General features: G+C 33.2%; 1 protein-coding gene, 1 long non-coding RNA gene and 1 pseudogene across 2 annotated transcripts; 2 read left to right on the forward strand and 1 right to left on the reverse strand.

The window, feature by feature from the left end:
- The first annotated feature begins 3,122 nt into the window (after positions 1-3,122).
- Positions 3,123-13,205, forward strand: LOC132803782 (uncharacterized). The gene is made up of 4 exons (XM_060817305.1): positions 3,123-3,235; positions 4,619-5,161; positions 12,764-12,850; positions 13,063-13,205. The coding sequence occupies exons 1-4, from the start codon at positions 3,220-3,222 to the stop codon at positions 13,203-13,205; spliced, it is 789 nt and encodes a 262-aa protein (XP_060673288.1). The 5' UTR covers positions 3,123-3,219.
- Positions 13,206-20,687: 7,482 nt separating this feature from the next.
- LOC107421477 (12-oxophytodienoate reductase 1-like) lies at positions 20,688-22,269 on the forward strand (annotated as a pseudogene).
- Positions 22,270-44,455: 22,186 nt separating this feature from the next.
- On the reverse strand, positions 44,456-46,161 carry LOC132803840 (uncharacterized). The gene is made up of 2 exons (XR_009639075.1): positions 45,735-46,161; positions 44,456-45,042 (listed from the first exon to the last, which is right to left on the reverse strand). It is a non-coding gene; the product is annotated as an uncharacterized LOC132803840 (long non-coding RNA).
- Between the last annotated feature and the right edge of the window lie 25,928 nt (positions 46,162-72,089).

The raw sequence follows: 72,089 nt of genomic DNA on the forward strand, positions 1-72,089 counted from the left end.
GCGGAAATATTCATCTCATTGGTCTTAAGTGATTCAACTAACTCATCAATCTTCAAAGTCTTAATGTTCTTACTTTTCTCAATGGCGATTATTTTGGCTTGAAAGCTTTTAGAGAATGATCTTAAAATTTTGCTAACAAGCTTGTGCTCTAGAATCTTTTTCCTAAGATTGTGACAGAGTTAACAATCTTATTAAACCTTGCATAGAAATCAAAGACAATCTTATTCTCTTCCATCCTGATATTCTCAAATTAAGTTGTCAACATCTAATGTTTTGGTATTTTTACAGTAGCACTTCTCTCATGAACTAGCTCCAAAATGTCCCATGATTCCTTGGCTACTTCATACGTCTAAACTCTAGTAATGGCATTTGATCTCGAGAGTTCAAATCGCTTGCAGTAATTTTTTTATTAGTCCACTACTCCATAATTTTAGGTATCTATATACCACCAGAATATGCAATGGAAGGTGTCCATCCATTTACCACTTAGTACCTCATTCTCTCATCCAAAGATTTTAAGAATGCTTTCATTCCTGTTTTCCAAAAACTATTGTTTAACCCAATCAAAAATGGGATACACACAATTGAACCACCTTCTTTTAATATATCCATTTCTTAAATTTTAGAAGATCGTACCAAGGCTATGAAACTCAATAGTGGTGAACCCATTTTGATAATAATTGAAAATGTAGAATGGATCTAGAAGAGGGAGTTGAATAGGTCCTTATCTATTTAAAAGTTCTTGCCCTAGATATAGATTGTCAATAGGAACCTACAAGAGCCTTAGTCTATTTTATATCATCTCCATGCTCCCAAAATACAACTTTTGCATCACACACAAGAATATAATATTAAGCACACACCGAGTCTCAATTCTCCCACAACAAAAGCAATAAATGTAGAAAAATCAAAATCAAAATCAATACAAGAATTTTTGCTTGGAAACACTAGATGAGAAAAACCACAGCCAATCACCACCTCTAATCTAAATCCACTAAATAAGAAAATTAAGACCATGATTAATCGTACTCAAGGTGTAAGAGATATACTAACATCTCTAGCCACTTATGTAGTGGATGACCTAACTTTCTAGCCTTAGGCTTCTTTGATTTTAGATAGCTACACCGGTTCAATGGTCTTCCTCATAAAGAAATTTCATCACCATTGTCACAATGATCCTCCTCACAAGGGAACGCCTCCACTACCATTGCAGTGGTCTTCCTTGTAAGGGAATGACTGTACTAAGAACTGGTTTCAACATATCTTATAGGTAAAGTGATGGGATTTAAGTTTTGAAACTTGTTTTTGATGGTTTCAAGATGAAAGCATGTTAAGAACCTTTTAGATCTAAATGGATGAGAGTGGTTTTTAAGAGAATCTAGAGGAAACTAGAAAGAAATGGAACAGTCATATGTTTGATGATAAAATTTAAATGAAACCATGATTTCCTTAAAAAACCTCTTTTAGATTTGATAAGAATGTCTTTAGGGTGAAATCTAGAGAGAAAGGGTAGCTATGGAGGTTTTGGGCATCACATGAAACGTTAAAATCGGTGAAGATAATAACTTGTTTTTGTGACCAATTGATTGATAAAGTGTTATAGATTGACCAATCGATAGCTAAGCACATATTGAATGATCATTACGCATATACCGATTGATGGGTATATCGATCCATTGCTAATAACTTATTAATCGATTGATAAATTGATCTATCAATATAAATATGGATCAATCAGTCTCCCATTTTTTCAAAGAAAAAGGGTCCAAAATTTCATACATTAAAAAGCATAAGCACTATGAAAATAAGCATCAAAAACTTCCTTAATATAATTTGAAAAATTATTAAAAAGAGATGTCAGTGCCTAACCACCTAAAATAAGTGAAGTCTCTAAGTCACTTACCATTTTTAACGAGATTTGTTTTTAATGCTCCAGCACATTCTGAGACTAACTCATTTATGACTCAGTATTTTAAATCTTGAAAATTTACCAGTACACAAAAATTAACTAAATAGTTATAACAGTTATTAAATAAATCGGTCTTTTGATCTTTCCAGCTAGGACCTGACTTACCTCGAGACATGCCTTATCTTGTGATAACTAAGGTTAAAGTCCTCCTAAGGCTTTGTCTCATCCTTTATAACACTTCCTAACTTTCAAATTCGGTATCTGGTCCCCTAGCTGCTGTTTCAATGAGATTCGATGGATATGACTTCCTTTTGATAGGTGTCAAACAGATGCATAAATGGTGCGTTGGGAGAGATGAATAGAAATTGATAGTCGTATGGCTAGGGTCTACAAGAGATTGATTGGTTCCTCAGAGCTGGGAGAACTGAGAGCCTTTCCCCAAGCAAAGAGTGTGAAATCGAATTAAAAATAAATAAAAAATAGAACATTCTATAGTTTTTAGTTTGGGAATCTTATTCAAAAAACATCAAATAACGAAAATCTAATTGGAGACTGGAATGTCGTAACTCTAACTTCTCTACACAAAAGACGGTAGCATAGGCTTCAGTGGATTTATCACTCGGGAATCATCGGTATAATTTCAAGTTGAAAATTAGGCCTTTCAGGCTTCCTTGATCAAAGAGTTATGGAGAAGATTATGGTAAACGCCTTAGATAAAATGGAGTGGAAGATTTTAGTTATTAAGGAGTCATGTCACTTGACTACTTTGTCAGTATGCTAAGTTGATAAGCAAACTCCAAGCTTAGGAGCAAAAGGATGCAATGCGTAATTTTAAATGAATCGATGTAGTGTTTCTGGCTAAGTCCAAGGGTGATATGTTGAATTAAATTAATATTTGTGGACTTGGCATAATCAATTACTCACTTACAGGGCCTATTTATGCCATTAATGGGACTGGCTTATTTTATTATTTTGTAGTAGGGCCCTTGGTCACACACTCTCTATAAAACTCTAGTTGGCCCATTGGACTGGAGGACCAACTCTCTTTATAAGCCCAATGACTTATCCATATTTTTCCTAGTATAATTATATTATCAAATTATTTTTATTTTATGTGTGTCAAAATTAATGGATAAGTCTGACTTGCAGAGACTATTTAAAGGTCTAGGGCAAGCAAACAAATATATGCCATACGGTATTTTTTTGATATTAGGGTTTTCAGAGATTTGAGAGTGGTTTGAGAGTAGTGTGTCCATAGGCACTACTTTACATTGTTTTCTATTTTGCAGGATTAAAGATCTAATTTACCAATGGCTGCGTTTGGAGGTTAGTAATTTATGATTTATGGAATTTATTATGCATATTTAGATCTATAAAATTTCTAACAATTGGTATCAGAGCTCATGGTTAATATGCATAGTAAATTTCTTTGGAGTTTATTGCAGTTAGCATGTGAATATTGATCTGTGTTTTTTGCCACTATTATCAATGTTCTAGATATATATATATATATATATATACTCATGGTCGGTTTTTTGTTTGTTCTTAAAAAAAATAAATAAATAATAAATAATAAATAAAATTTTTTTTTTTTTTTGTAAATATCGGGCTTGTTCAAAAAAAAAAAAAAAAAAAACTGGGTTTTCGGCCATGAATTTCACATGCTAATTTTCTGGGTTTTGGACCAAATTGATTTGGGGAAAAGTTTCCCAAGAATAAACGAAACAAACAGCATCAATTTTGACTAAAATTTGCTCGAATTTCTTGTGTTTCCATGGGTTTTTTGTTTGTGTTTTGGCCGAAAATAAACCTAGATTGGATGTTTATTTTGAGTTGTTTTTGAATCAAATTTGTTTGTGGGAAACGTTGCCCAAGGGAAGACGAAACTAACGCCGCCGGTATCTTCGGAAAAGGTGGCCGGAACGGTGAGTTTTGGCCGGGTAAGCATAGCGGGTCGCGTGACCCGTTTGGACTGGAACCGGGTCACCCGTGACCCGGTTGGCTGAAGAAGATGAGAGAAACGACGTCAGCAGGCCAAAAAAAAAAAAACTTATTTATTTTTATTGATTTTTTTTTGTTTATTTATTAATTAATTTAGTGATTCAATTGTTCAATTTATTTATTTAATATTTGTTTATTTGTTTAATTATCACATTCCAATTTTATTAAATTAAATTAAATATTTATGATTGGAAAATTGGATTGTGTGAGCTTACCCAAAGAGGCTTTGTGCCTAGTTGGCATAGTAGTGTGGGATTTTAGGTACCCACCTGTCGTGAGACTTATTTTATCTGCATTATGTGTACCAATGTAATATATATTGGCATAGTGGATGGGATGTTTTATATTTACCTATTTCATGAAATTGCCAATATGTTATTTTTTCTCCCACTTATTAACCAGGGTCTATACGGGTAATTAAGCTACCCTGTCGGTAGTTTTAGTTGCTTTGTATGACGCCTGGAATGGCAGTGGAAGTTAATTAAATGCCATGTATTGCAGGTTCTGAGTTGCCCTGTCGGTGATTCAGTTCAATGCATTTGATTGTGGTTATTTGGTTGACTGTCCCTGGCCCGCGTAAGGGTATCTTTAGTGCTACAAAGACCCTAAGCGATATTTGTGTTTGTTTTTTTTGTGTTGAGGGGCTGAAAAATATGTATTGAATTGTCTTAAATTTTTTAAATGTCTTGTTGTTTACTATTTTTACAGCTAGTAGCACCCCAAATCTTATGCCTATGACTGCCATGATGAAATTGGATGGGACAAATTATCAGAAATGGAAGAAAACCTTAGTTATGAATTTGACCTTCATGAAATTGGATTTGGCTTTGGAGATAGATCCACCAGAGATACCGACTGATGAGAGTACTGCAGCAGCTAAGAAACTTTATGAGGATTGGAAACACTCTAATAAGTGCTGTATGATGATGATGGAGAATTACATGGATGAGGCCATATATGCTAGTATTCCTAAAGTGGATACTGCAAAGGGACTTCTTGAGGAGATAGGAAAGAAGTTTATCAAGTTTGATATGAATGAGAAGCATCATTATTTGGACCTATTGAACAATACCAAGTATGATGGTATTAAAGGAGTAAGGGACCATATTATGCTACTTTCTTCTTATTATAATAAGCTGAAGGATCTTAAGATGGACATTGGAGAGGAGTTCTTGACCTATTCTATAATGAGGAGTCTTCCATCACAGTTTGATAATATAAGGTCGAGTTTGAATGCTAAGAAAGAATGTTGTAGTTTGGAGGAATTGACTACTATCCTTGTCAAGGAAGAGGATGATATTAAATTTAGTAAGTCTAGGTCTGTTGCTATGGTTTCACATCAGGTAGATAAGTCCAAGAAGTTTTTTCCAAAAGAAGGGACAAGGATTCAAGCCAGGACAAGGTTTCAAGCCTGGGCAGGGTTTTAACCCCAATAGGAAGAAGTTTTCTGGTATGAAGCCTAAAGGACCTAGGGATGGTGGTTTTCAGATTAGAGAAAGGAAAGAGTACTTCAATGGAAGATGTGGATACTGCAATAAAGTTGGACACAAGAAGATAGACTGTTGGACCTTAAAGGGAAAGCAAGAGAAGAAAGGGGATGATAAGCCGAAGGGGCCCAACCAATCTTGAGCAGCATGTTTATATGGGAGATAGCTCAAGAGTGAAGGTGGACATTGTGGGAACAATCAAGTTGAAGCTTGCCACTGGATATGTTTTGGAGTTGCAAGAAGTTTCTTATGTACCTTCAATAAGAAGAAACTTGTTATCTATTTCTGTTTTGGATAGTCAAGGTTATAGTTTTTTGTTTGGAAATAACAAAGTTGAATTATTTAAAGATGGTAAATTTATTGGTTTTGGAACTTTATGTGGCAATTTATATAAGCTTGATTTATTTAATAATGGTCTCAATTTCTCTGTTAATTCTACTGTTGCTTCCAAACGCCCAAGAGTTAATGACAATTCCTCAATGTTATGGCATAAACGTTTGGGACATATTTCTAGGCACAGAATGGAAAGGTTAGTGAAGGATGGGATACTTCCTAATCTTGATTTCTCTGATCTGTTGACTTGTGTTGAATGTGTGAAAGGGAAGTTAACTGCCAAGGTAAGAAAGGATAAGTTAGCTAGGTGTGGAGATGTTTTGGAGTTAATCCACACTGACATATGTGGACCTTTTACACCAATTGCTTTGGGTGGTTATAGATATTTTATTACCTTCATTGACGATTACTCTCGTTATGGACATGTTGAGCTTATTCGTGAGAAGTCAGATTCTTTAGTTGCCTTTAAAGAGTTTAAGGTAAAGATGGAGCTTCAAAAGAATAAGAAAATAAAAGCTGTAAGGTCTGATAGAGGTGGTGAGTTTTATGGTAGGTATGATGAAACTGGAAGGAACCCATGGTCTTTCGCTATTTATTTGCGTGAGTGTGGCATAGATGCGCAATATACGATGCCTGGTACACCTCAGCAAAATGGCATAGCTGAGAGAAGGAATAGAACTTTGTTGGATATGGTGCGGTCTATGTTGGCCAATTCTAGGTTGCCAGATTATTTGTGGGGAGAGGCTTTAAGGACGGCAGCTTATATTTTGAATCAAGTTCCAAGTAAGTCCGTTCCTAAGACACCTTTTGAGTTGTGGTCAGGAAGAAAGCCTAATTTGCATCATTTTCGAATATGGGGTTGCAAAGCTGAAGTAAGGATTTATAATCTCCAAATTAAGAAGTTGGATCCTAAAACCATTAGTGGATATTTTGTTGGCTATTGTATAGGATCTAGGGGTTCAAGATTCTTTTGTCCTTCTCATACCACCAGGATCGTGGAATCAGACAGGGCCATTTATTTTGAAGATGATTTTGGGTTTGATGATAGTAATGGTCCAAGGGAATCTCAATTTAGAGAAGAAAGTGTTTTCATTCCCAGTATAGTTGTTCCTGATAGAGATATTGTTGATCCAGTAGTTGATGAACCAGTAGTTGGTCAGAATGAACTCATTGTTGAAGAGCATGATATTCCAGCTATTGCAGATGCTAATGTACCCTTGAGGAGGTCACAAAGGACTAGGAGATCAGCTATTCCTGATGACTATGAGGTTTACTTGCAGGAGCATGAGTTTGACATAAGTGATGATTCAGATCCAGTCACTTATAAGGAAGCCATAAGCAGTTCAAATTCAAATTTTTGGTTGGATGCAATGGAAGATGAAATGAAATCCATGGCATCAAATGGAGTATGGGATTTGGTTGAGTTACCAGAGGGTAGCAAGCCTATTGGGTGCAAATGGGTCTTTAAGACTAAAAAGGACTCCAATGGTCAAGTGGAGAGGTATAAAGCTAGACTTGTAGCTAAAGGGTTTAGCCAGAAGGAAGGAATTGATTATACAGAGACTTTCTCTCCTGTATCCACAAAGGATTCTTTTAGAATTATTATGGCGATTGTGGCGCATTATGACCTGGAGTTGCATCAGATGGATGTCAGAACTGCTTTTCTGAATGGTGATTTATATGAGGATGTATATATGGTTCAACCAGTTAGTTTCCAACAAACGGGGAATGGTAATTTGGTTTGTAAGCTTAAGAAATCTATTTATGGTCTTAAGCAAGCTTCAAGACAATGGTATCTTAAGTTTGATGAGGTTGTCATCCAAAATGGCTTTAAGGAGAATGTTGTTGATAGATGCATATATATGAAGGTCAGTGGGAGCAGTTTTATATTTCTGGTGTTGTATGTTGATGACATACTTTTGGCTACTAATGACACTGACCTATTAGCTGAGACAAAGCAGATGTTGTGCAACCATTTTGATATGAAAGATCTTGGTGAGGCTTCTTTTGTTTTGGGCATCAAGATTGTTCGAGATACGACAAATTATGTAGTGCAATTATCTCAGAGAGCTTATGTAACACCCCGTCCCGAACCATGTCGGAATTTTTGCACGTTGACCGAGGTTGACCGTTGACTGTTGACCGAAGGGGTCAAAAGTTGACTTTTTGATCCGGTTGGAATTCTAGGTTGACTGAGGTACCGTTACGAAGTACACGTTGGCACGAGTTCGTAGACTGGTAGCACGTTGAAAACGGAGCTACAGTTTGAAAGTTATGAGCAAAACAAGTTGAGGTCCAAACTGTCCAAGGGTTGCCGTAGTTGACTTTTTATTCATGCAAGTTTGAGCGTTGACTCATGCATGGTTGTGAAATGCTCGTCGATACGAGTCCGTAGACTAGCGGCACGTCCGATTTGGACATGTGGTTTGAAAGTTATGGACCTGTAAAGTTTTTCAAATACTGTATTATTTTAATATTATTTTTACATGCATAACGAGGTGCCACGTGTGACTCAATGAAGGTGGCCATGTGTCACCATGGTGAAATGCCACATGTCAACCATGTGAAAAAAATCAAATTATTTTATTATTTTTGAATAATAATATTATTATTAATATTATTTAATTATTTCTTTTTTATTTCTTTTTCTTTTCCTTTTTCTTTTTCTTTTTCTTTTTCTTTTTCTTTTCTTTCCCCACGTGGGAAAACACCAATCCTTTCTTTTTCTTTTTCTTTTTCTTTTTTTTTTCTTTTTTTTTTTCTTTTTTTTCCTTCTTCTTCCCCGAAATACACACACACACGCAGCTTTTCTTTCTTCTCTTCCGGCCGTCCCTCTCTCTCTCCCGTGTTTTTGAATTCCGGCCACCCATAGCCCTCACGCGCCAGCCACCAAGGAAGCCCGCCACCTCGCGAGCTTGGCCGCCAAGTTTCACGGCCAGCCGCCGCCGGACGCGCGCCGATCGGGCCGGAGAAGCCGCCGGCCGGCCAAGTTTCTCTCTCCTCTTTTCTTGTGTTTTCCGGCCAGCCCACTCCCAATTGAGCCTCCTATCCCCCTATTTTGGGTCCTCTGAATCCAAAAATGGCCTCCAATCCCAAAAATTCGAAGCGGTTTGCGAGATATGGAGAAGTGAACACCGGCCGAAACTTCCCGACCAAATTCCGGCCACCTCCGGCGGAATTGGGGTCGATGGAGACCGGATTGGTGATCCTCGTCCCACGAGCTTCGATTCGGAGCACCGGTGAGTCGTGAATTGATCCCGTGGTGGATCGTAGGTTAATTGCGTGCTCCAGATGAGTGACCCACCTTTAAAAATATTTTTGGGGTAATTAATTGTATTTATGTAGTATTAATTTGATATCTGTAATTTGTGCTCATGTGGTGTATTTTAAATATAATCGGGAAAAATATTATTTTATATATATATTTACCCATTGGTGTTAAATGAAATTTTGGGTCATTAGAAATTCCCGATTATTATTATATTGTGATTAAACGGTATTTATTACACATGAGCAAGTAATTTCAGTAATTGTTTGTGTCTGGATTTTATATCATTTTTGGGCAATTAATTATATTTAAATTGGTATTTAAATTATGCTCATGTGGTGTGATTTATTTATGAATTATATTGTGGTTTAATTAATTTATTATGCATGAGCAATGTGTATTTTGGTAGTATTTGTACGTGGTTTTTAAAATTGATTTTCCGGGCATAATTGGGTTAAATATTTTACGAAAATATTTGTTTAAATTTTATAAATTATGCCCGAGGTATTTTTATGGTTGTATCTCGTATTTCGAGGAAAATTGTGGTTTGTTGATTATCGTTGTTTCGTACTGGGTTATTTAAATAAAAATATGTGGGATGGTGTTTTGTGAAAATATGGTATACTTCCCACGGTGGTTTTTGGAAAAACGGTACGGTTGGTTGTTATTGTTTATTTTTAGACGCACTCATACAGTATTGGTGTTCTGGTGTATGGTGTATGGACACGTGGTTTAGCACGCGATTATTATCTGGTTTAGCGTGCGGTTTTTACTTCACCCGTGAGTTGCCATTGGACCGTGGGCAGGCAAGGTTATTGTTGTGCACAGCCGCCCCCCTCCTTGGCCGGGTGATGGTTTTTAGCAGTCGGTACTGTCGGGACGCCGAAGTGACCACTGCAGGTTTCTCTCTTTAACCTCCCGCTAGTCGGTGCTCGGGATGCTGGGTATCGGAGGGCATCACCGGTATATGGTGTGGTGCGTCAGGTGTAATTGTCGGTGTAAATTGCAATTAAAGTTTAAAACCCCAAAGGTGTTCAAAAAAATTATTTATTATAATTTATTGCAGTTTATTTATATTTGGGGTATTTATTTGTTTATTTGTTGTTTATTAATTCGTTTGGTTCCTTGGTTTTTGGGAAGTACATACAAGGGTTTTGTGAAAATGTTTTAAAAGGGGAACTTTTCCAACTGAGAGAATTGTAAGGGTTTTGAGAGAAATTATTATTTTTTCCAATTAATTATTATCTATCTACTGTATTACTGTGGTATTATATTGTATAGTAGATAGGGTCACTCACTGAGATGATTAGCATCTCACACTCTTAAATTCCGTTCCTCTAGGTACCAGGTTGTCGGTGTTCATCCGGAGCGGACTTGATCTTCATCGCTGTTTTACTTCGTGAAGTACCCTGTTCTTCTTTTATTGCAGTTGTACTATTTCTTTCACTCTTGTTGTATTTATTATGCACTGGATTACTGTATTTATTTTGAAGTGCTGAAATTTGTGGAATCAATTTGTAGTCTGTGGGAGGAATAAGGGGACAATTTTAGAAGTGTGTTTTCAGTGCAGGTAAATTTGTGGTAAGTAAATCCCTTAGGGGAGGCTCTGCCGGATTTTCCGTTGGAGAGTTCGGTAGGGTTTCCCTGGGATCAGGGCTGTCTAGGGTTCCGGGGAAGGAATTCTGGACGGGTCCTGACAGCTTATATTGATAGAATTCTTAAGAGATTTGATATGCATAATTGTTCTCCTGGAAGTGTACCGGTTACGAAAGGTGAAAAGTTTTCTAAGGATCAGTGTCCCAAGAATGATAGAGAAAGGATGGCAATGAAGAATGTTCGCTATTCTTCAGCAGTAGGTAGTTTGATGTATGCTCAAGTTTGTACACGGCCTGATATAGCCTTTGCTGTGGGTGTACTTGGTAGATTTATGAGCAATCCTGGTCCTATTCATTACCAAGCAGTTAAGAAGGTCTTTAGGTATCTTCAGGGTTCTAAAGATCATATGTTGACATATCGTCGCACCAACTCTTTTGAAGTAGTGGGTTATAGTGATGCAGACTATAAAGGTTGTGTGGATGATAAGAAATCTACCACTGGTTATATATTTATCATGGCAGGAGGTGCTGTGTCTTGGCGGAGTGCCAAGCAGTCAGTGACAGCATCCTCGACTATGGAGGCAGAATATGTGGCGTGTTATGAGGCTACCCGTCATGCAGTTTGGCTACGGAATTTTATCCGTGATTTAGGAGTGGTTGACTCCATTGAGAGGCCTATTATGATGTATTGTGATAATACTGCAGCGGTGTCTTTCTCCAATAATTTAAAAGGTACTCCTGGTGCGAAGGACATTGATGTGAAATATTTTGTGGTAAAGGAGAAAGTTGAAGAGGGCCTCATTACTGTTGTTCACACGCCGACTTATAGCATGGTGGCAGATCCACTGACCAAGGCTTTACCGGTAGGCATATTTGAGGAGCATGTGTCTCGTATGGGATTGTTAAGCAGTTGAGACTGCTGTGGGTCAGTGGGAGTTTGTTATGTTTTCTGTAGTAATATCCATGTTGAGAATTATTTATTTCTTTGAATATTTTAATACATTGATGTATGTGGATCATTATTTATTTATGAGATGATTTATTACACATATTATTGCTCCTTATATTTACAGGCCTGTTGAGACTATTAGTCTATATATATGTGTATGTTGATCCACAGGTGCCATGGTGAATCCCTACTACCTAGTTTGGGTATATTGTTGTATCCTGTCGATACGCAATGTGCTTGAATGAAATGGTTTTGTGTGTTGGGGGATTGCACATGGTTAGGTAAATCTCTACTACCTAGACTGAGTTTATGGCATGCAAAGTGCTCAGTTGAAATGGTAACATGTTTTGGGAGATTTACTGAGAGAATCTCTACTGCCTAGTCTAGTATATTGTTGTGCCCTGTCGGTATACTATATATTTGGATGAAATGGCATTATGGTTCGGGAGATTCTATAGTAAGTGAGTTTGGATTTTATATGATGATGATTATGCAGTCCAAGTGGGAGAATGTTGAATTAAATTAATATTTGTGGACTTGGCATAATCAATTACTCACTTACAGGGTCTATTTATGCCATTAATGGGACTGGTTTATTTTATTATTTTGTAGTAGGGCCCTTGGTCACACACTCTCTATAAGACTCTAGTTGGCCCATTGGACTGGAGGACCAACTCTCTTTATAAGCCCAATGACTTATCCATATTTTTCCTAGTATAATTATATTATCAAATTATTATTATTTATGTGTGTCAAAATTAATGGATAAGTCTGACTTGCAGAGACTATTTAAAGGTCTAAGGCAAGCAAACAAATATATGCTATACGGTATTTTTTGATATTAGGGTTTTCAGAGATTTGAAAGTGGTTTGAGAGTAGTGTGTCCATAGGCACTACTTTACATTGTTTTCTATTTTGCAGGATTAAAGATCTAATTTACCAATGGCTGCGTTTGGAGGTTAGTAATTTATGATTTATGGAATTTATTATGCATATTTAGATCTATAAAATTTCTAACATGATAAACCAACCTTAAAATTTGATTTTAATTCAACTATAGATGACTAGAAGAAGGGTAAAAGAGGATCATCAAATAAAGGCAAGTTTCTACCACACTGTCATTGTAAGAGGACCAACACTGTGGAGAAGAATTGCTGGTTTAAGAACAAGCAGATCTAAAAACGTTTGTCATGTACATTAGCACTTTATACATGGTTAAAGATTTACATCTTTTTAGCCATATTAATAAGTCCATTCGGAATAAGGTGGTACTTGGACATGGAGAAATGGTTTTTATAGAAGGCAAAGGTACAGTAATCATGCACAATAAGCAAGGACAAAAGCAAATTGCTAATGTTTTATTTATTTTAAGATCATCACAAAATTTGTTGTGTATTGCTCAGTTGTTGCCCAACAATTTTTCTTTTAATTTTAAAGAATCTATTTGTACCATCTGTGTTCCAATTGGATTTAAGGTTGTTAAAAATTTATTTTATTTGAAAGGTATTTGATGCGAACAGGAGATGGCATCAATGACAGTGATAAGTTTTTGAAGTTTTTACATACTAGAAATATGATGGATGATATTCCTGAATTTGACTCCTTTGATGAAATATGTCAAAGTTGTCAAGAAGACAAGATGCATGCTGATACCCAGTTTTGATGCAAAGAGTTCGACAGGCTCGTTAGGCCCAATTTATATTTTTACTCAAATAAATTATTTTTATTCACAAAATATGCTAAGGGTAGTTCCAAGCTACTTATGGGGGCTTTTGGTTGTTGTTGTTGTTTAGTTTACAACTCCTTCAACTAAAATACTCAGATGTTTTGGGACCTGATCTTGTCAGGTCTTTTGATGGTTTAAACTATTGTTTAATTCTTATAGACCATTTACAGTATATTTGGTCATTTCCTATTCGAAATATATTTCATTTTTTATTTGTTTTCTTTAAATTTAAGTCTGTTGTTGAAAAATATTTTCGAAAACCTATTATATTATTTTATTTTGATACTTGTGGTGGATTCTTGAACTCAAAAGTCTATTTGTTTTGTTTTTTTTTTTTTTTTTTGGAAAATACAAACACATGGCATCACTCACTTTATAAACATTCATACACTCCCAACAAAATGTGACAGCATCACCAAATAAAAGAAATGGCTTGTCTTTGCTGGGTTAATCGAATTTGCCTAATTGTTTTCAGACTTTTTGTTTTGTTTTTTTTTTTTTTTTTTTCTTTTTTTTCAGATTGCTTTTCATCTTGTTAAAAGATTACCGATACCATCTCTCAGTAATTTATCTCCTTTTGAAAAATCACTTTCAAATTTTGGATGTTTTGTGTCATCCGCGTCTCCGACCTTATGGACTGTTTGGACCATATTAATTTTATAAATTTATGTTTGATTTATTCAAGTATCATTTTAGAGAATGATAACTATCCCATATTGTATGGAGATAAAAGTGATTGGATTTTTCACATGTATAAAAGAGATTCATGAAAATGGAGTTGCCATTAATTCCACATTGGAATTGGAAGCACATAAAGCTATTTTGAATCTTTTTCTATATAAATAGGAACTTCATAGGCATTGAAGGGAATTCTCACATCTACACATACCAACATGACAATTGGACAAATTAGTTCATTCTTCTTAGAATTTAATTTAGTTTAATTAACTGTTAATTATTGCATTACTTATATTTGTAATGTTAGTCGTACACGTGTAATAAGGATTTAGTGAGGTTTGTTGTATTACTTGCTCGTATTTAAATATTGTTCATGTCTTCAATAAAGATGTGCCCTTTTCACAATATTGTAAACTCATTAACAAATTATTTGTACAAGAGAACTCATGATTATGATAATAATCAAGAAGCAAGTGCTGTTCTAGTTGATTAATTTCGTATATTATATATATTTATAATCTGTTTATTAAATTTCTGATTCACCTTGTAGTTTGTATTTGTATACCTGTTGCCATTTATGGCCATAATTTGAAGTGATTTGGTCATTGTCAAGCTGAAAGGTAAGCACCTCATGCAATGGAAAACTTATGAACTGTAAACCAAAATCACAAAGTGAAACTTGCATCTTTCGCCGTTTTCAAAAAAATAATAATAATAATAAATAAATAAAATAAAACACTTTTTCTAAAAAAATTATAAAAATTGACGCAAAAGCAGGAGGAAATAATCCCAAAGGCGACCCATGTGGGCTTAGAATGGATTTGGGATCTGGGCCATGTGATAGGCTCCGGTCACTGATATGTTGGGTTGGACTTTGGAGTTAGCATTTCTGAACTTGGGGAGATTAGTCCCACGTCATTTGTCAATCCATCATGCACAAGGTGGACAAAATCCCTGGCAACATATTAGCTCCTATTTTTTAGATGTTGGCTGGAAAAATTTGGACTCTGAATTTTATATTATATAATATTCTTTGAAAGGGATTTGTGATATTTACACCTATATATATATATATATATATATATGAGATTTCATCGAAACTCTAAAGAAAATGTCAACTTAACCATGGGATACAAGATAATTAATGGTACCTTTTTTAATATTAAAAATGGGGAAATTGAATTCTGGATTTTTATAAGTGAAAATGGTATTGGTTTTGCAATTGAAATATCCGATCAAGACAAGATTAATATATGGTTTTAGGTGGGTGTTTGTACCAATATTTTCGATTCAAGATAATAAAAAAGCATAATAAAAAATATCTCATATGGATTAGAAGAAGAAAAATCTATTGGATTTTGAAAATAAAAGGTTTTCAATTATCCCACATCGAAAAAGAAAGAGATATATGGATAACTTCTTTTACTATATATTGAAGCCTCATTCGCTAAGAGACTTGAGTCTCTACTATATCTCTTTAAACTAGAATACTTTTTTTTATTTTTAATTCTAATTTTTAATATAGAACAGACCTTTTGACCGTCTATTATTTAGTTTTATTTAATGCTGACTCTTAGACTATCTAGTATTTATTTTTAGCAATTTAATTTTGTGCTGATTCTTGGACCGTCTATTTTATTGGCTTCAATTACTATTATCATTATTATTATTATTTTTGGCATTGTTCTTATTTATTTTTCTTAGTTTATTAAAGTCTTTTGATCATTAAAGTATTAGAATCTTCCTAATTGTTTGTTCTTTGCAATTAAATATAATCGTCTGATTTATTTTATTTTTTGCAATTGTTATTATTATTTCCTCTCTTTCCTTCAATCTAGAAGGTGGCACGCTTGCAACAGTGGGATTTTATTAAAGTATAAATTACCTCTCACATAAAAAGAGTGGACTAATGCACTTAGAAGTTAAGCTATCGAGTCATTTACTATTTGATGCGGTAAGTAATATGTCATAATATATATATATATATATATATATAGACATAAAGTTCTTGTATTGTGCGACTATTTGTATTTTTCTCAAAGTATATATATTCATAAAAATGATGATTTTTTCAAAAACTATTATTTTTGTAAGTGTTCGCACATTAAGAAAGGAAAAATATCTATATCAGGGAATAATTATATATATATATATATATGAATTTGCTATAAAAAAAAAAAGATTAGGTTCACTTCATATGGTAAGAACATAACACCGAATGTCATTTTAAAAAGGACAATTTTGCTCCAGATCGCACATTGTATAATGTAATATGTTTATAGAGTGGACCTGTCTATTCTGGAGCAAAACCGACTCTTCCAAAATAATATTTGACATTAAATTCTCACTTTATAGAATGAACTTGGTCATTTCTATGGCAAAACTATATATATGATAAATATATATATATATATATATATATATATAATGCGTGAAGTTTATATAAGATAGGTTTGATGGTTTTAACATCAAAATTGTAATTCAAAAATCTACTAATGGATTAATATAGATTTAGTGATTTAATAAAACCATATTTTGACAAAGTGATTTCCGTATGAACCTAGTAAATAATAAATGTAATTTTAAATTTCACTTGTTGTAGCGATCCAATAGTTGATAAAGGAAACCCTAATGGTAAAATCATTTGATCAACTTAATATGTGCTTAGTTGCATGTATAATAATTGAAAAAATAAATATTAATAAGTAATTTTTAAAAATAAAAAAATAAAATCTTAGAAATTAATAAAATATTATAAAATTATTTATTGCCTTGGTTCATATAAAAATTGGTAAATAAGTTTGTACTTATAACATTACTTTGAAAGCAATTGAAGCACAATATGTGTATATATATATATATATATTAAAGATTCTATGGTGTGAATGTTCGTATATTTTGATTGTATAGATGTCTGCAAAGACGATAGTTTTTCAAAAATCGTCGTCAGTATTTATGTTTGTGTGATAATATTGACATTGGTTTTTTCAAAGACCACCATCTTTGTGGATGTCCACATGACAAAAACTTTTGAATATTCATACCATAGATGGACTTATATATATATTATGTATATAGTTAGAATTAAATACAAAAGTATATTATGTATATAGTTAGTATTAAATAAAAAAAATTAATGAAATAAATTTTCCACAGGATTATGTAGACCTGACAATGTATCATGTTACATCGTGTTCATGTCATGCTGTGTCGTATCATATTCGTTTGAAATGCAATCAATCCAAATACAATCCATTAAATTTTCTTGTGGAAATAGAAAAACTCAATCCATTTATTAAATTATCATATAACATATCATCTGAGCTATTAACCGATTAAAAATACATATAAATTTAAAAATTCAAATTTGACTAACTTTTTGAATAATAAAATGATGTTTTTAAAAAAATTACAAATAAACTTATTTATTTAAAAAATTAAACTAAAAATAACAATTCAATACATATTTAAATAATAAGCTAATTATTTTTAATATTATAATACTTGCATAATTATAAAAATGTTCTTCGTAGGTTTAATAGTTTATAATTTATTATCATATTTTGTATATTAGAATAAATTAATTTATTAAATTTTATCAGATGATATTAATATTGATTTATATTATATTATCATATCATATAAAATTTTACTATACCTAAAATTACGCATTGATAGCGCGTGGACGGGTCAATTAGTGCTTGGCCCAACCTCCTAGATAGAATTATAATGATAATTATGTATTATATCTAATTTTGTTTGCTAAAGGCATCCCCGAGCATGGAAGGATCCGTGTGGGGTCCAGGGGGCTCATGACACCCCAGCTCCTCAATTTATTTATTTATTTATTTTTTGGGGTACTTTTATTTTCATTAGTTATCTTTTTCTCGTTTACTAGTGTGACCTCAAAATCCAATTGTGCCCCTTTCATCAACTCTTCCATATACAATTTTTTTTTTTAATCTTTTTGTTTTCTGTTTTAATGTTTTCTTTATCTATCATGTACTTTTTTATAATAATAACTACTTAATATAATGAAAATATTTTTTAAACCAAATATAATCTAAATATATATTATTTTTCTTGCAAAACAATAATTACCTAACCTCTATATTAAATATATTATTTGTCATCACAATAACTTAATAACAAAAGATTAAGAAATATGTAATTAAAACAAAAATATGATTATTACAATATTTATTTATACTAACTTTTTATATTAATTACACAAAAATTGAGTTGCCAAATTTATGGATTTAATTACATATTTCTTCAGTTAGCTTTTTCTTTATAAAAATATTTAATTTACTTTAGTTAGTTAATTATTGCCAAAATCAAATTTTTTTCATCTTCAAAGAGTATAAATGTTTATTTGGTTTTACAAATTTAGTGCGAAAGGCTAATCAAATTTTCAAAATTATTGAAATTATATTTTTCTCAAAAAAATTTTGAATAAAAATGAAAAAGAATATTTAATCCTACCTAGTTTAGTCAAGAATTCAATTGTTTTAGTAAATTATTGAATATTTTCAATTAATTAAAATATGATATGGCAACCAAAATCTAGAGTGATTAAATTTTTTTATCAAAATTTTGGTATCCATGATTTGATAACTTTTAAATGGTTTATCTATCTATGTATATAAAGCAATATCAATTTGATACTATTAAAAAACTATCACAAAATTAATTATCAAAATTTTGATAAAAAAATTTGATACCTATAGCATTGCTCTATGTTTAGATGCTTCTTTTTCAAAACCATAAATTGACAACAATGATAACTAAAAAAGCAAAAAAATAAAAAAATAAAAAATAAAAAATAAAAAAATTCAATCACTTTCCTCGCTCGCCGCCCTCCCCCAAAAAAGATCTTCCATAAACTTTTTATTTTATTTTTATTAATAAACATTTATAGCTCTTTTTATATTTTTTTATTAAAATTACTTTTTAAATATTATAATAACGATATAGAAATGTGTAATGCATTAATTAAAATAATATAATATTAAATTAAAAATATTAATTTATTTATATATTTCAAAAGATAAATTGACTTTTTATATTCAAAATTATTATAATGAATATATTGAAATCATTTCTCAAAAAATTAACTTTATGAAATGAAAAATTTGAAATTTAAAATAAAGAGCATGAAATAGAATCTTTGGAATGGTACGAGAATAATAAAAAATTGGTGAACGAGGATTCTAAAATCCAATACTCATACAGAGATGTTATTTGAATAGAGCAAGTAAAAGACTTATTTACTTGCATGACAATTGGATGATCGATAGTAGACTTGTTGCGTTGTGAGGATCCCACTGATGTTGGATCTTGGCTGTGATATTGCCTGACATGCGGAGTTAATACATATTCCGTTGGTCGCTGTATAAATGATAATTTTAACTTTCCATAATTTCGAGACCATTACCAGTCATAGACATTGTTCCATGCAACTGCCCCCTAAATGTAAGACATTTTTTTTTTTTGTATAAATTTTTTGGTGAATACCTAAAATGAAGCACATGATAAAATGAAAGCAATGCTCATTTATAACATGAACAAAAAGTAATAGTAAGAATAACAAAAATGGATTGAGACAGACAGATGTTTGGCCATTTTATTAAAGCCTATGTGAATAGAGATCTTTTATTTTAGTTTTTTTATTTCTGTTTTTATTCCATGAATAATAAGATATATCTCATTTAAAAAGCAGTTATTTCATTTGAAGTGGTTTATTTTATTTAGCTATTGTTTTTTAAAATGGGATGGCCTTTTTAGTAGAGGGGAATGGAGAGAGAAAATTTTGCATGTACATACTTGCTTCTTCATTAATAATGAAAGAAAAAGGGTAAAAATTTTAATAATCAGAATCCTATGGAAAGCAAAACCAGCATAGAGGATCAATCTCACACATCGGAAGAAGATTCAACCATTACCAATATCCCTCTTCTTACACCTTACGAGTTGGGAAACTTCAGTGTCTCATAGGTATATACTACCGCTTCCATTTCTCTGCTCATTAATTCATATTGCCAAAAATGCAATATTGTAAATTTCATCAAGTACCATGAATAGATTAGGAAAGTGCACTCAAGCACAATGTTTCTACAGGAAAATAAAAGACATTCTGTTTTTATGACAGAGAGGTATATAGAATTATGTTACAATATAATGGATTTGCACATTGTATTTGTGCTATCTCATACTCTCATTATAATGCTTCATGGCTGAAAGAGTTGTTATAAAGTTTTAAGCTACTCTTTTTTTTTTTTTTTTTTTTTGGGGCTAATTACATACTATTAGTTACCATTGATATATCTCTCAAGTACATTTCAATAATGTTTAGCTCTGCTTTAAAATGCTTGTCGTTTTTGCAGGTTTTCTACCAATTAAATCCTTTTAAGCCCTCGAATTCATAAAAAATAATGCGCACCTTTTAAGCACACTTAAAACAGAACCTTCATGTGTTAAGTTAGCTAATAAACATAATGTATTGTTGCAAATTTTTCAGAATAGTTTTGGCACCGCTGACTCGAATAAGATCATACAACAATGTTCCTCAGCCACATGCCATCTTATACTACTCACAGAGGACCTCCAAGGCAGGTCTTCTCATTTCTGAAGCAACTGGAGTTTCCGACACTTCTCTGGGGTAAACTTTACTAAGCTTATTCCTTTAAGGGCACTGAAATTGAAGTTCCTTAACAATCTTTTCCCTTTCTATGCGAATAGGTTCCCAAATATGCCTGGTATATGGACAAAAGAGCAAGTTGAAGCTTGGAAACCCGTTGTTGGTGCTGTTCATGCCAAAGGCGGTATCTTCTTCTGTCAAATTTGGCATCAAGGAAGAGTTGCAAATAGCGGTTTGCTTTTAACTACTTTCCTTTAGCATTATGTAGTTTTTTTTTTTTTTTTTTTTTGTAATTCATTATTATATTATTTTTGACATTGAAAGAATTCAGTTGGAATTGAAAACTTTTTCTTAGACATTAGTTATATAACAAACTTGAGACTTTTAACTCTTTTACTTATATTTGACGTGAAGAAATTTGATACATTAGGAAGATTAATCTTCTTTTGCCTTGAAGTTTCTGGTAAAATTTCATGTTATATATGCTTATATGTAAGATCTTGAATTTTCATTCAAAGTGTTTGTTTTTGAGTGTATTAGCTTTTCAACCAAATGGCCAAGCTCCAATCTCTAGTACAGACAAACCATTAACAGATAATGGGGTCGATTTTGCACTATAAACACCTCCAAGGCGGCTTAGAACAAATGAACTTCCCGGAATCGTCAATGATTTTAGACTTGCTGCAAGAAATGCAATGGAAGCAGGTAGGTTCTTCTTCCCAAATTTATAAAGTTTTTAGAGGTCAAATTACCAGTCAAAAAAAAAAAAAAAAAATGCTTGGATCCGGAGAAAAGGAACATATCAATTTTTTTTCTTTCTTTCTTTGACCAACTGTTTTGATGATTTCATAATAGTCCTTTGAGACTAGTTATCATTATATTTGCCTAGGATAAAAAATGTACAAACTCCCTTGAGGAAGATCATTTTGTTTATTACCTTTTTTTTTTAATAAAATAAATTGGAGAATTGCAAAAAATTGATGTACCAGTAATGCAATAACCAACATTCCATACCATTTCTCTGTTTAATATAATTTTGTTCATATGCATATGATACTAATGTTGTCTGATACAATATACTATAATGTAGGTTTTGATGGAGTTGAGATCCATGGTGCTCATGGCTACCTTATTGACCAATTTTTGAAAGACCAAGTGAATGATCGAACAGACGAATATGGTGGATCCTTGGAGAACCGTTGTCGATTTGCGCTAGAAATTGTGGAGGCAATTGTTGATGAGATTGGAGCAGATAAAGTTGGAATAAGACTATCTTCATTTGCTGCCTACATGGAATCAGAGGACTCCAATCCAAATGCATTAGGCCTTCATATAGTTCAATCCTTGAACAAATATGGGATCCTATATTGCCACATGGTGGAGCCAAGAATGAAGGAGCTTGGAGAAATGATTGAATGCTTTGATAGCCTTCAATCCATTAGAAAGGCTTTCAATGGTACCCTCATCGTAGCAGGGGGTTATAACAGGGAGGACGGAAGCAGGGCCGTGATGGAAAACCATGCAGATCTCATTGCATATGGTCGTTTGTTCTTGGCTAATCCAAATTTGCCAAAGAGATTTGAGCTCAATGCTCCTCTAAATATGTATATTAGAGATACATTCTATATTCCTGATCCTGTTCTTGGTTACACAGATTATCCATTTTTGGAAACTGGTTCCTAGTTAATAGAGTTGTGTAAACTTGAATGATCATTTGCGTTATTATGTTTCTGATTTTGTTTGAGCCATAATTTTCACCTAAGATAAAATATTTGGATTTTGTTCGTAAGGAGTTTTGGATGAAGGAGATGTTTCAACCCAAATAATAATTTTATTTATTTTTTGTTTTCATGTCATTTATCTAATAGACGACTTATTTCAATAAGGATTGAAATTTTGAGAAAACTACATAAACGGGAAGCTTTGGAAGCTAAACATTAATCCTTCAACAGCTCAAGAATATCTCTCAATCAATCAATCATCAACACTCAAAATTCGTTAAACTTCTCAAGTTTCAGCATATTATTCACTCTTACTTCTTTTTATTCATAAGTGATTTTAGTTGATCTCATTGTTCTCAAGAACTCAAAAATAGTATCATTTTAAAAAGTTAGAATATATTTTTTTTCTAATGTCACCTTCAATTATTTTGATTTAAAGTGGTACATTAATTCAGTAATGCATGCCAGTAGTTTTCTAAAAGAAATAAATAAATAAATATATATGTCAAATTAGATCGACTTGATCAGTAAACTATTTACATTACATTTACGCTTCGCTTAAAACATCAAAATAGAAGAAATAATTATTTTAAACATATTAAAAAAATTATTATAATTGAGAAAAAAGAAAAATAAAAAGACATACATACATAGCTGTAGTTTGCCATATTTAGATGCCTGTAGCCATTAATGGACCTATTTTGAAGCGATTTTGGGCATTGTCAAATTGTAGGGCAAGCACCTCAAGCTGTGGAAAACATCTGTGCCAAAAAATGTAGTTTTTTTCTTTTCTTTTTTTGGGAATATTTCACCAGAAAAGGCAAAAAAAAAATAAATAAAAAAAATGAACTTTATACTTTGTTAAACTTACTAAAATGCTTTATCAATTGCCGCCTCCGATCCTCCATGGTAGCTGCTGTTGATACAGTGGTTGCAAATTTTCAAAATGATGAAGGAGACAAAGGTGATTTTAAAATTTTAGAAAATGGGCACGGTATTTAAATCTATTTGGTAGTGGGTTTTTTTTTTAAAAATAGCCATAGTTGATGGAATTTGGTGTAGGTTTATGTTGTTGTACCCTAGAGCACAATCATTCAAGGTGTTAGTCAAGAATGATTGTTGTTGGTTCTTGGTTCTTGATTGTGTTTTTTTTTTGGTTTGTTAAGGTTTTGTTTCTGGTTTTAATGGAGGTTTAGGGTTCTTGAGAAGGTTGTTAGCTTTTGGGAAGAAGAAGAAACCAAAATGTAGTAGTTGAGAGAGAGAGAGCCAAAAATGTTGTTTTTCAAAATCTGTTTTTGAATATTCTCTTTCTCAATGTTTTTCATTACAATTTTCATACTTTTAAATATATCAAAAAGACAATAAGGCATGCTGCCATATTGAGCAATAAATACAAAAGCATTAAAAGTAACCAACCAAGCCAAACTACCTCAACTAACTCTAATCAATGTGCTGGGCATGCAAGAAACCTTCTTTAATGGGCAGTTCATCTTGTCTAAGGCATTTGAATTTGAAAACCAGCTCCATTTGACTTGAAAATTAGAGGGAAGCCTTTTTGAATATTAAAATATATTCTAGCCAAAAACCAGATAAAACAAAGTCCATTTACCCATTAAAAAGTAATCAAACCCGAGGCAGTTTTGCCCAGTTTTCTGGGCAACAAAACTGCACAAAGGTCAGATTGTATTGGGCTTAACTCAGCCTTCCCAGCTCCAAATTGGGCCATTCATTTTGCTGCTGCTTCCTCTACATATCTAGTTTATCATATCCAAATCCCAAACCTACTTCAAACGGAATCCAAGGAAGTGGACTTATGTTGCTGGAAATACAATTCCAGCAACTGGACAAAAAAGGCCTTAAGTTAGATAATGAGCTTAGGGCATTAAAAAAAGGATATTGTTCTTAAACATAACAAGATAAAATAAAATGTATAAACATAAATAATGTTTGGTCTTTGATGTTGCAAAACAAAGAGTGCAAGTGTAACTGAACTGATACGAACCTAGGACGACCTGCTCCTAAACCCGTATTATATTAGCCCGGATCTTTAATTAAGTTCAAGTTCTAATGGAATGGACCTCAACCCCTAACCAACCTGTGGTTAGAAACCTTGGTATAATGAAGACGCCACAATAGGGGATGGAAAACCTGTTGATAAGTCAAGCTAAAACAACCAATTCTCTAATGGTGTTTTAGGTGTTCTCAAAGAACAAAGAGATAATTAATCTTACAAGTATTTTCTTAATCAAATCAAAGTTGTTTTCTTATTGATAACTAAGCCTTTAAATAGGCTACAAAGCCATGAAATAAAACCCTAGAACATAAAGAAAACCAGCCACCACACATAAAAAAACCTAGTTGGCTGAAACTATACTTCCTTTCCTAATCTAAGTTTGATTAATTAATTCCTTTATATTAAATTAGGAATTAATTAATTTACAATGGAAAGAATAAAATAAAAACCTTCCTAAAGTTATTTTTCCAGAAAAATAAATAAATAAAAGCCAAAAAGTAATGGTAGTTTCCTAAAACAAAAAGTAAAAACAAATTAGGAAACTAAAAATGCTAGCCTTTTTTATCAAGTTGACTTTGATCAATCTTTGACCTCTTTGAGCTTCAAATCAGCTTCTAGATTCTTTTTAGGATGCCAAATAAGCTGAATGTGAAGTCCCACACGTTGCCCATGCTTGGAAAAATAAGAAAAGTCTAATACAGTAAAATACAGTAAAGCCAGCAAGCAATACAGCAAATTCGGCTAAATTGTTGATGCTGTCCGTACAAGCCCTTTTTGATTGCATTTGAGGCTGATTTAACTTGATTCCATGACCTATTAGGCATATGTATTGAACCCATAAAGCATTGGAACCATTTCATGCTTACCAGACTCCAAAAATGTACCAAAACCGTTACCCGGGTCCTTATCGGCTTCCACCACTTGGATGCTTAGAATAGGCTTTGTATCTTCAAGTATGGACAAGCTCTGTTGAGATTGATTACCCCCTATTTAAATACTCCCAGTTTGTCCTTAAATCTCTTAATTTGAGCTCTTGTGATTGGCCTAGTCTTCATCCGTGTCGAGTCAGTACCCCAGCGGGTTATCGGTGGAGCGGGCTCGGGCGGAATCACATCATTCCCCTCCTCTTGAAAAGGATTTGTCCTCAAATCAAGATCATCACCTGCAGTAAAAGGAGTTAAATCAGCAACATTAAATGCAGCACTCATGTTATACTCACCCGGTAAATTAAGCTTGTAGGCATTCTTGTTATTCGGCTCCAAAACTTGAAAAGGTCCATCCATAGGCGGCATGAGCTTTGACTTTCTTTGAAACCTTTCCTTTCAAAAGTGCAACCAAGCCAATTCTCCTGGGTCAAACACTATTACAACAAAATCTAGAAATACATGCTCATTATGGTAAAAATTACACTTTTTAAAGTTAACAAACAATATTTCCCAAATTTTCAAATTGCCACTAAGTAAAGCTCTCAACAATGCAGATAAAGTTCGATGAAATAAAGATATCTTTAAATAAGTATCTTTAAAATTCATGGTCAGCAATGATTTCTTATTCATAATTACTTTATTAACATCACCAAAGCTAAGATAAAAATTTATATTTTTCCTTTCTTGTCTTCCTTTTCCTTTCTCACTCACGGCCATCTCACCTTCCTCACTCTCGGCTTTTGCACCAAATTTCTCACTCTTGGTTTTATTAAAATTTTTCCACACAACCTGAGTATTAGAAGACTTACCTTGGACAGAAAGCTCACCTTTCCCCTCTTGATTGGATGGTAGTCCACTTGGAATTTCATTTGGGAAGACACCTACAAATTCCTTCAAAAGAGAAATCATTGAACTTGGCAATTCAAGTTCTTCAAAGTTAGTTTGATCATTAAAATAATTTTCTTTATAAATCATGACCGGCAAAGGTTTCTTACACTCAATAACCTTATTAATATCCCCTAAACTCAAATAAAAATTGCTACTTAACCTTTCTTTTCTTTCTTTTTTATTTTCCCCCTTGGATCGGCGCAAACCTTCGGATTTCCCTTCCTTCTCCAAGATCTCGGGTTTGCCACTTTCTTTCCCCTCTCTTTCGGCTTTCCCTTGATCTTTCCACTCAATATGAGCCTTAGAAACCTTACCTTGATCAGCCACCTCATTCTTACCTTCTTGAAAGGATGGTGAAGCCATTGGTGCCATACTTGCTTTTTCCTTGAGCTTTTCGGCTTCTCTCCTTTGTTGCATTTGTAATTGGTCTTTGTAAACCTCTTTAGGAGATAATGGTTCCAGCTTGACCTTCTTCCCTTTGAACCTGAAAACAATACTATTTTCTCGACCAAAATGAGTAGCATCTTTATCAAATTACCATGGCCTACCTAATAGTATATGTCCAGCAATCATGGGTACAATATCACATAAAACTGCATCCTCATATCTACCTATACTAAATTTTAGTTTGGCTTGTTTATTCACTTTTATTTCACCACTATCATTAAGCCATTGTAATCTATAAGGTTCTGGATGTTTAATAGTTATTAAGCCTAATTTATCAACTACAATGTTACTAATTACATTTGTACAACTTCCACTATCAATAATCATACTACAAATCTTACCTTGAATTTCACATCGGGTGTGGAAGATGTTCTCTCTTTGAATTTCATCCTCATCTTTATATGCAGCAAGTACTCTCCTAGAAAGCAAGTTTAATTCAGCATTGGATGCTTGCAAGGTTTCGGGTTCATCCTCTAAATCCTCCTCCTCTTGCTTGGCTTCATCCTCACTTTCTTCACTTTCCGATTCTAGCTCGTCATTGCCCTTTAACACCATGATTCTTCTATTCGGGCATTGGCTAGCAATGTGTCCTCCTCCTTAGCACTTAAAACACACAACATCATGAGTTCTAGAAGGTTTAGGATCTAATTTTACCTCATTCTTTGGTGCTTGGACAGATTTGGTTCTAGTCTCCTTCCTTGGCCAGTTTGAACTTTCTTCTTTGACTTTCGGCTTTAGCTTGCTTTCATAGATGGGATTGTTCCTCCAGCCACTTGAATTGGACCTTCCACTGTTGGAAACACCTCCAAACCATGATCTTACACCCCTCCTCTCGAATTGACGCTCTAATTTAATAGCCACATGCAACATCTCCTCCAATTCCACATATTGTTGCAATTCTAGTTGATTGGCTATTTCACGATTCAAACCACCAAAAAACCTTGCCATGGTTGCTTCCCTATCTTCATTCAAGTTCAATCTCATCATGAGCATCTCCATCTCCTTGTAATAATCCTCCACGGATCCATGTCCTTGAGATAAAGATTGAAGTCTTTGATGTAGCAACCTATGATAGTGTGATGGTACGAATCGCTTCCGCATGGCTCCTTTCATTTGTCGCCATGTAGTAATCAAGTCATCACCAACTCTCCTTCGGGTGTTTTGCTCATTGGTCCACCATTGGAGTGCATAATGGCCAAACTCCATTGCTGCCAATTTCACCTTCTTAGCCTCCGAATAATTATGGCGGTCAAATATCATCTCCATCTTTTCTTCCCACTCCAAATATGCTTCGGGGTCACTTTTTCCCATGAATGGTGGGATGTTGATCTTGATATTGCTAAGATTGTCATTTGTTTCTTCCCTCCTATATCTTGCATGGCCAGCTCTATCTTGGACAGCAAAAGTTTCGTCCATACCTTCCTCAAAGTCTCCACTGAATGGCTCCTCATCAAATTCCTCTCTCGGTCTCTCGCGACCTCCTCGTCCTCGGCCTCGCCCTCCATGGAATTCTTGCCTATTTATTGTATTTGGCATTCCTTGTGAGGCTTCTAGTCTTCCCACTCTTTGATTCACATGCTCAACTTGAGCACTAACCCGCTGTAATTGTTCCAAAACAGCTTTCAATTCCATTTGCTCACCACTCCCGGTAGCTCGTGGATCACCATGAAATCCTACGGACTCCTCTTCATTAATTCTCAGTGGTGTGTCTCCTCTTCTTATTCTAGAATCTGCCATGTTAGTAAAATACTGCAAAAATAAAATAAATCCTCACAATATTCACTCCCTCACGTGTTTCACTCAAACAAGGTCTCGACACTCGTGTTTGCACAGTAGTTTCGGCTTTTACCCTCTTTTAAGCTCACACACTCTTGCCTTTTTTTCACTTAATTAATTATCTCAAAGTTCTAATTAAAACACCCATAAAACAGCAATTAGATCACTAATATGTTTTAATTAAACTTATCAACAAAACAGTAGCAAAAAGTAGGCAATACCGAAAGAATCCAACAAATCCTAATTTTTCGGCTTTCTAGACAAGAAAACACAAAATAATGGAAAAACGTTGGAATTTTTGAAAACTGCACCAGATGGTAGTAGATTATGAGTTCAAGAATAAAATTCCAGGAAAGGAAATTCAAATACGAACAAGAATCAAATTGAACAAAAATATAGAATAGTTGTTGGTTGTTGTTCTTTGTAATTCAAGTTTTGTATCAAATCCTTTAACTGGTTTTAATCCAAATAATTTAAGCACCCAAAATCCAAATATCCAGCAGCAAAAATAATTTCCCAGCAATTCAAATATTGAATAAATAAACAAAAAACCAGCAGCTCCAACAAATTCCCAGCAAACAAATCAAACTCCAACAAGCCGAAATATTTTTTTTTCTTTTTTTTTTTTATCCGGCTTTGCCTCTTCTTTTTTTTTTTTTCACTCACAGGACATAAACAACTGCAGTAGCAATAGTAAGTACCAAAATTGCAATTCCAAATCCAAAACAAACACCAAACCCGTGACCTCCAAATAAACAAAATGTGCAGTTTTTTTTTTTTTTTAAATGTTGCCGCAAACTTCTTTTTTTTTTTTTTTTCTTGTTTTCTTTTTTTTTTTTTTGAATATATGAATGCAAATATTTAAGACTAAAACAGCAAAGAAAAATCAACAAAAACCAAATTAACAGGAACAATGATAAAAGACAACCAACAAACTAGGAAACAAAAATACGATAAAACTAGGAAATCCTAATTCAACTAGGAATGATTTTTTTTTTTTTTTTTAAGATGCTGAACGTGTATAGGATGGATGCAACCTTAACCTAATGATAAAATTGCAGAATAACACAAAAACAAATAAAGCAAATAAAGATAGATCAAACCTGAACAAAATTTAGCTCTGATACCAAATGATACGAACCTAGAACGACCTGCTCCTAAACCCGTATTATATTAGCCCGGATCTTTAATTAAGTTTAAGTTCTAATGGAATGGGCCTCAACCCCTAACCAACCTATGGTTAGAAACCTTGGTATAATGAAGACGCCACAATAGGGGATGGAAAACCTATTGATAAGTCAAGCTAAAACAACCAATTCTCTAATGGTGTTTTAGGTGTTCTCAAAGAACAAAGAGATAATTAATCTTACAAGTATTTTTGTAATCAAATCAAAGTTGTTTTCTTATTGATAACTAAGCCTTTAAATAGGCTACAAAGCCACGAAATAAAACCCTAGAACATAAAGAAAACCAGCCACCACACATAAAGAAACCTAGTTGGCTGAAACTATACTTCCTTTCCTAATCTAAGTTTGATTAATTAATTCCTTTATATTAAATTAGGAATTAATTAATTTACAATGGAAAGAATAAAATAAAAACCTTCCTAAAGTTATTTTTCCAGAAAAATAAATAAATAAAAGCCAAAAAGTAATGGTAGTTTCCTAAAACAAAAAGTAAAAACAAATTAGGAAAATAAAAATGCTAGCCTTTTTTATCAAGTTGACTTTGATCAATCTTTGACCTCTTTGAGCTTCAAATCAGCTTCTAGATTCTTTTTAGGATGCCAAATAAGATGAATGTGAAGTCCCACACGTTGCCCATGCTTGGAAAAATAAGAAAAGTCTAATACAGTAAAATACAGTAAAGCCAGCAAGCAATACAGCAAATTCGGCCAAATTGTTGATGCTGTCCGTACAAGCCCTTTTTGATTGCATTTGAGGCTGCTTTAACTTGATTCCATGACCTATTAGGCATATGTATTGAACCCATAAAGCATTGGAACCATTTCATGCTTACCGGACTCCAAAAATGTACCAAAACCGTTACCCGGGTCCGTATCGGCTTCCACCACTTGGATGCTTAAAATAGGCTTTGTATCTTCAAGTATGGACAAGCTCTGTTGAGATTGATTACCCCCTGTATAAATACTCCCAGGTTGTCCTTAAATCTCTTAATTTGAGCTCTTGTGATTGGCCTAGTCTTCATCCGTGTCGAGTCAGCACCCCAGCGGGTTATCGGTGGAGCGGGCTCGGGCGGAATCACATCACGAACTACCTTGCACATTGTGGCAAGATCACCACATTTCAACACTCCTCCTTGGTGTTCTTGCTTGAAATATTTAGAAGCTTCCTCAAGGTCTCAAAGCTTGCTTTTGGAAGTGGCTTGGTGAAGAAATCTGCAAGGTTATCTTCGGTCTTGATATATTCCAAGCTTACTTCTCCATTTTCTTCAAACTCCCTCAAAGAGTGATACTTCATCGGTATGTGTTTTGTCCTTCCATGTTGAACGGGGTTCTTGGCTATTGATATGGCTGAAGTGTTGTCACATTTGATGATGGTTGAACCCTCTTGAAGATAACCAAGGTCCTCCAATAATTTCCTAAGCCAAATGCATTGATTTGCACATGAAGAGCAAGCAATGTACTCGGCTTCGGCAGTGCTTTGAGCGGTTGCTACTTGCTTCTTTGTATTCCATGAGAATGGTCCACTACCAAGTGAGAAAAGATACCCCAAAGTGCTCTTCATATCATCCAAGCATCCAGCCCAATCACTATCCGAGTAGGCCATTAATCTCATCACATCTTGCCTATCATACCAAACTCCAAAGTCTTATGTTCCTTTTAAGTATCTAAGAATTCTTTTGGCACCTAGAAAATGGTTTTGGGATGGTGCTTGCATATATCTAGACAAAACACATGTGGCATGCATAATATCCGGTCTTGATGAACATACATAGAGAAAACTTCCTATCATGCTTCTATATAGGGTCGGGTTTACCTTTGGTGTGCCATCCTCATTCTTATATTTGTCTCCTTGGCTCATTGGTGTTGACATTGGCTTGCATTCATCAAGGTTGAACTTTTTCAAAAGATCTTTGATGTATTTCTCTTGAGATATGAAAATACCCCTAGAGCATTGCATCACTTCCACTCCAAGGAAGTAATTCATTTCACCAAGGCTTGACATGTCAAACTCCTTTTCCAGTTCATTTTTCAAAACTTCCACATTCTTTTCATTTTCACCCGTGACCAACAAATCATCCACATAGAGTGAGATAACAATCATGCCTTCTTCATTCCTTATGTATAGTGTTGGCTCATTTGGACTCCTCCTAAAGCCTTGGTAGGTCAAGTAACCATCAATCTTGCCATACCAAGCCCTAGGTGCTTGCTTTAACCCGTAAAGTGCCTTGTGTAGATGGTAGACTTTGTCCTCATGTCCTTGAACAATGAAGCCCTCGGGTTGCTTGACATAAACCTCCTCTTGAGGCACACCATTCAAGAAAGTCAATTTTACATCAAGGTGGTACACCTTCCATGACATTGAGGCCGAGATGGATAGGATGAGCCTTATGGTCTCCATTCTTGCAACCGGTGTAAACGTCTCTCCATAGTCTACACCCCCTTGTTGTGCATAGCCTTTTGCCACAAGCCTTGCCTTGTGCTTGCATATTGTTCCATCCGGGTTGAACTTGGTCCTAAAGATCCACTTTACACCAATTGGTTTCTTGTTTTTGGGTTTAGAAACCAAAGACCAAGTTTCATTCTTTTCTATCATATCCATTTCGGTTTGCATGGCCTCCATCCACTATTTCTTTTGCATAGCTTCTTGAGCATTGGTAGGATCACTCAAGGCAACATTGCACCTTTCATATATTTCGGACAATGGCCTTTCTCCTCTAACACCATCTCCAATCTCCAATTCGGCTCCAATGGTCTCAAGTGCATCCTCCTCATCATCTTCATTTTCTTCATTGTCGTTGTCATTGGTTTCTTCTTCTTCATCATCCAACCGAGCATTATCTTCATGGACAAAAAGCTCCCCCTTTGTCCAATCCCAAACAGCATCTTCATCAATCCTCACATACCTTGTTACCACAAGTATCTTGGTTTCCAAGTTGAAAACCCTAAAACCTTTGGTAACCTCACTAAAGCCGACCAAGATGCCCACATTTGCCCTTTTGGCAAGCTTGTCTCTCATGTGTGGATGAACATGGAGAAAACAAACACTTCCAAAGATTTTTATGTTGTCCAAACATGGTTTTTCTCCATACCATATCTCATAGGGTGTCTTGGACTCATTGGCTTTGGTGTATACTCGGTTTTGGATGTAGCTAGCCATGTATATGGCTTCGGCCCAAAACTTCTATGGCATGTTCTTCTCATGTATCATGCACCTTGCCATCTCCATCAAGGTCCTATTTTTCCTCTCACAAACACCATTTTGTTGTGGTGTGTATGGTGTTGTGAATTGATGCACCATTCCATTTTCTTTGCAAAAATCCTCCATAGCCAAACTTGTATATTCTCCACCATTGTCGGTTCTCAAGCACTTCATCTTTGCATTGCTTTGGGTTTCCACCATCTTCTTGAATTCCATGAACTTCTGAACTTTTCAAGTACTTGTGACTTGGTTGTTAGAAAATATACCCAACACATCCTTGAGTAGTCATCAATGAAGGTTAGAAAGTCCTTACATCCTCCAATTAATGACAAACTCATCGGTCCACACACATCCGAATGGACTAGCTCAAAGTTCTCCTTAGCTCTCCATGAACCGGCTTTAGGGAATGGAAGCCGTGTGGATTTTCCTAGTTGGCATACATCACATAGGCTTTTCATCTCCTCAATCTTTGGCATGTCCTTCACAATGGCATTGGTGTTTTTCATGGCACCATAGCTAGAATGCCCAAGCCTTTTATGCCAAAGTTGAGAAATGGACTCCACTTTGGTTTTTAAGGCTTGTTCATTCTTAACTAGGTCCAATCTATAGCTTTTGTCCTTCAATGGTACCTTAAACAGCTCATTACCACAAGCATCATATATGATACATCCATCTTTTACAAAATTTAAAGCAAAGCCTCTTTTTACCAATTGTGCTACACTAAGCAAGTTTTCACACAAACTAGGAACATATAGCACTTCTTTTATAATTTTGGTACATTCCTTGGTGTTCAAGCACACATCTCCTTTGCCTTCTACTTTCATGAACCGGCCATCACCAATCTTCACTTCGGTTTTCTAGTTTCGGTCAAGCTCCATAAAGCCATCCTTTTGGAAACTCATGTGATGTGAGCAACCACTATCCACAAGCCAACCGAGACCACTACTTGTGGCCTTAAGGCATGTGGCCACAAATAGGTTCTCGGCTTCTTCATTAACTACATTGGCTTGTTGTCTCCTTTGCTTACATACTTTGGCAATGTGGCCTTTTCCTCCACATCTTTCACAAGATGCATCCGGCCTCCAAAAACACTTGGATGGTGGATGTCTAAGCTTCTTGCAATGAGAGCAAGGTGGATGCCCTCCTCAGTTTTGATGGCTTTGTTGTTGTTGTTGTTGATTCCATCCACTTTTGTTGTTGTTTGTGTTGTTATTGGTTGTAAAACCGATTTGGTTGGTGTTGTTGCTCTTCCTTCCTTTATTCTTCTTTTTGTTGCCGTGGCAACCATAGAATGCACTCTCTACGGTCTCCTCCTTTCTAATGGCTCTCCTTTGTTCGGTTGCTTGAAGAGCATTGATGAGCTCACTCAAGGTTATTTCACTAAGATTTCTAGATTCTTCAAGGGAGGAAATCTTAGCTTCAAACCTTTCGAGTAAGCTCACCAATACTTTCTCTACTACCCTTTGATCGGTCAATTGCTCACCAAGGACCCGAATTTGATTTACCACTTTGACCATCCTTTCCGTGAAATCCTTGATAAGCTCATTCTCCTTCATCTTCAAGGTCTCAAACTCTTTTCTTAGGTTTAAAACTTGCATTTGCCGAGTTCTAGTATTTCCATGGAACTCCTCTTGAAGCTTTATCCAAACCTCTCTAGCACTTGTGCATGACATTATCCTTGTAAAAATGGAATCACTCATGGAGGAGTGCAAGGCAGTGAGGGCCTTGAACCCCTTGGCAACTTTGGCCTCATGTGCATTTCTTTGTGCTTGGGTTGCATTAGCTCTTAACTCTTCCACTACATAACCTTCTTCTATGACTTCCCATAAACCAAAGGCTTGAAGGTAGGCTTTCATTTTTATACTCCAAATGGAATAGTTTTGGCCTTCAAACTTAGGTGGTGTTGGGGTTGCAAAGGATTGTGAGGCCATTTGAAAAAATGGTTTTTGAAAAGTTTTGAAAAATGGACACAAGAACAAGCTCTCGGGTGGTGGTGTTTTGGTGAGTTTCAACTAGTGTTTTTGGGAGGTTTTGGTTTCGGTTGGAAGGCTTTAGGTGGGGGATCCTCTCACAAATAAAATGGTCTAGGTTGAAAGCTCACAAGGTCCTAAGAAATTACACTATGCTCTGATACCATGACAGAATTTGGTGTAGGTTTATGTTGTTGTACCCTAGAGCACAATCATTCAAGGTGTTAGTCAAGAATGATTGTTGTTGTTTCTTGGTTCTTGATTTTGTTTTTTTTTTTTGGTTTGTTAAGGTTTTGTTTCTGGTTTTAATGGAGGTTTAGGATTCTTGATAAGGTTGTTAGCTTTTGGGGAGAAGAAGAAACCAAAATGTAGTAGTTGAGAGAGAGAGAGCCAAAAATGTTGTTTTTCAAAATTTGTTTTTGAATATTTTCTTTCTCAACGTTTTTCATTACAATTTTCATACTTTTAAATACATCAAAAAGACAATAAGGCATGCTGCCATATTGATCAATAAATACAAAAGCATTAAAAGTAACCAACCAAGCCAAACTACCTCAACTAACTCTAATCAATATGCTGGGCATGCAAGAAACCTTCTTTAATGGGCAGTTCAGCTTGTCTAAGGCATTGGAATTTGAAAACCAGCTCTATTTGACTTGAAAATTGGAGGGAAGCCTTTTTGAATATTAAAATATGTTCTAGCCAAAAACCAGATAAAACAAAGTCTATTTACCCATTAAAAAGTAATCAAACCCGAGGCAGTTTTGCCCAGTTTTCTGAGCAACAAAACTGCACAAGGGTCAGATTGTTTTGGGCTTAACTCAGCCTTCCCAGCTCCAAATTGGGCCATTCTTTTTACTGCTGCTTCCTCTACATATATAGTTTATCATATCCAAAATTCATATCCAAATCCCAAACCTACTTCAAACGGAATCCAAGGAAGTGGACTTATGTTGCTGGAAATACAATTCCAGCAACTAGACAAAAAAGGCCTTAAGCTAGATAATGAGCTTAGGGCATGACAAAAAGGATATTGTTCTTAAACATTACAAGATAAAATAAAATGCATAAACATAAATAATGTTTGGTCTTTGATGTTGCAAAACAAAGAGTGCAAGTGTAACCGAACTACCTTGCACATTGTGGCAAGATCACCACATTTTAACAACAGTACAAACCAAACCTTGAAAAATGACAATTTTTTTTTCTTTTCCTTTTTTTTTTTTTAATCTCCACCAAAACACTTTTTTTTCTTGTTTTCTTTTACTGGTTTTGGTTTTGTTTTTTGTTTTTTCTCTACTTTCCCTTCCAACACGTAGCTAGGGCTTTGCTTTTTATGTTCCCTTTCAAAAATACAACATCACCAGCGCCATTGTGACCAAAATTCTTCTTCCGTTCACCGACTTGTCCTCGCCCATTGTTGTCCCATCAAGAATCATTCGATTGAGAGCCACCCAAAGGCCGAAGAAAGACACCCAAAGGCAAAGCCTTTTCATACCACCGATGGCCCTACTCTGACCTCCCGTTCATTGTCGTTGTCCTCCCACCACAGTCATTCCACCAGGAGCTACTTGTCGCCGCAGCCGCAGATTGTTCTTTTTTCTTTTTGATAATTTGCACTACAAAAACCATTCATACTAAATTGTGTTGGCGACAACAGTTTCTATGGGGGTTGGGAAGTCTATGGTTTGTATTGGCGAAAACAATCCTAAAATATTTTGTGTTTTAGTTAGTTTGATGAGATTTTTGATATCTTGGTAATTGCCGCTGCTTCTTATTTTCAAATTTTTGTTCTATTGGATGCCTTTAGTGTGAATGATTTGAACTAATCCAAAGCTCAAAGTGTGTCAATCTAGAGAGAAAGAGAAAGAGAGAGAAGGAAAGAAAGGAAAAATCTTCATCTTGGCCTAAGCTGTTGAACATAGTTATGCATTAAAAGAACTTGATTGAGCTACAAAATTGTTATTAGCCCAAATTGAGTTTGTGTAATTGAAGTGGCTTCATGTCAACTGCTCGAGTGTCTGTTGAGTTTAAGCGAGATTTAGACAAAACATTTTAGATTTTATCAAACAGCTAAAGTTTTATCCATTAGTAATAAGTCAGAAAACAATAGATTGTACATAACTCTGATTCCATTGATAGTGTTAATTAAAACTCTTAAGCTATACTTGTCCAATGACATTTACATTTTATTGGTGGCATTGCTTAATTCTAATAAATCAAGGACATATCATGTTTAGATTTATAGAACATAAGTTTTCAGTTTCTTTTAAATGGCACTGTTGGATGAGCAAACTTGCAAGATCTTTAGAATTTCTAACTACAATAGGTTAAGATGTTCAAAAAATTTCTGACCAATGGATGAACAATGAATATTTCTCCTCCAATTCTGAAAAGATTTCTGACCAATAGATGAGCAATGAATATTTCTCCCCAAATTCCCCCCCCCCCTCCCCCATTTAAGGACCATATTATTTTATCTTTTGTTTGTTCAATTACTTTTCCATCCTCAACTGTAAGCAACTAGGTGCTATATTGCAAGAAGTGATTTTTTTTTTTTGGATTTATATAAATCTTTTGATTTATATTTTTCATAAAAAATATTAAAGCTCATTTACCAATTGAATAAGATTTAATTGCTATTTTTTTTCTCCAGCCTTAGTTCAAAAAAGAATTGTAGGAGTAGAAAGTCTCGCATTAGTTCCCAGAAGAATTAGGCAAATGTCAAATTATATTATTGCTTTTATTTCTGCTTCTTCTTCTCCCTGTCAAATTATATTAAACACAATTCTAACACGTATGATATTTTGTGACTTATCATGATGATTGCTTATTTATGATCCATAGTTTAGACGTGTGGATGGTTTTATATTTCTATTATTTATGTATTTATGTTTACTGCAAAGAAAATGAAATCCATTGATGCATTTAGTGGCACATATTTCTGCATTTAGGCTAATGCTGTTCCTATATTTGTTAGTCGTCTTATGCATTTGCTAGTGTCTTATATTTGTTATAATCCTTTTCCAAACAATTTTATGCCCAATGGGCTTTGCAAACCACTCTCAAAAAAGCTAGCATGCAAATTATTCTTAAAGTTTAAGATTAGAGATAAATAAGTGCTTCCCCTTTAATGAATCATAAGATCCTTTATTAATGATAATCCTATGCTAGACCTACTATGGCTTGGGCTAGTAAAAATTTTTTTCATATAAAAACTGAAAGAGGAATTATTGATAAGTTAGATATATTGATATAATAGGCGTGTTACATTATAAAACCTACCCAAATGCAAGCATAAAATTAACTCATTTTAGTTTAATTAAGAAATATATAAATATTTAAGTTTTGTTATTAATATTGATTTTTTATTTTTTTTCAGCACTAGAGGAGCAAGTGATGGACCAAGGAAAATTGAAGCACAAAATTTGAGATTGTATAATAACAAGTGACTGCTGTAAAAATTACAAAAACAAGGATTTGAAGCACACACACATACTCATAGAGACAAAGAAAGAGAAAGAGAGAGGGAGAGTTAAAGAGATAGAGAAGCATTGGTGGTAGTTTGTCCTCCATTAATGTAAGTTGCTTTTCTGAACAAAATAGAAAATATCATGCAAGTTGATGCTGTATTAATGTAAAGAATTTATCGTTGAACCTTTATTTGTGCTGCATTGTATGATTTTACAGCATTGTTGATAATTTTCATAATGGATTATTTTAGAGAAGATGATTCATCTCTTTGTAAATTCCTCAATTTTAAATCTTTGTCATTATGAGCTATGATAATGATGGGTTTTGAATGTAAAGATAATGATGGGTTTGAATCTTTGTCATTATGAATCTTTGTCAATTTTGAATGTACAGATAATGATGAATTTTGATGTCAGCTAACCAATCTACTTTCTTGAAAAGGTGACATTTGTATTAGATTTCAATTTTTGCACAATCCCCTTAGGTGCATTTCAGTTGTAGCTGCTGGAAAATTTTTTGCTTGTAGGAAAAAATTTCCTCCAATTGGAAAAACTTTCCTCTTGTCGGGAAAAAATTTCCTCATGTTAAAAACAATTTTCTCCTATCAGAAATTGATTTCCACTAGTCGAAAAGGCCATTTCAATAGAAGAATAAATTCATATTGGGGTAAAAAAATTGAAAATGAGAGTGAAAACAAAATATATCATGGACTCAATGACTGAAAGTTCGATGGATTTAAAATGATTGGCTTTTAAAATCTTATAAAATCATGTATTAAATTTAAAATCATTGACCAATTAAAAAAAAAAAAAGGTATGATACATTTTGTTTTCCTTTTCAGAATAATTGAGACATTCTAAAAAATCTTTTGTAACCAGCTTCCTTTATAACCAAAATTTCTCTTTTTTGTCGTTTTCCCGTAAAGTCTCTTTTAATTTAGTATTACATTATTTTCCAAACACACAACCTCATATCGTTGCATAGTTGACCATGTCATCTTAAACTCTTTATTTTCACACATGCAATAAATATTCAATTTATTTTGTAAGTCACGTCTGTTGCGAAATATTTGTCCAACTACAATGCTCTCACAGCCAATGAACTTTGATGAAAATATGGCCATATAACCAATTCGTTACTCGATGATAAGTGGTCACTTGTAGCACGATGAACCCTAACATCTTAAACTCCTTCATTGTTTATTTTATGATGCATATCATTATTATTTTCGGGTAACTCATATTCAAAATCTACATCATATGATCAACATCATCCGACTAAAAACTAACATCATCTCATGCTGCATTGTAATTCTCATAATGATCAATATTATGCAACTGCTCATACTCCTTTTCATTAGGAAACCATTCAACATAGTCACCTCCAACATCAACTCCTTCATAGATGTTAAATGATGTCCAGGATTCATGAACATCAACTTGATCTCTAAACTGAGTTTCATGAACTATAATGTCATGAAATGTAGCCTCAATAGGTTCAGAATCGAGAACTTGTGCTATTTAACATCAATTGTAGGACGAGCAAAAGAATGATGATTACTCGCACTATCCGAAGCAAAGGCTATTTGATGAACATTTCTACATACATATTCAACTTTCGAAATTACCTTAACATACAATGGAGGTCGCATCATTGTCATCCATCCATTCCTCACTTATTGAAAAAAGCATTTCACATCTCTATTATTGCGTATTTCTGTACGATTCAACTTTTTTGCACATCGTCAATATATCCATTTTAGCTTTAGCAAATATTCATTTTGGTCTATCTTAATAGAATTGAAAATCTCATCCTCTAACTTTGATTTTGTGCATCTTTTGCCAATGGAAACCATTATATTTTTACTATTTTGATACTCTCGATGAGCACCATCATTTTATATCAATGTTCCATTGTATAAAACCGCAATTACAATATCATCATCTTCCATTTTACTACAAAGTTAAATGAATAACTTTAAACTAAATTAATAAATATATAAAAATATGAATAATACTGAATAAACATATTAACTGTCCTAAAAAAACCGCTTCTGTTTTTTTTTCCTCCCAAATATAATGCTTTCCTACTGGCGGAAAATTAGCGAAAAACTGGCAGAAAACTAGCACAAACTAACAAATTGGTGGAAAATGGCGGAAATTCACCTTTTTCATCAATTTTCCTCCATTTTACTGGGTTACACAATTTTTCAGTTCTACACAAATTTTCTCCCATTTTCACACTATATATCACTTAAGTATCTTTAAACTTAAATATAACACCTCATAAACTAATTTATTACATACCTATATTAAAAAACTTTTAAAAAATACAAAAGCGAAAAAATCCAAGAATAAGAAAAAAGAGATGAAATGCAAGAATGTGTCATCTAATAAGAAAAAAGAGAAACTTTTTACCTGAGTTTAGCTTCAAAAGTGAGAAAACACAAGAAAAAGAGAATGAGAGCAGATGAGATGCAAGAATTATTTATTTATTTTTTTTAGATGAACTGGTTGTTTGAGAAAGGAGGAAAAAGAAAAGGGTAAGAGAAAAACTATTTCGTAATTTTCAATTTAATTAAGGGCATTTCTGTCCAAAGCTGACTAGATTTAATTTTTTTTTTTTTGTTTTTTGCTATTTTCAAGAATGGATTACTGGGGTGGCTATTTTAAAAAAAAAAACCCTTTGGTAGTATGATCAAGCCCGGCTTAAGGTGTCACCTATGCCTAGGGCCACATTATGAAGGGCCCAAAAATAAAAATTATATTAAAAGTTATTATATGTTGTTTTGTATACTTTAGTCTTTATTTAATAAATAATCTAGATTAAATTTTTTGAGAAATATATGACTTGACTTTTTATGAATTTTACATTAATTGCAATTTATATTTATATGTATGCATATCTTTTATTTTTGAAAAATAACATCAATCGACTATTTATTCTATTTTATTAAAAATATAAAATTGTTATTTTCTTTATTTGTATTATATCTTCAATAGTTAAAAAAAATGTTAAAAGCCTCTCAATTCATGAATTTTTTCATCTTAGTCTTGTATTTTTCTTTTCATTCCTTCAACTTTTATATGAGTTATTTAATCTTGGGTTCAAATCCAAACTTCAAAAATAGAAAAAAAAAAATTTTAAAAAATTAGCCAACTATGGACAAAATGCCCTTGCTAAATTGAAAATTACGAAATAGTTTTTCTCTTACCTTTTTCTTTTTCTTCCTTTCTCAAACAACTCGTTAACTTAAAAAAAAAAAAAAAATTCTCGGATCTTATCTACTCTCACTTTCTTTTTCTTGTGTTTTCTCACTTTTAAAGCTAAACTCAGGTCAAAATTTTCTTTTTTTTTCTTATTAGATAAAACATTGGTGCTAAATGATGTAAAATTGTCCAACTACCCTCTTATTCTTGTATTTTTCCATTTTTATATTTTTTAGTAGTTTTTTAATATAGGTATATAATAAATTAGTTTATGAGCTGTTATATTTGAGTTTGAAGATACTTAGGTGACATATGGTATAAAAATGGGGGAAAATTTGTGTAGAACTGAAAACTCGGGAAAGCCAGTAAAATGAAGGAAAATTGACGAAAAAGATGAACTTTCTCCATTTTCTGCCAGTTTCTCAGTTTTCATTAGTTTTCCACTACATTTCTGCTAGTTTTCCGCTAATTTTTCACCAGTAGGAAAACATTATATTTGGTTGAAAAAAAAAAGCAGTTTTTTTTGGGATAGTTAATATGTTTATTCAGTATTATTCATATTTTTATATATTTATTAATTTAGTTTAACATTATTCATTTAATTTTGTAGTAAAATGGAAGATGATGATATTGTAAATGCGGTTTTATACAATGGAATAGTGGTACAAAATGATGGTGGTCATTGGGAGTATCAACATTGTAGACATATAATGGTTTCCATCGGCAAAATATGCACAAATCAGAGTTAGAGGATGAGATTTTCAATTCTATTAAGATAGACCGAAATGAATATTTGCTAAAACTAAAATGGATATATGGACGATATGCAGAAAAGTTGGATTCTACAAAAACACGCAATGATAAGGATGTGAAATGCTTTTGTCAAGAAGTGAGGAATGGAGAGATGACAATGATGTGACCTCCATTGTATGTTGAAGTAGTTTCGAAAGTTGAACATGTATCTAGAAATGTTTATCAAACAACCTTTTCTTTGAATAGTGAGAGTAATCATCATTCTTTTGCTTATCCTCAAATTGGTGTTCGTCTATCATAAGTTCTCGATTCTGAACCTATTGAGGCTACATTTCATGACATTGTAGTTCTTGAAACTCATGTTAAAGATCAAGTTAATGTTCATGGATCTTGAATATCATTTAACATCCATGAAAGAGTTGATGTTGGAGGTGATTGTGTTTAGTGGTTTCCTAACGAAGAGGAGTACGAGCAGTTGCCTAATATTGATCATTATGGTAATTACAATGCAGTACGGGATGATGTTGATCATAATGATGTAGATTTTGAACAGGAGTTACCCTACAATAATAATGATATCCATCCTAAAATGAACAATGAAGGAGTTGATGATGTTAGGGTTCATTGTGCTATAAATGATCACTTATTATCAAACAACAGAAGTGGTTCTATGGCCATATTTTCATCAAAGTTCACTGATTGTGAGAGCATTGTAGTTGGATAGATATTTCGCAACAAACGTGACTTACATAATAAACTGAGTATTTATTGCATGCGTGAAAATAAAGAGTTTAAGGTGACATGGTCAACTACATAACGGTATGAGGTTGCATGTTTGGAAAATACTTGTAAATGGTGATTGCGTGTGACCAAATTAAAAAATTAAAAAATATTTGTTGTGAGAATTTTTGATAATGTACACAGTTGCTCATTAGATATTATGCATCGAGAATATAAGCATGCGAGTAGCTAGGTTATAATGCAATGTATCAAATCTAAATATTAAGGGATTGCACGTGCTTACAAACCCAAAGAAATTCAACATAACTTTTTGCAAAAATATGGGATGAATGTATGCTACAACAAAGCATGGAGAGGTAAAAAATATATACTTAATAGTGTTAGGGGATCTCTATAGGAGAATTTTGCTAAGTTGCCTATCTACTGTTATGAGTTAGTGTCGACGAACCTCGGGGCTCTTACACGTATCCAAACAGAGGATGATAACCATTGTGTATATTTCTTTATGGTGATTGGAGCATACATTAGGAGATTTATATCCCACATAAGACCCCTTGTTGGCTGTTAATGCGACTATTTTGAAAGGGAAATACAAAGGATACATGTATATTGCAACAGGTATGGATGGAAATAAGCAAATATATCCTTTGGCTTTTGGCATTGGAGATGGAGAGAAGGAGCAAGCATATACATGGTTTTTCCAAAACCTTAAGAAAAACAAAATGTATCATTTTTTTTTCTTTTCTTTTAATTGGTTATTGATTTTAAAAGTCAATACATTATTTGTTAAATACATCTTCATCTTATATGTTAACTATCATTAAGATATATATATATATATATAGGGTTAATTGAATTATATATATTATGTCATTCCCTATTTTAAAGAAATGTCAGTAATACTTGTACCAATATATGAGACTTAAAGATTTTATAGGTAATAAATTCACTGGACTTCCATTCATTTTTTTTACCCCAATATTAATTTATTTATCTATTGGAAATTGATTTTGCAATTACAGGAAATTAGTTTCTAACAGAAGTAAATATTTTCCGACATTTTCATATGGAAGGAAATTTTTTTCAACAAGAGGAAAATGTTTCTGCTTGAAGGAAATTGTTTTCGACAAGCGAAAATATTCCAGAAGCTTGAATTGAGCTAGATCGAATGGGTTTGTATAAAATGGAATTCTAGCAAACATGCCACATATTCTAGAAGATAAATTGGTTATCTTTACATCAAAATCCATCATTATCTTTGTTAAATGAACATCAAAATCCATAATTATCTTTACATTTAGAAGGCTATTTTAAGAAAAAAGATGCATCTATAAACATGATGAAAGTAACAAAAACAAAGCAGTAAAAATGAAATTATGTTGTTCATGAATCAACCACCCAACTCATATGCTTAGTTCCTTGTTGTGAGCCTCATGTACACACTTCCTCATGAAGAACATTATGCCATCTTGTGTGAAACTCAATGGTAAACATAGTAGATGGAATTGGTTCAAATGCAGTATAATACCACATTCATGCTGCAAAAGTGTTAATTGCTAGCTTGCATATATGATTTGATACTCGTACAGAAATTAACGGTTCTGGTGTATATGTATATAGATAAAGATGTGTTAGCCCAAAAAAAAAAAATGTCTTCAGTTAGTAGTAATTTTAAATCAAAAAGATATGTTATACTATCCAAATGATAGAACTACAATCAATATTCCCACATTTCCTAAAAAGAAAATTCCAATCGAAATTCTAACAAATTCTAAATGGAACAAACAAATTCTCAACCAAAAAAAAAAAAAAAAATTAAAATTCCCAATTACCTTCCAAATAACTATATCACTGCACTCCTTTGCCGGACTTTAGCTTTCTTTTCATAAATAATATACTCCACCAACCTAACAGCATTCTCCAACTTCCTCTCAGCATTTACAATAACATAATCAAAGTTTCTAACATGCTTCACTTCCTCTCTAGCTGTTGCAATCCTCATAAGAAAAGCTTCTTTAGTCTATGTCTTCCGGTCAATCAACCTCTCAACAAGCTTAGCTTCACTCTCTGCCATCAAAAAGATAAAAACCGCAGAGTTCCTAAGTATCCTCCTCAATGTTTCAGCACCTTGAATATCAACTCTAAGCTGGCTCTATCAAATATAAAAAAGTGTTTATCAAGTTGAAAGTTGGATGTGCAAGATAACACAAGAGAAGAGAACCACCACAAGAATCCAATCCTTTGGATAGGATTCTTTTTTGGGAAGGATAAAATTCCTATACAAGTACACTGTCATTGACAAAGATGATGTTTTTTTGGGTTTGTTAGTTTCCATATGGTACAATTACTAGTGGATCACTTGGCACCAACACTTGGTCACCACCACCTTTTTTGTGTATCTTTTTTGTGTCCAAAAGCAACCGCTATAGCTAGCTTTTGTCCCTAACCTAATTAATAAGCAAAATGAAAAACTTACATCAATTATCATATTTATATTGGATCGTTCATCAAATCATGGTCTTCAATTTTTATTTTTTTATTTTTTTCAAATTGCCTATGATTTAATTTTGCAACCATAAAAAATTAGTGGAAAAAAGCCAACTCCACTATAAATCTAGATAGTAACTAAACAACAATTATGGTTTCTAATTAGCTGCATGGAAAAGCCATGTGTATAAAAAATTTGAATGCCCAGTGGCAATATTGTTGAAAAGTTAACTCCAAGTGGAGACCAAGAACTGAAAGTTAGCAGGGAAAATCTCAGTTAAACAAACATTTTTGCACTAGAGAGTAGAGAACAGAAAGTTATAATGGGGAATAAGAAAAAAAGAAGAAGAAATTAACCTTTTTTTTTTTTCATAGTTGTTATAACCCCCAATGGTCTTGAAACATATAGGTTGATTTCTGAACTTAACAGTTGTTTCTCATGGATCAGTATTACAGACTGAAGGGAAAATCTGAAAGAAAACTTAAAGGTGCTAGAAATGACAAACCCAATAATGACTAGATACACAAAGAGAGCACTGCGGAGGCAGGAGAGACTAAGAGAAGAATTCAACCATGGAAGCCAAGCCGCAAGAGCAATTGATTCATCCTCACCATCGATACAATTTGCAACTTTCTAAGAAGGTTTTTCTATTTCTTAGTTGATAGATCTAGGGCTTTTTATCTTTTATTTCTTATTTGCGAAAGGGAAAGTAGAAAACAAAGCCTTAGAGAAAGTAGAAAGCAAAGGCCTAGCTGTATTAGCTACGCTTTTGAAGGGGAAGTAGAGGAAAAAAAACAAAAAATGATAAAAGAAAAAAAAGGGAAAAGAAAAAAAAAACATAGTTTTGGGCAGAAAAAACAAAAAAAAAAAAAAACAAAAAGAGGGAAAAAAAACCATAAAAGAAGGGTATTTTGGTATGAATGTGTTAAAAGTTGGCTAGTTTTTTAAAAAAACATAAAAATTTTGCCTTTTTCAAGTTTTGATTTATACGGTGGTTATTTTTCAAAAAACCCTTTAATCTTTCTTACACACTGCACATAATTTACAATATATTTTTATTCAAAGGCACCTAGAAAAAAAGTAATTTTATTAGTTATTATTATTTTTTCTCATATTACCTATTACTTGTTATTTATTTAATAATTTTATATTGTTCATTCTCATAATATATATATATATATACAAATATATTTATTTCTACGAATTCATATTTGTAGTTGTCAGTTTTTCTAGTATACTATTGTTTGTCATATAAAAATAAACCACATATATGTTTTAATATGTATTATCTAATTTATTTTAAAAAAATTGATTAAAACTTGCTACTTGCATAATTCATTGTCAATAAAAAAAAATATTTATTATCAAAATCCACCTCAAAAAGTTAAAAAAAAAAACATATATTTAAAATAAAAAGTAAAATTTAATTTAAAAAAAGTATTAATAGTATTTGATAAAGTCTTTACAACAGTTTTTGTCTAGGGCCTCACTAAGAGTTGTGACCAGTGATAAAAATATCGGTATCGACAGAAATATCAAAAATAAGATTTTATGGAAATATCGATGGAAATATCGATGTCAATAGAAATGTCGACAAAATTACAAAAACTATAAATATTTAATTAAGAATACATATTTTTACATATATGATAATTAATACAATAAAATAATATAAAAAAATACAATAATTAGAGTACAAAGATAATAACATAGTCCATAAATATTAAAAATTATTGTAAGTAAAGAAAATACAATGTTTGTTATCACCAAAATATAGAAAATTTAACAAATAATATTAAGATACATGAAATTATCAAACATAATTCCTAATACATCATTAATACCAAAAAGAATTCATTGGTGCTTCAAATTGATAATCACATCCAGATGTTTCGTGAGTATAACAATAGGCATTCCAACTCATCATATTAGAGAAATTTTCCATGTAATTGTGGATATGTCAAACATATCTCTCTCTATCAATTCTAACCAACTATCTAAGCAGAGGGTAATGTGGATTTACCCAAGAAGGAGTATAGCATTCATTTTGAGACATGTGATAATAAAAGATACCAACACCGTAATCATCATGAGAATTATGTGTTCTCCTTTGACCACTTGGATACACCATTGGAATTTCAAAATTTTCATATTGAACATTAACTTGTATACTTAAACTCATTGCATCCAAAGAGTTAGAAATATAATCTTCATCAAGTTGATTCATTATGGAAATTCCATAGTGCCTTATTTATACATCAAAATCCATGAAATCAATTTACACCAAACAATATTAAAAAAATACACAAAAATTCATACATAATTAAAATTACATAAATGCATTATTTATGTATCAAAATTTTAAATTGAAATTTATTAAATATTCAACATACAACATAAAATTTTCAAACATTTAAATATCACAGTATATGTGTAATTTAACATCCAAAATAAATTTAAAAGTAGATTACTCACATTCATATATACATATATACACACATATATACGAAATGTATATATTTACAAATGTGAACGTACATATGTGTACATAAACTTGTATATGTATATAATTTACACATAAGCACATAAATTTAATTATTAATTTAAGAACGATAATAAAATCTAAAATCATAAAGCTTAGTTAATGAAAATAATTATCCTTCCTTATACACAAAATTTTCATGATAAGCTCAAGATGCGCATATCAATCAATTAAGTACCAATTTCTATTACAATGAGAATAAAATGAATGCTTTCATGCCTCAAATTTTCAAAAATATACCTTAAATCGTTAACTTGAATGGACTGAATATAAATATATGCATATTTATATATAAATACATAGTGATATATACACATCTCTATATATAAATTGAAATACACAATTATATATATATTATTCCAAAACTCACAATATGAAGGCCAATTAACATGCTCACAATTTATTCTAGCCATCCTTGTATATATACCTATAGGTATATATATATATACATATATATACATATATATACATATATATATATATATATATATTTATATACAACATAAATTATAAGATGATTACTCATAGAATTTGTCAACGATTAGTATAAGTATATATCTCTTTATATATTTATATATAATTTGCCCACTCACAACAATTGAGGTGCCAAAACCAAATTTACTCAACAGTCTCCTTTGTTGGCTTCCCAATTCGCTCCTTCCTTCAAACTTGAAAGAACCCAAAAAGATCCTGCTAAGTGGTGGTTCGAGTTCACAAAAATTGGTGGGGCAGGGGTTGTGTCTGGGTTCAAAATCAAGGGGTTTAGAGGAGAAATTGGACTCTAAAACTTGTTCCAACATATTCAGAGGCTTCAAATCTTTTGGAGACAAGTTAAGAATCAAAGAGGGTAGACAAGGATCTGAAGAAATCTTTTTCCCCTTCCCCCTCTGTTTAGCAACAAAACTAGTCGGGATTCTTGGAAAAGATCAGAAGAGATGAGAAACAGAGGTAGCCATCGAATTTCATCGGAATTTCCACAAGTTTCCTAACATTTCCACCGATTAGTTCCTATGAAGCCCAGTCGCACCACTGCACCAACATTCTAAAACCATCCGTACTACCACAAGCTCACCATTGTTGATAATGTTTGCTGCAACTAGTACCGAAAAACAACTTGCCCAACAATTATGGGAAACTGTCAGAACTAGTTGAAAATGGTAGCCATGCAACCGACCTTGTGAGGTTATAAATAGGCTCCATCCTGTTTCATCTCTAATCCAAGCCGAGCACTCTCAATATCATCCTAAGTGAGAATGCTTGAGAGAAGAGTTGAAACTCCAAGAGAGAGTTTGATAGTAAATATAGAGAGATTCCACGTGAGAATCCAAGAGAGAAAAGTTTTGTGTTTTGTATTCTATTTCAAGAGAGTAATAGAATTCTTTTTATTTTTCTTCTCATATTTCTTCTCTAAATTGGTCAGAAAACCACAACAAGTGGTATCAGAGCTTGGCTTCTAAATTTAAAGAAATAAAGCCTCTGTTCTTCAAGTTGGTGTTTCGATAAAGTTGTTCAAATAACAATTTAAGGATATCAGGTGAAAGCACTCGAAGAGACGAGAAAAACCAAGTTCATCGGAGAGAAATCCGACATTCCACTGGCCCACATGCGCCACCTGAATTTTTCTACAACTGGTCACGCACCGTCTGAAGGTTGCAGAAGACAACGTTAGCATCCACGTCACTAACACATTAGCCACATCATCCGACATGTCATCATCCATGCAAGTGACACGTCATCTACCATGTGTTGACACATGAGCCCCATATTTTTAAAAATTACAGATTGACCCCTATGGTTTTTGCATTTACAGTTGGACCCTAAAATTTTAAGAAATTGCATTTTTGCCCTAAAAATTTTGGTAATTATATTTTGACCCTGAAAAAGTCAAATCCACCATTTTCGACCATTCCGGATGCAATGGTCAACTTCGTTTTGCAAAATTCAGCTCCGTTTTTGGTGAAGCCATTATGTCAATGGAAGAATCATCTTTGAGAGCTATGGTTAAGCTCACTGCCACAAACTATACACTCTGGAGACCTCGGATGGAAGATCTCCTCAATTGTAAAGATTTATTTGATCCTATAGAAGCTAAAGGTATAAATTCCGATCCCAGCAGAGAAGCAGAATAGAAGAAATTAAACAAGAAAATGATCGGTCAGATCAGGCAATGGATCGACCACAGTTTTTCCATCATGTTGCGAAAGAAACGGACGTATATGCCCTCTGGACAAAATTGGAGGACATGTACCAAACCAAGGCTACTCGGAACAAAGCCCTATTACTTAAGCGATTAGTAAATTTAAAATTACAGAGTGGAACTTCTATAGCCGAGCATACCAGTGAGTTCAAGAGCTTGGTAAATAAACTATTTGCTATAGATTACCAACTAGGGGATGAGGATTAGGCTCTCCTACTTCTAAGTTCTCTTCCAGATAGCTGGGAGATGCTGGTAGTTTCTCTCATTAATTCAGCTCCGAATGGCAATCTTACTATGTCTATGGTCAAGGATGCCCTATTCAATGAAGAGGCTAGGAGAAAAGACATTGGTATGGACCAGTCACATGCCCTCGTCACAGAGAGAGGAAGACAGCAAAGAGGTGGTCGAGATAGGGAGAGAGGCATGAGCAAGAGCAAAGGCAGATCTACAGATGGCAGGAAATCATCATATAAATGCTATCATTGTGGCCTGAAGGGTCACATGAAAAAGAACTACAAAAAGTCGTTGAGAGAGCAGAGTCTTCAAGGTAATCAGCCAAAGAACGATGGAGAGACACTAGTCATTGTTACAAGAGAAGTGGCGCTCTGCTCCACCCAAGAAGAGACATGCCTTCATATATCAACCCAAGACGTTGAGTGGATAGTCGATACTTCAACATCCTATCATGTCACTCCACGCAGAGATTTATACAAAACGTACAAAGTAGGAGATTTTGGTACAGTAAAGATAGAAAATTCTAGTTTCGCAAAAATAATGGGAAATTGTGATATCCAGGTAAAAATAAATGTTGATTGTACAATCACTTTGAAGGATGTCTGTCATGTTCCAAACCTTCGGCTTAATCTACTTTCTGGAGCAGCCTTAGACAAGCAAGGCTATGACAGCTACTTCACAAAGGCACATGGAAAATTACAAAAGATGCCATAGTTGTCGCCCGAGGACATATTTGTGGAACGTTGTACAAGACTCATGTGAAGATATATGTAGACAGTCTCAACATTGCTGAAAGTGAGGCATCTCAAAATTTGGGGCACCAGAGTCTAAGTCACATAAGTGAAAAAGGATTGTCTACTTTGGCAAAGAAGAAGCTTATCATTGTTTGCAGGAATGCTGTGCTAGATCCTTATAGTCACTGCTTGTTTGGTAAGCAACATAGAGTCTTTTTTAGTTCCTCTACCTCGAGAAGATTAGAGTTGTTTAGTTTGGTGCACTCTGATGTTTGTGGTGCCATGGAGGTGGAATCATTATATGGCAATAGGTATTTCCTGACCTTCAGTTATGATGCTTCTCAGAAAGTGTGGGTATATTTCTTGAAGACAAAGGACCAGGTATTGGATTATTTCAAACTGTTTCATACCATGGTAGAGCGTGAAATGGGAAAGAAGCTGAAATGTCTCCGCTCAGATAATGGAGGCAAGTATACTTCCAAGGAGTTCGATGCGTACTGCAGAAGACACGGCATTTTACATGAGAAAATGGTCCCTCGCATCCCACTACATAATGGAGTAGCCGAGAGAATGAACTGGACAATTATGGAAAAGGTTAGAAGTATGATCAGTATGGCTAAGTTGCCAAAGCCATTCTGGGGAGAAGCTGTTCGTGCCGCCTGCTATTTAATCAGCATATCGTCATCTGTACCATTGAATTTTGAAATTCTGGAGAAAGTATGGTCGGGTAAGATTCCCTCCTACTCTCACTTCAGAGTGTTTAGTTGTTTAGCTTATGCACATGTATCCAAAGACCTCAAACAGAAACTTGATGCAAGATTTACTCCATGCATCTTTATAGGATATGGAGATGAAGAATTCGGATACAGGTTATGGGATCCGAAAACAAAGAAAGTTATTAGAAGTAAAGATGTATTAATCCATGAAAACTAGACAATGGAAGACATCAAAAAGCCCAGAATGTCTCCTAATTGTAGTTCTAGTGACGAGGATTTTGGTCCTAATCCAGCACCAGCACAAATAGTCACAGAGGATAACGAGGTACATGAAGATATGCCAGAAGCAGACCAAGAGGAAGAAAGGGATATTGAGTAGAGGGAGACTCAATCCTCTCAAGAAGCTGTAGGGCCATCACAACAGTCAGATGATGATACACCTCTTGAAATTAGTGGTTTATAAGTTCGGAGATCTGAGCGAGGCCGAATTTCATCAAAAAGATTTTCAGAATCTGAGTATATTCTGCTTACTGAAGATGGGGAGCCAGAGAGTTTTTAGGGAACTATTTCTCAGCAAGACAAAGAAAAGTGGCTGCAAGCAATGTAAGATGAGATGGAATCCTTATAGAAAAATCATACTTATGAGTTGGTTGAGCTTCCAACAGGAAAGAAGGCACTAAAGAATAAATGGGTATTCAAGCTCAAGAAAGATGGTAGCGGAAGAGTAGTGAAATACAAAGTTCGATTGGTGGTTAAATGATTTCTTCAGAAGAAAGGAACTGACGTTGACAAGATTTTCTCACCAGTGGTAAAAATGAATTCAATTCGAGTCATTTTTGGTTTAGTAGCAAGTCTAAACCTAGAGCTTGAACAGATGATTATGAAGACAGCATTTCTTCACGATGATTTACATGGGGAAATTTACATGGAGCAGCCAGAAGGATTTGAGGTCTTAAGGAAAGAAAACCTCGTATACAAGCTGAAGAATAGCTTATATGGCCTCAAGCAAGCACCAAGACAATGGTACAAGAAGTTTGACTCGTTTATAGTCAGTCAAAACTATAAGAGGACTGCAGCAGACCAGTGTGTTTGTATTCAAAAATTTCTAGATGGAAACTTCATTGCACTTTTGCAATATGCTGACGATATGTTGACCATTGGACAAGATGCAATGAAAATTAGTTAGCTGAAGAAGGAATTATCTAAGTCCTTTGATATGAAAGACTTAGGACCAACTCAACAAATTTTGAGAATGCAAATAATCCGAGATAGGAACAACAAAAGGTTATGGCTATCTCAAGAGAATTATGTTAAATGAGTGATAAAGAGATTCAAGATGGATAAAGGCAAACCAGTCAACATTCTACTTGCAAATCAATTCAAGTTGAGCAAGGAATTGTGCCTTTCATCCAAAGAAGAGATAGAGGATATGGCTTCAGTACCATATTCTTCAGCAGTAGGAAGTCTGATGTGTGCTATGGTGTGTATCAAACCAGACATTGCTCGTGTACTAGGCGTCGTGAGCAGATTTCTTTCAAATCCTGGAAGAAAACACTGGGAAGCAGTCAAATAGATTCTTTGGTATCTTAAAAGTACATCAAAGCTATGTTTGTGCTACGAGGGAGGTGACCCAGTCTTAGAAGGCTATACAGATGCAGATATGGCTGGAGACCCTGATAATAGAAAGTCTACGTCGGGTTATCTCTACACTTTTGTAGGGGGAGCTGTGTCATAGCAGTCAAGATTACAGAAGTATGTTGCTTTATCCACTACTGAAGTAGAATACATTGCCGCAGTAAAAGCGGATAAGAAAATGTTGTGGTTAAAGCGTTTTCTCACAGAACTGGGCATCAAGCAAGAAGACTACAAGATACATTGTGATAACCAAAATGCCATGGATTTAAGCAAGAATTCAATGTATCATTCCCGTAAAAGGCACATTGACATCCATTATCATTGGATACGCGAAGTCATAGAACAACGGTTACAAAAATTGATGAAAATCCATACGAAGGAGAATCCAGCAGATATACTAACAAAAGTTGTTGCTCAAGAGAAGCTGAAGCTATGCAGAGACATACCTAGAATGGATGGCAAATGACCATCAGTTTTAAATCTGGCTGGAAGGGGAGAATTGTGAAGTCCAGCCACACCACTACATCGACAGTGTGAAACTAGCCGCATTGCCACAAGCTCACCATTGTTGACAATGTTTGCTACAATTAACATCGGAAAACAACTTGCTCAACAATTGTGGGTAATTGTCAGAATCGGTTGAAAATGCTGGCCATAATAGGCTACATTCCGTTGCATCTCTAATCCAAGCCAAGCAATCTCAATGTCATTCCAAGTGAGGAGTGTTGAGAGCTATTAAGACTTCAGAGAGAGCTTGAGAGAAGAGTTGAAACTCCAAGAGAGAGTTTGATAGTAAATAGAGAGAGATTCCATTTGAGAATCTGAGAGAGAGAAGTTTTGTGTTTTATATTCTATTTCAAAAGAGTAATAGAATTCTTTTTATTTTTCTTCTCATATTTATTCTCTAAAGTGGTTAGAGAACCACAACAGTTCCGATAACGGTGAAACTGATCGACACCGATGATGTTTCCACGACACGGCCGACGGAAATTTCTTTCCTCCCTTCTATCGGAGTCGATGGATGGTGACACTTGATAATTTCGGTGATATTTCAGTAAATTCGCTGATATTTTTTTCCTTGGTTGTGATAGCCTTAGTGTGAGTAAAACCTCTCAAAATCAAAATCTTAAAGTCCAAAAATGCAACTTTTTCTTTATTTAAAAAAAAAAAAAAAAGGGAAGAAGAAAACATGTAACTTTTGTTTAAGGAAAAAAAAGAAAAAATGAAGCAAAAGAAAAGGGAAAAAGGAAAGAAAATAAGAAAAGGTTATTGCTTTAGTTAGTTTTTAAATAGCGCCCATGGTACTTTTCTTTTCTTTTCTTTTCTTTTGTTTTTTATTTTTTTTTACACTTTGCTTCTTAAACTCTAATTTATAACGCATAACTTGTTGTAAACTATTTTAGTATAATTTTTAACAGTTTTGAAAAACATAATAGTACTTAATACGATAAATAAATAAATAAAATTACAAAATGGCAATATTATGTGACTCTTATATGTTACATTAAGTTTTGAAAAACATAATAGTACTTAGTACAATAAATAAATAAATAAATAAAATTATAAAATCGGAATATTATGTGACTCTTATATGTTACATTAAGTGCATTAAATATCTCAAACTACTAAAAAGTATATCAAAAATAGTTTAATCATCAGCAATACACCAAAACCTAAAATTTAAGGACCAAAGTAAAAAATGAAAATAACTTTGGAATCAGAGTGCAATTGTGGACGGTTGAAAAAACTAAGCAGTTCGATGTGGGTTTAGATTTGGTTTTAGATCTAGGCTATGCGATATGCTCTGGCAATTCATTTGTCTTTTTTGGCTTGGAAGATGAGTCCCAAGTGGTTTACTCATCACGCAAAAGGTGGATCAAGTTGTTATATAACATATTATTATCTCCCATTTTCATTCTTTTGACATTAAAATGAGAGATTCCAACTCAAAATCTTAACTAAAGCTACCATAATAGTAGTTTTGACAGATTGTTAAGTTGATATAAGATCAAGTCATTAAATTTAATAGAATTTTATTAAAAGCATTACTGATAGTTTCTATGAAAAATGTAAAAGTAATTAAACGGCATTAATGCTAATATAACTTAAAAAAATTATAAGAAAAGAGGCTCAATTGATATGTCCATCACATTTATATTTATCATGTTGTGGACTTAAAATATCAAAATGGATGAATTGTTAGAAATGATAAAATAAAAATAGAAGTAAAAATGTTAGGTTGCAGATTCATTTACTAAACTATTCTCATAATACTTTAGTACAAACAAATAATAATTCTAGGATTACAAAAATATTTACTAATGATAAATATTTTGATACCCCTAATATTATTAGCAAATATATTAGTGAAACAACTTGGGCTTATAATATTACTATGGAAGTTACACAAAATTATACAAGTCTAATGGTCCCTTATTCAAGATAAATATAATTTTTTTTCCAATCTGGATAATAAGGCACTGCCTTATTCGCAAGAAAGAGAAGTTTAAATAAATTTTGTCCAATTTTTTTTTTTTTTTTTGATAAGAGAGCCTGCATAAACATATATAAGGTCACCTTCCATATACCAAGATATTGACCAATATTTTATATAATTTATAACACAGATGGTTAGCTATGGATGATCGTGACAGGAAATGGGCACGGAGGGAAATCGGAAATCGGTTGCAGAAGAAAATAAGGAGAGAGAAAGAATCTGACCGTTTTCCCTTTGAAATTGTATAAAAGCAGTTGGATTAATCCAACGGACTAAAATGATCCGCTCATCAGCACCCCTTTTTTTTTTTTTGTTTTTGTTTGTTTTGTTTTTTTTTTTTTTTTTTTTTTGTTTTCTTCTTTTGAACAAATAACAAATATTAGTTCGGAATTAAAAAAAAAAAAATTAACTAATGAATCAAATTTTCCACCAAGATGCCTATGATTTGACCCACTCTTCAAGAAATAATAATAGTAATAAAAAGTTGATGCACGATGAATCCAAAATCCATGGGATGTGTTCCCGGGCCCACGGACTTGCAAACAACAACAATCATCAATAATATAATTTTTCTAGTCCTATCATCGTACAATTATTTTCTAATTGTTCATAAAAATAAAAATAGAAATATTCTTGAAACATATGTTTGTTTGGATTTCTTTTGGGTCAAAAAAAGATAAATCTTTCATTAAAGGGTATGTTGCATTCATCCTCCATGTAATTTGGATTAATTACATGACTTCATAAAATTTTTCTAAATTGTAATAACCTTCTTTATTCGTATATTTTGTTTGTTAAACGTAACAACATAAAAGCATTTTCAAAAAACTATTTAAGAATAAAAAATATTTTCTATGTAATAAAAAATAAAATTTTTAAAATTTTTTTAATAATATTTTTTATCATATTTTTTATTTTTATTTTTTTAATGAATATTTATTATTATGTTTATTTTTTTTATATTTTTAACAATAAATAATTTTAAAATTATTAATATAATATAATAATTTTGTAATTTAATAAGAATTAAATTATATTAAAAATAAAAAATATTTCTGCTTTTGAATTTAAAAAACCAAACCTACGCTATATTTGAAAAAATTAAAATATAAAATATATTGAAATTTATTTTTAAACATTAACTCTTCCAAATAAAAAATATATAATTAATATATATGAAGAATCCTTGCTCTAGGAACATAATGGTCTGTTTCACGCCTAAAAACTGCTGAAAGCCCATGTCAGCCATCAGAATGTGTGCCAAGTGTAAACTTCAGGGATTTCGATGCAATATATTGTGCTTTTTATTATTTTAATATTTGTTGTTATTTATTTATATTTTATATTAGGACTTTTCTTCTTCTTTTAAATTTTTTATTTACTCTTCTTTAACCTTTATGTATGATTGTCAACCAGTATAATTATTTAAATATAACTAATTAACAACAAAAATTTTAATTAAAATTATTTTTTTGAATTAAAAATAAAAGTGTAACCAAACAGAAAAAAAAAAAGATAATTTTTTTTTTTAAAATATGTTGCATATGTATAAATAATTTTCTTTTCTAAAATCCTTGAGGCAAAAAGAAGAAAAAATGATTTTGTTAATATTTAAAAATTTTGAATTAAAAATAAGCGTACTTGACACTAGAAAAAAAGGTTTAAGTAAGTAGTGTAATTAATACTCTAAAAAAGTTTAAGTAAATAAATAAAAGATAAAACAAATGAGCTTAACTGCAAATCAGAACAAAAATTAATATAAATAAATATTTTTTTTATTTTATTTAGATTTTTTTTTGTTATAATTAGTTCTTTGAATAATTGTACTTGCTCCACCATCTTCCATTATTCAAATTGAAACAATTAAGGATTTGGAAAGCCAAAAAAAGAAAAATCTCCAGTTATATCGTATGAGATCCACCTATGAAACGTAGCACCCAAAAGAAATAAGAAGAAGAAGAAGAAGAAGAACTAATAAATACAAATTCTTATTTCACAAAGTCAATCAAAATCTCCAATTCATCCTAAAAATGTAATACTTAAGCTATATAACTAGTTTCCATATATGAATTTCCTAAATTCTAGGTTCGATCCCTAAAATCCTATATTAAATCCAACTGCCCATACAGATTAAACACAAAACTAAGTTCTAAACAAACTCTTTGAATACCAAATTAGGTTTGAGACCTTTACCATCGAGTTGGATTGCAATCTAAACTCTTCTTCAAAGTTTCGCAACCCCAACACAGTGTGTTTTTCTTTGAGATATGGACAATAGGCTCCAAAATTCTCAATTTGAATTGTAAGCTACTCCCTTAAGAAAATAAAATTACTCAAATTAGTCAAATCAAAATTACTAACTTATACAGTGAGGCCTTTGGACACACACCCTCTGTAATATTCTAGCCTATTGGACTGGAAGATCAATTCTCATTAGAAGCGCACTTGGTTTATCCATATTTTATTATTATTATATATTATTATTTATTAAATTATTATTTTTGTGTGTTAAAATTAATGATAAGCCATGTGACTTGCATATAGCTTCACTCTTTAAAAGATTGAGGCTTTGCTGATAGGACAACTTAAGCAGAATACATATGGCGTACTTTCTTAGAGTTTGTGAGATCATCATTGATATGTAAAAGAGAGAGTTAAAGAATAGTGTGTCCATTTAAGCACCACTATCACATTGTTTTCTATTTTACAGGATCACAAATTGAAATCAAAATTTAAATGGCTATTTTTGGATGTTAGTGGTTCTAATATATTTTATTTATTTAATAGGTAAAATATTGTATGTATGATCCAGGGTAATAGTATCGAACAGTTAAATAATTTAATGAAGCACCAATAGTTGATATCAGAGCCATGCACTTTTATTTTATAGTATTTTTGGATTTGCTTGTTTTATAAATATATATATATATATATATATATATAAATATATATATATATATATATTTTGATGAATTGATTGTTTACAATTCTTTTGTGGAATTTATTTTGATATTTAGATTGGTTTCACATTAATTTTTTGTGTGGTTTGGATTTGTGTGGAGACCATTGTTTTGTTCTGTTTGTGATGTGAAATCAATTTTATTAAACCCAATTTGAGCTTGTGATAACAAAATTGTTTTTTGCATAAAATCATGACCTAGGATAGCTTTAAAAGTCTTTCATGAATGGAATGAAATACATTTGAGTCTTTAATTTGGTCTAAAATACATGAATATCTAGTAAACCCATGAAACCCATGGGTATACCTAAGGCAATTGCACATTGATTTTGGGTTGAAATTGGTCAAAATCTGATCTGGATTCCCATTGCCCATCATTTGATGACTCTTTTCACCATCAAAACGGCTAGAAATGGCGGCCGATAAGGTTGTTTTCCTATCGGATCGAAACCACGCTGCACGACCCATTTTGCAGCAAACGAGTTGACTAGTGAACTTGGTTCGAGCTAAAAGATGCTCCATACAACGTGTTGTTTGGGCTGTGCTGATGTCATCATACTGATGTCAACATGATATTAGATGACATGTCATGGGCTAGGTATTGACGTTGGCATGCTGATGTCAGCATGATATGTCATTACTAATGTTATCATGATGACATCAGCAAACTTTTTTTTTAAAAAAAAAACAAATTTTTTTGGTGGTGATGTTAGTAACCTGTTTTAAAAAGAAAATTGGATTATTTATTTATCATTATATCTTTATTTATTTATTTTTTTACTTCTGCCCATGGTCAAAATTGCATGTGTTTAGCTTTCTTTAAAGAGGTTTTGTGCTTAGTTGATATAATAGTGTAGAATTTTAGATATTCACCTATTGTGCAACTTATTTTGTCTACATTATCGGTATTAATGGAATATATGTTGACATAGTAAATGGAATTTTATATTCTTGCCTTTTGTATGATCTAATTTTATCTAGTTTATGGGTGTCAATATAATATTGGCATAATGAATAGGATGTTTTGGTATTTTCCTATTTCATAAAATTGCCAATATATTTATTCTCTCCCACTTGTGAACTAGGATCTATATGGGTGATTAGGCTACCTTGTTGGTAGTTTAATTGCTGTGTATGATGCTTGGAATGGCAATGGAAGTTGATTGAATGCTATGAGTCATAGATTCTGAGTTGCCCTGTCAGTGAGCTAGTTCAATATGTTTGATTATAGTGATTTAGTTGACTATCCTTGGCCTGTGTATGGGTATTTTTTGCACTATAAAGACTCTAGTGATATTTATATTTTGTGTTTTATTTAAATGCTTTGTAGTGTTTGCTTTTTTCACAGCTGGTAGCACCACTAATATTCTACCAATGACTACCATGATAAAACTAGATGGGACAAATTACCAGGAATAGAAGAAAACTTTAGAAATGAATATGACATTCAAGAAGCTAGATATGACTTTGGAGATGAATCCACTAGAAATACCAACCAATGAGAGTAATTCTGTGGCTAAGAAAATTTATGAGGATTGGAAGCATTCTAAAAAGTGTTGCATGATAAGGATGGATAGCTATATGGATGAATCCATATATGCTAGTATTCCAAAAGTAGGCATTGTTAAGAAGTTCCTTGAGGAAATTGGAAAACAATGAGAAGTATCATTACTTAGATCTTCTGAGTAATACAAAGTATAATTGGATTAAAGGAGTGAGGAAGCATATTATGTTGCTTTTCTCCTATTATAACAAGATTAAGGACCTTAAGATGGATATTAAAGAGGCGTTCTAGACCTATTCTACAATGAAGAGCCTCACATCTCAATTTAACAGTATTAAGTTAAGCTTGAATACCAAGAAGGAAGAATGCAACTGGAGGAGTTGATTGCTATTCTCATAAAGGAAAATGATGATATCAAGTTGAACATGTTGAAGTCCATTGCTATGATATTTCAATAAAGGGATAAATCCAAAAAGTTTTTTCCAAAGAAAGAACAAGGATTCAAGCCAAAAAGAAGAAGTTTTCTAGTGTGAAGTCCAAAGGGGACAAAGATGGTGCTTCTTCTTTACGTGAGAAGAAAGAGTACTTTAATGGGAAGTGCAACTATTCCAACAAGATTGGACAAAAGAAGGCTAATTGTTAGAGTCTAAAAGGAAAGCAAGAGAAGTAAAGTAATCTCTTGATGATTCAGACCAATATTATTGATTTGCCTATGAATAATTGGTCATTGGATACTAGAGCAACAATTCATGTTACTAATTCATTGTGGGGGATAATAACTTAAAGAGAGCCAACCAATTTTGAGCAACATGTCTACATGGGATATAGCTTAAGAGTGAAGGTGGATATATTGGGAATAATAAAATTGAAGTTTGCCATAGGATATGTTTTAGAGTTGTAAGAAGTTTCTTATGTACCCTCAATAAGAAAGAACTTTTTATTTATTTCTATTTTCAATACTTAAGATTACAGTTTATTATTTGGTAATAACAAAGTTGAACTTTATAAGGATGGCAAACTTGTTGGTTTTGAAACTTCATGTGGCAATTTATATCATCTTGATTTATTTTGTAATAGTCTCATTTTTTTTGTCAATTCTATTGTTACTCCTATTATTGCTTCCAAATTTCCAATAATTAATGATAATCCTTCTATGTTGTAGCATACAAGTTTGGGGCATATTTCTAGGCATAGAATGGAAAGCTTGATGAAGGATAGAATACTTCATAATCTCAACTTTTTTGACTTATTAACTTGTGTTATTGAATGCGTGGAAGGCAAGTTGACTTCCAAAGTTAGGAAGGATAAGATTGCCAGGTGTGAATATGTTTTAGAGTTAATCTATACTGATATACATAGAATTTTCATATTAACTATTTTGGGAGGTTATATGTATTTCATTACATTCATTGATGACTTCTTTAGTTATAGACATGTTAAGCTTGTCTGCGAGAAGTCAGATTTCTTAGTTGTCTTTAAGGAGTTCAAGATAAAGATGAAGCTTAAAAAAAAAAAAAAAAGAAGTTGAAAGCTATGAAGTCTGATAGAGGTGGTGGATTTTATGGTAGATATAACAAGACTGGATGGAACCTAGGGTTATTCGCAATTTAAATGCATGAGTGTAGCGTTGACGCACAATATATAGTCCATGATACTCCTCAGCAGAATGGTAAAGCTGAGAGAAGAAATTGCACTTTATTGGACATGGTATGATGCATGTTAGCAAATTCTGGTTCGCCAAATTACTTATGGGGAGAAGCTTTTAGAACAGTAGCCTACATTTTGAATCACATGCTGAGTAAATCAGTTTTTAAAGCTCCATTTGAGTTGTGATTAGGGAAAAAGCCTAGCCTACACACTTTTTGAGAATTGGGTTTTAAAGTCGAGGTCTGAATTTATAATCTCCAAATCAAGAAGTTGGATCCTAAAACCATTATTGGTTATTTTGTTGGCGATTATATAAGATCTAGAGGTTCCAGATTCTTTTATCCATCTCATACCAGCAAACTTTTTAATTTAGATAGGGTTATTTATTTTGAAGATGATTTTGGTTTTGATGATAGTAAAGGTTTAAGAGAGCTCCAATTTAGAGTAGGTGCTTTCATTTCTAATATTTTTCTTCTTAACAGAGATATTTTTGATTTGGTCATTGATGAATCAATGATAGATCAAGATGAACCCACCATTGTACAGCAGGATATTCGAGCTGCTACATATGCTGATGTGCCTTTGAGAAGATCATTGAGGGTTTGGAGATTTGCTATATCTATAACTATGAGGTTTGTTTATAGGAGCATGAGTTTGACATAAATGATGAGTCAGAATCAATCACTTATAAGGAGGCCATAAGCAATTCATATTCAAATTTTTGATTGGATCGAACAGAAGATGAGATGAAATCCATGGCATCAAATGGTGTATGAGACTTGGTTCAGTTACTAGAAGTAGCAAACCTATCGGGTGCAAATGGGTCTTTAAGACCAAGAGAGACTCCAATAGTAAAATGGAGAGGTGTAAGGCTAGATTTGTTGGCAAAGGGTTGAGCCAAAAGGGGGGAATTGATTATATAGAGACATTCTCTCCTATATCCACAAAGGATTCTTTTAGAACCATTATGACAAATGTGGCTCATTATGGCTTGGAGTTGGATTGGATAGATGTCAGAACTACTTTTCTAGATGGTTATTTGTATGAAGATGTGTATATAGTTTAACTAATTGGCTTCCAATAAATGGGGAATGATAATTGAGGTTGCAAGTTTAAGAAGTTTACTTATGGTCTTCAACAGGGTTCGAGGTAGTTGTATCTCAAGTTTGAAAAAATTGTCACGAAGAATTACTTTAAGCAGAATATTGTTCATAGTTATATATGAAGGTCAATGGAAATAACTTCGTATTTCTGGTATTGTATATTGATGACATATAACATTACTATGGTTCACGAGAAGGTAATAGTATATACTCAGCCATGGTAGTGGAAGTGTGTTAAATCATGAGTATATTAAGTGTCTTTATTATGGATGCATTATTCTAGCTTCACTTATGAAAGGGCAAGTCGATACTATAGACATTGTGATGCAAAGAGATTTGCTTGGAGAAATAAGAGGACTATGTATCACACGCTCAAAATTTGATAAAATACCACATAAGTATCCTACCATAATGGGTATTCAAGAATCTGTACATAAAATTTTAATGAATTTGAAAGGAATTGTATTGAAAAGTAGTCTTTATGGAACTCGTGATGCGTCTATTTATGTCAAGGGTCCTTTATATGTAACTGCTCAAGACATCGTCTTACAACCTTCGGTGGAAATCATTGATAGCGAACTTAACTGAACCAATTAATTTGTTCTAGTATTGTATGTTGATGATATACTCTTAGCTACCAATGACACTGATCTATTAATTGAGACAAAGAAGATGTCGTGCAACCATTTTAATATAAAAGATCTTAGTAAAGCCTCCTTTGTTTTGGGAATCAAATTGTTTGAGATAGGGCTAATTATGTGTTGCAGTTGTCTTAGAGAACCTATATTGATAGGATCCTCAAAAGGTTTGATATGCACACTTGTTCTCTTGGAGTTGTACTAACCATAAAGTGTGAAAACCTTTCTAAGAACTAGTGTCTCAAGAATGATAGGGAAAGGATGTCGATGAAAACTGTCCACTGTTCTTCTACAGTTGATAGTTTGATGTATGCTCAAATTTATACATGGTCTAACATAGCTTTTACAGTGGGTGTCCTTGGTAGATTTATGAGTAATCTTAGTCCTACTCATCATTAAGCAGTTAAGAAGGTCATTAAGTACCTTTAGGGTACTAAAGATCATATGTTGACATATCGGTGCGCCAACTGATACGAACCTAGGATGACCAGTGCCTAAATCCATACTATATTAGCCCGAATCTAATTATGTTCAAGATCTAATAGTCACCTTGACCCCTAACCAACCTATGATTAGAAACCTTGATATGATGAAGACGCCACAATAGGTGATGGATATCCTATTGATAAGTCAAAACTAAAATACTCATTCAATAATGGTGTTTTAGGTGTTCAAAAGAATAAAGAGAAATTCAATCTCACAAAATAAATGGTGTTTTAGGTGTTCAAAAGAATAAAGAGAAATTCAATCTCATAAATAAATTATGAATATTATTAATGGTGTGTTCTTCCTAAAAAATAAGTCCTTTTATAGGCTAAAAGAAAACAAAATAAAACCCTAAACGCTAAAAGAAAAATTAGCCAATAGGACTAGGAAACTAAGCATGGCTGAATTTTCTCTCTCATTTCCTAAACTAATTTGGATTAGTTAATTCCTTTATTTTGAATTAGGAATTAATTAATTTACAATGAAAATAATAAAATATTAACTTTTCTAAACTTATTTTTCCAACAAATAAAGAAATAAAAACCAAAAAGTAAAGGTAATTTCCTAAAACAAAAAGTAGAAACCAAATTAGGAAACTAAAATACTATTTTTTTGACTAAGTTGACTTTGACCAATTTTTGACCAATTTAAGCTCCAAATCGGCTTCCATGTGCTTTTTAGGATGCCGAATAGGCTGATCATGAAGTCCAACACATTTCCCTTGCTTGGAGGAAAGAGAAAAATCCAAACTCAGCAAAATACAGTAAAGCTAGTGGGTAATACAGCAAAACCAGCCAAATTTTGATGTTGTGCACACAGCCCCTTCTTGGATGCCTTTGAAGCTGACTTGAATTTATTCTATGAACTCTTAGACATATTTATTGAATCCATGAAGCATTGGAACCATTTCACGCTGCTTGGACTCCATAAATGCACCAAAACCACTACCCGGGTCCGTATCGGCTTCACCACTTGTATGCTCAAAACAGGTTTTGGATCTTTGGGTATGGACAAGCCTTCTTGAGAATGAATTAATCCCTAGATAAAGGCAGCAAGGATTTCCCTAAATCTCTTAGCTTGAGCCTTAGTGATCAGCCTGGTCTTCATCCGTGTCAGGTTAGCACCCCAGCAGGTTGTCTGTTGTGCTGGCACGGGCGGATTCGCATCATTCCCTTCCTCTTGAAAAGGATTTGTCCTCAAATCAGGATCTTCACCTGTAGCAAAAGGAGATAAATCAGCAACATTAAATGTGGCACTAACATTATCCACACCTATTAAATAAAGTTTGTAGGTATTCTTGTTATCCGTGCCAAAACTTGAAAAGGTCCATCCACACGCAGCATAAGCTTTAACTTTCTATGTTTTGGAAACTTCTCATTTCATAAGTGTAACCGAATCAAATCTCCTGGGTCAAACACTGTCACAACAAAATCTAAAAATATAGGCTCATTATGACAAAAATTACACTTTTTAAATTTAACAAATAATCTCTTCCTAATTTTCAAATTCCCACAAAGTAAAGCTCTCAACAAGGCAGATAAAGTTCTATACAACAAAAGCATTTTTAAATAAGCATCTTTATAATTCATCACCAGCAATGGTTTCTTACTCAAAATGGCTTTACTAACATCCCCAAAACTAAGATAAAAATTTTTATTTTTCCTTTCTTTTCTTTCTTTTCCTTTCTTACTCATGGATTTATTGAATTTTGCATCACTCTTGGCTTTTGCTCCAAGTTTCTCACTCTCGATTTTAGTTAAATTTTTCCACTCAACCTGAGTTTTAGAAGACTTACCTTGGACAGCAAGCTTATCTTTTCCCTATTGAATGAATGCTGGAACCATTGGTGACATACTAGCCTGTTCTTTGAGCTTCTTGGCTTCCCTCCAGCTTACCCTTTTTGCATTTAAACTTAAAAACAATAGAGTTCTCTCTCCCATAATGTATGGCATCTTTATCAAATTGCCATGGCCTCCCCTGCAATATATGACTAGCATGCATAGGCACAACATCACATAACACAACATCCACATATTTATCTATGCTAAATTTTACTTTAGCTTATTTATTCACTTTCATCTCACCACTATCATTAAGCCATTATAATCTATATGGTTTTGGATGTTTAATTATTGTTAAGCCTAATTTATCAACTACCATGCTACTAATTACATTTGCACAACTTCCACTATTTATAATCATACTACATATGTTACCTTAAATTTTGCATCGAGTGTGGAAGATGTTTTCTCTTTGAATTTGATCCTCATATTTGTATATAGTAAGGACCCTCATTGCAACTAAGCTTAATTCAACATTTGAAGCCTTTAGGGTTTTGGCTTCATCTTCAATTTCTTTTTCTTCATGCTCGATCTCAATTTCAGCTTCATCACTATCAGACTTCAACTCACCATTGTCCTTTAACACCATGATTCTTTTATTCGAGCATTGACTAGCAATGTGTCCTCATCCTTGGCACTTAAAATACACAATTTTCTAAGTTCTAGAAGGTTTAGGATTAGATTTACCTTTATTCCTTGGTGCTTGGATAGATTCGGTTTTAGATTCCTTTTTTGGCCATGTGGTGTTTTCTTCTCCAAGTTTCGGCTTTTGTATTGCTTCAAAAGTGGGATTGCTTCTCCAAGCACTTGGTTTTGACCTCCCGGTGCTTGAAACTCCTCCAAACCATTTACTTGTGCCCCTCCTCTTGAATTGATTCTCATGTTTGATAGCCACATGCAACATCTCCTCTAATTCCATATATTGTTGCAATTCTAGTTGATTGGCTATCTCACCATTCAAACCACCTAAAAATTTTGCCATGGTTGCTTTTCTAATCTTTATTCATGCCCAATCTTATCATGAGAAACTCCATCTCCTTGTAATAATCCTCCACGGACCTAGTTCCTTGAAATAAAAATTCAAGTCTTTGATGCAGCAACCTATGACAGTGTGATGGTACGAACCGCTTCCCCATGGGTTCTTTCATTTGTCGCCATGTAGTGATCAATTCATAACCTACTCTCCTTTGGGTATTTTTCTCATTGGTCCACCATTGGAGTGCATAATGACCAAATTCCATTGCTGCCAATTTCACCTTCTTAGCCTCCGAATAGTTATGGTAATCAAAGATCATCTCCATACACTCCTCTCATTCCAAGTAAGCCTCCGGGTCACTTTTCCCCATGAAAGGTGGTATGTTTACCTTGATGTTGCCAAGATCGTCATCTACCTCCTCTCTCCTATGCCTCCCATGGCCTATCCTCTCTTGGAAAGTGAGTGTTTCATTCATTCCTTCCTCAAAATCATCTCCAAAATTTTCCTTTTCAAACTCCTCTTTAGGTCGTCCATGGCCTCCTCGACCTCGACCTCGACCTCCACCTCCATGGAACTCTTGCCTCAAATTTGGTCCACCATGAGATTTTTATATTCTTTCAATAAATTTGATTTATGTGGTCAAATTGAGCATTCATTTGCTGCAATTTTTCCAAGACAGCCCTCATGTCCGTTTGCTCACCATTCCTCGTAGCGTGGGAATCACCATGGAATCCTACGGATTCTTCTTCATTGATTCTTAGTGGTGGATCTCCTCTCCTTAACCTTGAAATTTCCATGTTAGTATAAATAATGCAAAATAAAATATATTCTCACCAAAAATCACTCCTCACGTGTTTCACTCAATCAAGGTCTCGACACTCGTGTTTTCACACTAGTTTCGGCTTTTACCCTCTTTTAAGCTCACACAGTCTTGCCTTTTTCCACTCAAAGAATTATCTCAAAGTTCTAATTAAAACACGCACAAAATAGCAATTAGATCACAAGTATGTTTTACTTTAACTTATCAACAAAACAGTAGCAAGAGCAAGCAATACCGAATGAATTGGCAAAATCTAAGTTTTGGCTTTTCTAGGCAAAATAAGGCAAATTAACAAGAAAACTTTTAAATCAATAAGAACTGGACTAGATGGTAAGAAATTAAAAATTCAAGAATAGAAAAATTAGAAAAATAATTTCAAACACGAATAAGAATCAATTCGAACAAAATTAAAGAGTAGTGTTGGTTGTTGTTATTGTAATTCTAGCTTTGTATCAATTCCTTTAACTAATTTTAATCCAATAATTTAAGCACCCAAAATTGAAATATCTAGCAATAGAATAATTCTCCAGAAACTCCAAATATTGAATAAATAATCAACAAATTAGCAGCTCCAAGAAATTTCCAGCAACAAATTTCAACACCAAATTCAACAAACCGAATTTTTTTTTATTTGGCTTTTTTTTCTCCTTTTTTTTTTGTTTTTGTTTTTACTCCCATAAAACAACTGAACTAGCAAGAATCAACACCAAAATTGCAATTCCAACACCAAATAATCACCAAACCCATGACCTCCCAAACAAAATACAAATTGTGCAGTTTTTTTTTTTTTTAATATCTGTTTGGCTTCTTTTTTTTTGAATATATGAATGCAAATATTTAAGACTAAAACAGTAAATAAAAATCAACAAAATTCAAAATTAACAGGAACAATGATGAAAAAAAAACCCAACAAACTAGGAAGCAAAAATACAGTAAAATAAGGAAATCCTAATTCAACTAGGAATGATTTTTTTTTTTAAGATGCTGAACGTGTATGATGATAGAAGAAACCTTAACCTAATGATAAAATTGAAGATTAACACAAAAACAAATAAAGCAAATAAAGATAGATCAAACCTGAATAAAATTCGTCTCTGATACTAAATGATACGAACGAACCTAGGACGACCTACATCTAAACCCATATTATATTGGCCCGGATCTAATTATGTTCAAGTTCTAAGGGTCACCTTGAACCCTAAACAACCTGTGATTAGAAACCTTGGTATAATGAAGATGCCATAATAGATGATGGATATCCTATTGATAAGTCAAAACTAAAACACTCATTCACTAATGGTGTTTTAGGTGTTCAAAAGAATAAAGAGAAATTCAATCTCACAAAATAAATTCTGAATATTATTAATGGTGTGTTCTTCCTAAAAAACAAGTCCTTTTATAGGATAAAAGAAAAAAAAATAAAACCCTAAAACCTAAAGGAAAAACTAGCAAATAGGATTAGGAAACTAAGCATGGCTGAATTTTCTCTCTCCTTTCTTAAACTAATTTGGATTAATTAATTCCTTTATTTTGAATTAGGAATTAATTAATTTACAATGAAAATAATAAAATAATAACTTTCCTAAACTTATTTTTCCAGAAAATAAATAAATAAAAACAAAAAAGTAAAGGTAATTTCCTAAAACAAAAAGTAGAAACCAAATTAGGAAACTAAAATACTATCTTTTTGACTAAGTTGACTTTGACCAATCTTTGACCAATTTAAGCTCCAAATTATCTTTCATATGCTTTTTACGATAACAAATAGGCTGATCATGAAGTCCCACACATTTCCCTTGCTTGGAGTAAAGAGAGAAATCCAACTTAGCAAAATATAGTAAAGCCAGCGGGTAACACAGCAAAATCGACCAAATTTTGATGTTGTGCACACAGCGCCTTTTTGGATGCCTTTGAAGCTGAATTGAATTTATTTCATGACCTCTTAGACATATGTATGGAATCCATGAAGCATTGGAACCATTTCATGCTGCTCGGACTCCATAAATGCACCAAAACCGCTACCCAGGTCCGTATCGACTTCCACCAGTTGTATGCTCAAAATAGGTTTTGGATCTTTGGGTATGGACAAGCCCTCTTGAGAATGAATTACTTCTTAGATAAAGGCAGCGAGGTTGTCCCTAAACCTTTTAACTTGAGCTCTAGTGATCAGCCCGGTCTTTATCCATATTGGGTCAGCAACCCAGCGGGTTGTCTGTTATGCAGGCATGGGTGGATTCGCATCACCAACTCTCTTTATGTAATTGGTTATAGTAATACAGAATATACAGACTGGGTGGATGATAGAAAATCTACCACTAGATATATATTTATGAGGCAGGAGGAGTTGTATCTTGGCAGAGTGCCAAGAAGTTTATGATAGCATGCTTGACTATGAAGGCAGAGTATGTGGCATGTTGTTAGGTACATTGTCATGTAGTTTGGCTTCAGAATTTTATTTATGAATTAGGAGTGGTTGATCTCACTGAAAGGTATGTCATGATGTACTGTGATAATACTGCAGTAATGTTTTCTCCAACAAAATGAAAGATGCCTCTGACATAAGATACATTGATGTAAAATATTTTGTAGTGAAGGAGAAAGTTGAAAAAGGCCTTATTAGTATTATTCACATGTTGACTTACAACATGGTGGCAGATCCATTGACCAAGGCCTTATCGATAGGAAAATTTAAGGAGTATATATCCTGCATGGAATTGTTGAGCAGTTAAGACTGTTGTGGCTCAGTGGATGTTTATTATGTAATCTGTAATAATGTCCATATTGGGTATTGTTTATTTCTTTGAGTCTTGTATTGTTGAGAAATACATTGATGTATATGGATCATTATTTATTTATGAGATATTTGGTACACATATTGTTGGTCTTTATTTTCACAGGCCTATTTTGAAACTTTCAATTTGCATATGTGTATGTTGATCCACAGATGTCATGGTGAGTCTCTACTGCCTAGTTTGAGTATGTTGTTATATACTATCGGTACATAGTGTACTCGAATGAAATGGTATCATATATTTGGGGATTGCACATGATAAGGTAAATCACTACTACCTAAACTGAGCTTATGGCATGCAAAATGCTTGGTTGAAATGGTATCTGATTTTGGGAGATTTACTTTGTCTGGAATATTGTTATATCTTGTCAGCATACTATATACTTAGATCAAATGGTGTTTTGTTTTGGGAGATTATATAATAATTGAGTTTAATGTTGTTTGTAAAGATTATGCAGTCTAACTGGGAGATTGCTACATATATATATACACACACATATATATAAATATATATATTATGCGGACTAGCATAATCAATAACTAATTTATAGGGCTTATTTTGCCATTAATGAGACCGACTTATACCATAGGGCCCTTGGGTACATACTCTCTGTAATACTACAGTTGATCCATTGGACAAGAGGACCATATCTTTTTAAAAGCCCATTTGGCTTATCCATATTTTATTATTATTTTAAATTGATTTTTATAAGATTAAATTTTATTATATGCATATGGCAGGGAGGAGAGAGAGTATTAGAGGTATATTTGTCAATTCAAGTGCCACAAAGAAAAGGGAAAATGAATTATGAATGCATTTATGATACAAGGACGTATCAACAATTTTCCAAACCTTAAGAGGTATTTTTAATTTCCTTCAAATCTAAGGGAAGGGGAATGCAACATTCCTTTCATTAAGAAAAGCAAAAGTCTCATAAAAAAATAAAATAAAGCATGTGAATTCTTCAAAAAATCTAATAAATATTGACTTTTAAGTGATTAGTGACACCACATCACTTGCACAATGGTTATAAATAAGTTCTTCTCCAAATTTATTTGAACCATTAAAACTATTATGACCTTTCGTTGTCCTTGCTCTAACAAAGGTCGCACTCTACTTCGAATAGATTCTTCTTTTCTCTCTAGTGATTTTTCCAATGAAGAAACTTTGACTACTATCCCTTTTGATAACAATCCTTTTTACTAATATTCCACTGAAATATTTTCTTAACCTTAATAAACAAAAAAAAAAAGTTAAATAAAAATTGAATTCTTTATAGTAAAATGTTGCATGGAGCTCCAAATGACTCGGAAATATATTGATGCTGCTCTCCTTTAAATCATATTGAAACTCTTTGGCATCATGCTGCTCCTCCTTTTTTAAATCATAC

Source organism: Ziziphus jujuba, chromosome 5 (assembly GCF_031755915.1).
Source record: "Ziziphus jujuba cultivar Dongzao chromosome 5, ASM3175591v1".
Lineage (NCBI taxonomy): Eukaryota > Viridiplantae > Streptophyta > Magnoliopsida > Rosales > Rhamnaceae > Ziziphus > Ziziphus jujuba.

Excerpts from the sequence above, each read along its gene's own strand:
- LOC132803782 (XM_060817305.1), top strand. Across the intron at positions 5,162-12,763 it reads GAATGCTAAGAAAGAATGTT|ATTTACATCTTTTTAGCCAT; the intron begins GTAGTTTGGAGG and ends ACATGGTTAAAG. Across the intron at positions 12,851-13,062 it reads GGTTTTTATAGAAGGCAAAG|GAGATGGCATCAATGACAGT; the intron begins GTACAGTAATCA and ends TGATGCGAACAG.